At 50.7% G+C, this 60,948-nt stretch overlaps 1 protein-coding gene and 1 pseudogene across 3 annotated transcripts; both read left to right on the top strand.

Moving 5' to 3' along the window:
* The first annotated feature begins 16,551 nt into the window (after positions 1-16,551).
* On the top strand, positions 16,552-25,953 carry LOC142917264 (protein Wnt-5b-like). Of its 3 annotated transcripts, none has more exons than XM_076061889.1 (7): positions 16,552-16,736; positions 17,709-17,817; positions 19,265-19,503; positions 20,278-20,609; positions 21,579-21,695; positions 22,967-23,276; positions 24,917-25,953. In XM_076061889.1, the coding sequence occupies exons 2-7, from the start codon at positions 17,732-17,734 to the stop codon at positions 25,009-25,011; spliced, it is 1,179 nt and encodes a 392-aa protein (XP_075918004.1). In that variant the 5' UTR covers positions 16,552-16,736; positions 17,709-17,731; the 3' UTR covers positions 25,012-25,953. The 3 variants fall into 3 exon arrangements, with proteins under 3 accessions (XP_075918004.1, XP_075918005.1, XP_075918006.1); XM_076061890.1 differs by having other exon boundaries at positions 22,997-23,276; XM_076061891.1 differs by lacking the exon at positions 21,579-21,695.
* A 22,007-nt stretch (positions 25,954-47,960) lies between these two features.
* LOC142917266 (uncharacterized) lies at positions 47,961-51,426 on the top strand (annotated as a pseudogene).
* The last annotated feature ends 9,522 nt before the right edge of the window (positions 51,427-60,948 follow it).

Consider the following 60,948-nt stretch of genomic DNA (forward strand, 5'->3'; position numbering starts at 1 on the left):
GGACGAGGCCCCTGGGCTGCAGCCCCTGAAGCCCCCTGCCCCCACGCCCGAATCTGGCCCCGATGTTGGATGTTGGTGGATGAGTGAGCGAGTGAGGACGAGTGAGTGAGAGAGAGAGAGAGGGGAGTGTGAGTGAGGACGAGTGAGTGATGTAAGCGCTATCGGTTCATCCGGCGGTTGTTTATTTTAGCGTTTCGGCGGCAAACGTGCGACCGGGGCGACAAGCTCGTACGTGCGGAACGTTGCAAATTACGCGGCTGTGGAAACTTTAGCTGACATGGAAATAAGTCGATAATCATTAACATTATGAGACCTCCTTTGCCAAAAACAAGATATAGGAATAGGTTTTACCCTTTTAACTGGCACAAAAACTGACACCTTTATTCAAGGCATCATGTTTGCAATGACCACAACACAAGCAGTCAAAATGCAAACAAAAAAGACAACTCTGATAATAATATGCACTGTCCTTGAATTTGATTGGTCCACACCCGAGACAGCTTTTCTTAGAGCCTAGTCTCCATTGGTGTTGGACCAGAAGACGCCAAAAGGCGTACAACTCAAAAACAGCGCACTATCAGAGTATTGAGGGCTCGGGGTGAGCATTAACATTATGAGACCTCCTTTGCCAGAAACAAGATATAGGAATAGGTTTTACCCTTTTAACTGGCACAAAAACTGACACCTTTATTCAAGGCATCATGTTTGCAATGCATTTCTGAAATGATCGTCTGATGATGAAAACTAATTCACTTACAACTGATTTAAAGCTTTCGTGACTGCAGTAATTCATATTCTTAGCTCTTTCGGTAAAGTCACGTTGAAAGGAAACAATAAAATAATAAATATATTATTGTTATATATTTCATTATTTTATTGTTTCCCTTCAACGTGACTTGACTGAAAGAGCTAAGAATATAATATTACTTAGAACTGTTTTTGTCCTTCCCCCCCCCCCGCTCCCGCATCTCCGACTAGCGCACGGTTGGCATCGTGCTCACGCGCACCTACGTGTACGCACCTGGCCGAGTCGGTGGGACACCCTTCACCAAACACACACTGCTGCATTCCGAGGTGGGTTGACCGCCGCTCCCCCCTCCCTCCCCGCGCTGTCACACGCCACGCGGGGAGGAGCCGCGTGCCGCGGCGGTCTCCGCCAGCACGGCCTGCAGCAGGCCGATGTAGCGAACCGTCGCGTGCAGTGTCGCCGCCCGCGACGGCCGGAGGCGGTCCGGCGGCAGCAGGCGATGCAGGAGCAGGAACGCGCGGTTCAGGTTTCGCACCTGAGGGCACGGACACGCAGACGGACGGACGCGCGCGGACACGCCGTCAGTGCCGGGGATGGACGCCGCTTGGCCCTTGAGCGGCGGCGCTCGAGGGCCAAGCGGCGTCGAATTTAACTCGCTCCGCCACCCGTGGGCGAGGACTCGGTTCGACCAGACTTCAACCGTCTCGCGTCACCCCGTGCCGCGTTCCAACAACCGCATGGCAGGCCACGATAACGCAAAGTCATAGTAATAGGTTTTACCCTTTTAACTGGCACAAAAACTGACACCTTTATTCAAGGCATCATGTTTGCAATAACCACAACACAAGCAGTCAAAATGCAAACAAAAGAGACAACTCTGATAATAATATTATGCACTGTCCTTGAATTTGATTGGTCCACACGCGAGACGGCTTTTCTTAGAGCCTAGTCTCCACTGGTGTTGGACCAGATGACGCCAAAAGGCGTACAAGGGTAAAACCTATTACTATATCTTGTTACTGGCATAGGAGGTCTCATAATGTAAACGCGAAGTCACTCAAAAGCACGGGGAGAGAAACGGACGCATGGGAGGATGGGCACACGGACAGACGGATCCGAGTTTTAAGTTAAAAAATTATTTGTTTTACGCGGCGTCCTCGTCGCGGGCCATCTCTTCGCGCGACGATGAGCGACTTTACGTTTTACACCTCAGACGTTTGAAAGGGCACCCGCCAGCTCTCCCAGTGGCAGCTATCCTCGTGCTGCACCACGTGACGCCCGGCCTGCAAGTGGGGGCCAGTCGGGAGGAGACTGTTGCTGCTACGTGTGGTCCCAACTGATGTAGGTGCAGTGTCAATGTTTAAAACGTCACTCACATGGACCACGATGGGCTACTCTATTCACGTAATCGCTGGTGTGGCCTTCGAGATCCGAACTGAATCTGGAACGTGCCACCACTGGGCCATATCACCCCCCCTCCCCTCCCCCCCCAAGTTTTGTTTTAGTCTGAGTCAACCTAAGGGGATCGTGGCTTCTCACCCGGATTCTTTCGCGCACGTTCGCTTTGCTCTTCCGAGCTAACGCGGCAGCAGCCGCTGTCCTCGGGGAGGCGGAGGAGCTCCAGCGGGAGGAGCGCGAGGAGGTGGAGCAGACGGCGGTGGAGGAGGTGGAGCAGACGGCGGTGGAGGTGGTGGAGCAGACGGCGGTGGAGGTGGTGGAGCAGACGGCGGTGGAGGTGGTGGAGCAGACGGCGGTGGTGGAGCAGACGGCGGTGGAGGTGGTGGAGCAGACGACGGTGGAGGTGGTGGAGCAGACGGCGGTGGAGGTGGTGGAGCAGACGGCGGTGGAGGTGGTGGAGCAGACGGCGGTGGAGGTGGTGGAGGTGCTGGAGGGACCCGTGAGAGTCCTGCAGAGCCCAGCTGGAATCTGAGACCCCTTGAGAACCACGCTGGACGACCCCCCTTGCAGCATCCGCTGCTGCTGTGGCTGCTGGTGGTGGTGGACCTGCTGCTGGTGGTGGACCTGCTGCTGCTGGTGTACCTGCTGCTGCTGGTGGCGGTGGACCTGCTGCTGGTGGTGGTGGTGGACCTGCTGCTGCTGGTGGTGGTGGACCTGCTGCTGCTGCTGCTGGTGGTGGTGGTGGACCTGCTGCTGCTGCTGCTGTTGGGGGTAGTGGACCTGCTGCTGCTGGTGGTGGTGGTGGACCTGCTGCTGCTGCTGGTGGTGGTAGTCGACCTGCTGCTGCTGCTGCTGGTGGAGGAGGACCTGCTGCTGCTGGTGGTAGTGGACCTGCTGCTGCTGGTGGTAGTGGTGCTGCAGGAGGACGATATCGACGAGACTTGGCTGGGAGTTGTCTCGCAGCTCGCCGCGCTGCACGGCAGAGAAGAGCTCCGGTGCCGGGGTGCGGAACAACCGGGGTGGCGGCGCCGGGGTGCCCCCCCGGTGGCCCGGTGCTCGGCGCTGCGGAAGGAGAAGCGCAGGGCGAGAGCGAGCGACCCCCTCTCGATGGGGGGGGGGGGGGTAAATTCGTTGGCCTGCTCTTCCACGCTGGCCAAGACGACTCGGGGAGAGGCGGCGGCCACCCCCACGCCTCGGCCCGCCGCACGCGACCTGCCCCGTTGGGCTTCGACTGCCGCACCACAGAGACCGCCACAGAGACCGCGAGTCTCGTGGCAAACAGCAAATACAACACAGCCAACACAATGAACACAGCACAGCGAACACAGCGAACACAACACAGCGAACACAGCCAACACAGTGAACACAGCACAGCGAACACAACACAGCCAACACAGCAAACACAGCGAACACAGTGAACACAACACAGCGAACACAGCACAGCCAACACAGCACAGCGAACACAGCACAGCCAACACAGCAAACACAGCGAACACAGCGAACACAACACAGCCAACACAGCACAACACAGCCAACACAGCGAACACAACACAGCCAACATAGCACAGCGAACACAGCGAACACAACACAGCCAAAACAGCACAACACAGCGAACACAGCCAACACAACACAGCGAACACAACACAGCGAACACAGCACAGCCAACACAACACAGCGAACACAGCACAGCCAACACAACACAGCCAACACAGCGAACACAGCACAGCGAACACAACACAGCGATCACAGCACAGCGAACACAGCACAGTGAACACAGCACAGCGAACACAGCACAGTGAACACAACACAGCGAACACAACACAGCCAACACAGCACAGCGAACACAACACAGCGAACACAGCACAGCGAACACAGCACAGTGAACACAACACAGCGAACACAACACAGCCAACACAGCACAGCGAACACAACACAGCGAACACAGCACAGCGAACACAGCACAGTGAACACAACACAGCGAACACAACACAGCCAACACAGCACAGCGAACACAACACAGCCAACACAATACAGCGAACACAACACAGCGAACACAGCACAGCCAACACAGCGAACACAGCACAGCGAACACAGCACAGCCAACACAGCACAGCGAACACAACACAGCGAACACAACACAGCGAACACAACACAGCCAACACAGCACAGCGAACACAACACAGCCAACACAACACAGCGAACACAACACAGCCAACACAACACAGCGAACACAACACAGCCAACACAACACAGCGAACACAACACAGCCAACACAGCACAGCGAACAGCACAGCGAACACAGCACAGTGAACACAACACAGCGAACACAACACAGCCAACACAGCACAGCGAACACAACACAGCCAACACAACACAGCGAACACAACACAGCGAACACAGCACAGCCAACACAACACAGCGAACACAGCACAGCGAACACAACACAGCCAACACAGCACAGCCAACACAGCACAGCGAACACAACACAGCCAACACAACACAGCGAACACAACACAGCCAACACAACACAGCGAACACAACACAGCCAACACAACACAACACAGCGAACACAACACAGCCAACACAACACAGCGAACACAGCACAACCAACACAACACAGCGAACACAGGACAGCCAACACAACACAGCAAATACAACACAGCCCACACAACACAGCACAGCGAACACAACACAGCCAACACAACACAGCGAACACAACACAGCCAACACAGCGAACACAGCACAGCGAACACAACACAGCGATCACAGCACAGCGAACACAGCACAGTGAACACAGCACAGCGAACACAGCACAGTGAACACAACACAGCGAACACAACACAGCCAACACAGCACAGTGAACACAACACAGCGAACACAGCACAGCGAACACAGCACAGTGAACACAACACAGCGAACACAACACAGCCAACACAGCACAGCGAACACAACACAGCCAACACAACACAGCGAACACAACACAGCGAACACAGCACAGCCAACACAGCGAACACAGCACAGCGAACACAGCACAGCCAACACAGCACAGCGAACACAACACAGCGAACACAACACAGCGAACACAACACAGCCAACACAGCACAGCGAACACAACACAGCCAACACAACACAGCGAACACAACACAGCCAACACAACACAGCGAACACAACACAGCCAACACAACACAGCGAACACAACACAGCCAACACAGCACAGCGAACAGCACAGCGAACACAGCACAGTGAACACAACACAGCGAACACAACACAGCCAACACAGCACAGCGAACACAACACAGCCAACACAACACAGCGAACACAACACAGCGAACACAGCACAGCCAACACAACAGAGCGAACACAGCACAGCGAACACAACACAGCCAACACAGCACAGCCAACACAGCACAGCGAACACAACACAGCCAACACAACACAGCGAACACAACACAGCCAACACAACACAGCGAACACAACACAGCCAACACAACACAACACAGCGAACACAACACAGCCAACACAACACAGCGAACACAGCACAACCAACACAACACAGCGAACACAGCACAGCCAACACAACACAGCAAATACAACACAGCCCACACAACACAGCACAGCGAACACAACACAGCCAACACAACACAGCGAACACAACACAGCCAACACAACACAGCCAACACAACACAGCCAACACAGCACAGCGAACACAACACAGCCAACACAACACAGCGAACACAGCACAGCGAACACAACACAGCCAACACAACACAGCGAACACAGCACAGCGAACACAACACAGCCAACACAGCACAGCGAACACAACACAGCCAACACAACACAGCGAATACAACACAGCCAACACAACACAGCACAGCGAACACAACACAGCCAACACAACACAGCGAACACAACACAGCCAACACAGCACAGCGAACACAACACAGCCAACATAACACAGCGAACACAACACAGCCAACACAACACAGCACAGCGAACACAACACAGCCAACACAGCACAGCCAACACAACACAGCCAACACAACACAGCGAACACAGCACAGCCAACACAACACAGCGAACACAGCACAGCGAACACAACACAGTGAACACAACACAGCGAACACAACACAGCAAACACAGTGAACACAACACAGCCAACACAACACAGCGAACACAACACAGCGAACACAGCACAGCCAACACAACACAGCGAACACAACACAGCCAACACAACACAGCGAACACAGCACAGCGAACACAGCACAGCCAACACAACACAGCCAACACAACACAGCGAACACAGCGAACACAACACAGCCAACACAACACAGCCAACACAACACAGCGAACACAGCGAACACAACACAGCCAACACAACACAGCCAACACAACACAGCGAACACAACACAGCCAACACAACACAGCCAAAACAGCACAGCCAACACAACACAGCCAACACAACACAGCCAACACAACACAGCCAACACAACACAGCGAACACAACACAGCGAACACAACACAGCGAACACAGCACAGCCAACACAACACAGCGAACACAGCACAGCCAACACAACACAGCGAACACAGCACAGCCAACACCGCCCCTCATCGGCTGGCCAGGCCAGGGGTGCCCCGGGGGTCGACCCGGCTCCAAAGGCCCCGCGGGTCCCGGAGGCCACTGCCGGAGTCTCGCCGGGTCCGCGGAGGCCACGGGTCCCGGAGTGGTCACGGGGCCCCATGGGTCACGTGACCCCCGGGAGCCGGCGTGCAGCCGCTCCGTGGCGCAGGGGGCGACGGGGCTCTGTGGTGCATCAGAGACGTTCACAAGGCACTGTGGTGCATCAGAGGCGTTCACAAGGCACTGTGGTGCATCAGAGGCGTTCACAAGGCACTTTGGTGCATCAGAGGCGTTCACAAGGCACTGTAGTACATCAGAGGCGTTCACAAGGCACCGTGGCGCATCAGAGGCGTTCACAAGGCACGTCACGTGCATCAGAGGCGTTCACAAGGCACTGTGGTGCATCAGAGGCGTTCACAAGGCTCTGTGGTGCATCAGAGGCGTTCACAAAGCACTGTGGTGCATCAGAGGCGTTCACAAGGCACTTTGGTGCATCAGAGGCGTTCACAAGGCACTGTAGTACATCAGAGGCGTTCACAAGGCACCGTGGCGCATCAGAGGCGTTCACAAGGCACGTCACGTGCATCAGAGGCGTTCACAAGGCACTGTGGTGCATCAGAGGCGTTCACAAGGCACCGTGGTGCATCAGAGGCATTCACAATGCACGTCACGTGCATCAGAGGCGTTCACAAGGCACCGTGGTGCATCAGAGACGTTCACAAGGCACGTCACGTGCATCAGACGCGTTCACAAGGCACAGTGGCGCATCAGAGGCGTTCACAAGGCACGTGGTGCATCAGAGGCGTTCACAAGGCACTGTGGTGCATCAGAGGCGTTCACAAGGCACCGTGGTGCATCAGAGGCGTTCACAAGGTACTGTGGTGCATCAGAGGCGTTCACAAGGCACGGCACGTGCATCAGAGGCGTTCACAGGGCACGTGGTGCATCAGAGGCGTTCACAAGGCTCTGTGGTGCATCAGAGGCGTTCACAAAGCACTGTGGTGCATCAGAGGCGTTCACAAGGCACTGTGGTGCATCAGAGGCGTTCACAAGGCACTGTGGTGCATCAGAGGCGTTCACAAGGCACCGTGGTGCATCAGAGGCGTTCACAGGGCACGTCACGTGCATCAGAGGCGTTCACAAGGCACTGTGGTGCATCAGAGGCGTTCACAGGGCACGTGGCGCATCAGAGGCGTTCACAAGGCACTGTGGTGCATCAGAGACGTTCACAAGGCACTGTGGTGCATCAGAGGCGTTCACAAGGCACGTCACGTGATTTTGTTTCTGCTGAAGGTCAACTCGAGGTCAAAGTGATTTGCCGCTCAGGTGAGCGGCGGTGCTCATGTCCGGTTTCACAGCCCTGAGCCGATGGTGGAAATTCCATATTCCTCTGGCGGGGGCGATCCCTTTCAACTCCCCCCCCCCCCCCTAACAAAGTGGTCGTTATTTTATCGACCCTGGCAGGACTGGAAAGGCGGCGGGAATTAATCTCCTGAAATGTCGGAGATAGGCGCACGCGAATGAAGATGCATACACACACACACGTGCATTCATTCGTTTGCACTACAGATCGGTGAAATAAATGTGCGGTCTTAATGAGGACCTACTGTGCAATGTGTGTTGACGTTCGCGACATCGCGGGGGGGGGGAGGGAGGGGGGGTGGCGAGGGAGCTCCGTTACCTGTGAGCGTTGTGGGATGGCACGGCCGTGCGAGGCGTTGCGCGCCGCCACGCAGCAGATCACCCCGGCCGGGGGTGCCGGCGGGGCGCGCCTGGTGCCTGCCTGGCTCACAGCGGCAGCAGCAGCAGCGCCAAGGGCTTTCACGCCATGCCACAACACCCCACTGCTACCACCACCACCACCGTCACTACCGCTACTACCATCACCACCATTGCCACCATCAATATTACAACCAGCACTACCACGACCAACACCACCGTCACTACCACTACTACCATCGCCACCATTGCCACCATCTATATTACAACCAGCACTATCACTACCAACACCACCGTCACTACCACTACTACCATCACCACCATCGCCACCGTCAATATTACAACCAGCACTACCACGACCAACACCACCGTCAATACCACTACTACCATCACCACCAATGCCACAATCAATATTACAACCAGCACTACCACGACCAACACCACCGTCACTACCACTACTACCATCACCACCATTGCCACCATCAATATTACAACCAGCACTATCACTACCAACACTACCGTCAATACCACCACCATTGCCACCATCAATATTACAACCACCACTACCAACACTACCACCACCACCATCATCAATACCACTACTACCATCACCACCATTGCCACCATCAATATTACAACCAGCACTACCAACACCACCACCACCATCAATATCACCACTACCATCACCACCAATGTCATAACCACCACTGCCATCACCGCCGCTAGCACGTGGAATAAGCCGCCCTACCTGCCGCTCGCCCGTTGCCCACGCCGGCGTCGACACCGGCCGCACGCCCGTCGCGAACCCCCAACAAGCGTAGCCCTTCTGAGAGCCTGGCTGGCACTCAGCCACACCTGGCTGATACACAGACACACCTGGCTGGCACTCAGTCACGCCTGGCCGATACACAGACACACCTGGCCGATACACAGACACACCTGGCTGATACACAGGCACACCTGGCTGATAAACAGACACACCTGGCTGATACACAGACACACCTGGCTGGTACACAGGTACACCTGGCTGATACACAGACACACCCGTCCGAGGCACACCTGGAGGTACGTGCAGGTAACCCTGCGATTGTGAGACTAGCCCGGTGCCGACACCACGTGACGCAGCGCCTGCGAGTGGCCACGTGGTACTCGCGGCTGCGGCCTCTCCTCCTCCTCCTGCTAAGGAGTTGGGAAGAGTCTCGCTGGCAGCGCTGCACTGCATGGCGGTCGTGACGCTGCTGCTGCTGCCTCTGTTGCCGATGATGATGATGCTGTCAGATAGCGACAAGGGCAGTGATGATGATGATGTCAGATAGCGACAAGGACAGTGATGATGATGCTGTCAGATAGCGACAAGGGCAGTGATGATGATGCTGTCAGATAGCGACAAGGGCAGTGATGATGATGTCAGATAGCGACAAGGGCAGTGATGATGCTGCTGTCAGATAGCGACAAGGGCAGTGATGCTGATGCTGTCAGATAGCGACAAGGGCAGTGATGATGATGCTGTCAGATAGCGACAAGGGCAGTGATGATGATGCTGTCAGGTAGCGACAAGGGCAGTGATGATGATGCTGTCAGATAGCGACAAGGGCTGTGATGATGCTGCTGCTGCTGCTGCTGTCGAGGGCCGATGATGATGCTGCTGATGATGATGATGATTCAACTGATGATGCCACTTAATGCTATCACAGCTGGTGATGATGATGATTGACAAACATGATTATTATATTCTTTGGATCTTTCTGTAAAGCCACGTAGATAGAAAATAAATAAATAAAATAATAACAATATCGTATAGCGGGCGAGCTGCTGAGGCAGGAAACATAAAAGTGATTCTTGCAGTCACGAAAGCTTTAAGTCATTAATATTATGGTCATCGCAAAACATCCTAACGGCTCGGCATTGTACGAAATGCATAACGTAACCCAAGAGCTACAGTATTATTACTACTACCACTACTGCTTAACGCGGTGTTTGTTGTTGTTGAAATTAAGAATGATCACATTCTCCAGAAAGTGCGTCTATGAATCTGGAGACTACGGTAGAGAACGCACAGAGTTGGGGGTCTGCAACGCGTCCACACCCCACCCCCCACTCGGCTATTTGTAGCTCGAATAACAAACGTCGTAAACTCGAGACAACAAACCGTGCTCCTGGCCAGGTGAAGCTTCACTTTGTGCCCCAACTCCTTACAACATCACCACCACCACCACCAATGTCGAGTCCAGTGAACGATCATTAACAAGCCCTCCACAGCGCCGGCGGTAGCCACCGCTCCACACACGCACCGAGTGAACAATTCACTATTCACTAGGCTCACTCCTCCTTCAGCCTGCCCGCCTTGATTCATCAATCAGTGGGATTGCGACACTAATTTGCATAATTGATTGGCCGATGCCTTGACGGCCACGTGACGCTGGGAAGCCACGCGCGTGGATGTCAATGATTGCCAATCGGGTTAATGAGTTAATTGCGAGAGCACGTGACGTGGACGCGTGTTTACAAGGCCATATTGGCACTTAACTATTATATTCATCACTTGCACGAGTGGGTGGAGGTTTATACATTGTGTCCGTGTGTGTGTCTGTGTGTGTGTCTGTGTGTGTGTCTGTGTGTGACTGTGTGTGTGTCTATGTGTGCGTGTCTGTGTGTGTCTGTGTGTGTGTCTGTGTGTCTGTGTGTGTGTCCGTGTGTGTGTCTGTGTGTGTCTGTGTGTGTGTCTGTGTGTGTGTCTGTGTGTGTGTGGAAGCGTAACACATTGTAGTGTAGTGGTTAGCGCTACGCTGCGCTACGAACCCGGCGACCCGAGTTCGATTTCCGCTCACGGCCACCACCGGTGACGATTATTTTAACCGGTCCTGGGCCTCCCCTAGGTCGTCTCAGCCTCAAACGAGTAACTGCTGTGGTGTGTGAACATCCCCACTGGGGAGACAAAGGCGGCCGGGCGTTGTGGATCCAAGTCCTGGGCGAAGCCGGGTAGTACAGCTAGTATTTTATAATCAAGGCCATCTGTCACACTTATAACGTACTCGGTACATGCTGTCAGCTCCACTGAAACAAATTACGTAATTATCTTCATTATGAAAATCATGCAGGTCAATCACCGTGGCGTCAATTATTTTGAAAAATATTGCAAAGCATTAATGTAATGGACGATGCCCATTTATTAACGACGTTAACGAACCTATTTGTTATTGATGTTTTAGTTTTTCCCGGTCAGGAAATAAAACAAATTTAAACCAGCTACAACAATCACGGGGATATGACGGTATCTAGCAGATGGATCGTACGATCATCACGGATCGTACGATTGTCGTTGATACGGCGTATTATCACCACGTTGCGAGGACCCTGTGTAGCGTCGGACATACACAGCACGTGCTGCCCGGTGTCTACTTACCTGTGGTTGGGGGCACAGTCAAATTGGGGGTGCCACCCTGCGCTGGGGAGAGACAGGGAGCCGGGACGTTGAGGGGCCGGGTTCTCCCCCCACCGACCCCGGGTGAGGGGTTGGGGATTTCTTCCAGAGCCATGATGATAAACAAAGGCAGGCCAAGCCCACTTTACCACGCCATTTGCTTAATCGGGACAGTTGCACGCACGCCTCTTAACTATGCTCAGATATATTATTGGTTCTTTCGGTAAAGTCACGTTGAAGGGAAACAATAAAATAATAGAATATATATAAAACAATAAAATTCTCACGACGTTTCGACCACAACACAAGCAATCATCATCAGGTGTGAAAACCTGATGATGACTGCTCGTGTTGCGGTCGAAACGTCGTGAGAATTTATTGTTTTATATATTTGATTATTTGATTGTTTCCCTTCTACGTGGTGACTTTACCGAAAGAACCAAGAATATGAATCACTGCAGTCACGAAAGCTTCAAATCAAAATTCATGCTCAGATGTGTTTTTGGCGTCTTTTTTTTCCCCCCAAACGTTATTCCAGAAACGTGCGTTCCGTATGACGTCACGTGACGAAGTGTCCGTCTGGAACTCTCGCGAAGCGGAGCGGCGGCCTCCACCAACCCTCCCCCCTCCCCCCGCTCGCGAGGCGGATTTCGCAAGCGTTTCTGAGATTCCCTTCAAATGACCTTCGATTGACACACACACCCACCAGGAGGAGGGGGCACAACACTTCACGTCGATGCCCTGCGACGAGGCGAGCAAACAGCATGTTGATTGGACGAGTCGAATTATGGTGAGAAAAAAAATATTTATTTGTGTAGAGCTGGAACTTGGCCCAAATTAAGTGAGAACTATTTTTAGCACGATGGTTAGCGTAGTCGTTGGTGATTTGGCCGACATCAAATGTACACATTTAAGGGTACGGTTTAAACATTAGGCGGTTGTTGCTTGGATTCAAACCCAGGGTCTCGGCGATTCTGGCTCAATGCCCTCGCTGCAGATCCGTCCATCCGTCCGTCCCAACGACACTCAAGATAAACAACTGGAGCTGCTCAGAAATCCATCAGCAAAAAAAGGCATTTTGAGATGAAATTGGGTTTCAAATAGATTTCAGTGAGGAGCCTAAAGGATATCAGTCCATTGTACAACGTCAGTCTCTTAGAAACTCAACCGCATCGGCTTGAAAACAGTAATTGAGGTGCTGCTCAGTTAGTCCTGAAATTTGCGGATAAAATAAAAACCAAACAGACGAATACATGATCATAGGGGTTTTCCCCTTTTCTTCTGGCAACGAAACAGCGGCGTTAAGATGTTAAAACACCAAAACTGAAACCTTTTAACAAGGAATCACGTTGCTGCATTAACCACAATGCTTGTGATCAGAATGCAAACAAAAACAACACACTCTGATAATATTTGATGATGCATTGTCTTTGAAAACTGATTGGCCCACACCAGAGACAGCTTTCTTAGGAGCCTCGTCTCAGACGGTGTTAGACCAGAGGACGCCAAAAGGCCAAAAATGCGTCTCTGGTGTAGACCCAAGCAGTTTCAAAGACATGCATCATCATATATGATCAGAGTACGTTTTTTGTTTGCATTTTGACCACAAGCATTGTGGTGAATGCAGCAACGTGATTCCTTGTAAAAGGTTTCAGTTTGGCGTTTTAACATCTTGACGCCGCTGTTTCGTTGCCAGACAAAAAGGTGGACAAACCTACCATCACTTTTTGGCGCTGGCAAAAGGAGGTCCCAGGATGAAGACAAATGTTGTCTGACTATTGTCGCGCGTGGCAGGACTTGTAACACACAAACTACATTCCGCTGCAAATCATGAATTACCTCCGTGATAGAGGTGTTTTTTGTGTTAGATCGCGTAAATATATAAATGTGTCGTTAAACCCGCCACCACCCGACGCAGCCAGTTAGTTTGTCCCGTGAACAGAACGTGGCCCAATTCGTCACTAGCATGGCAACAGCGGTGCGCTGGAGAGCAAAGCCCAAACATGAACAACGTGAACACGACGTGTCGTCAGTAATCACAACAAGCAGCTTCACCGACGTTCGGTGCTTCTCGGCTATCGGCCGTCAGAGGGGCCTGGCCGGATTTCCCTTGCCGCCCCTCTGGGCATCACCGACCGAGACCCCCAGCCGACGTGACTCTTGCGTCACGTGCTGCGCCGCCCCCGGCCGTTCGTTCGTCCGGCCTGGGGAATGAATCTCGTCACTTGGGGACCGCGACAGTCACCAGGGGCCCTTCTTGATGACGGAGTGGCCTTGGCAAATCCCCCCAAGCCTCTACAATCAGCGGTGCAGATTTGTTGTGTGGTAACACCGCAGTGCCGCTGCAATGCCAGCGCTTTTAAAGCGTAGGCCGATCAATGATTTTACTTTCGTCGGAGGATGTCTCTGTTTAAGACAACATCATGGTTTATAATGGCTGCTGTGAATTATACGAAGCATTTCTGAACGGTTTAACACGTAGCAGGCTGTAACGAACATTATCATCCACGAGAGGTTTTTGTGGGGTCAGATCGCGTACAAATATAAATGTTGTGTCGTTAAAACCCGCCACCACCCGACACAGCCAACCAGTAAGGGTTGTCACATGAACAGAACGTGGCCGATTCGTCACTAGCACAGCACGAGTGTGTAGTGTAGTGTATAGTGTAGTGTATATTAGTGTATAGTATAGTGTATAGGGTAGTGTATATTAGTTTATAGTGTAGTGTATATTAGTGTATAGTGTAGTGTATAGTGTAGTGTATAGTAATGTATAGTGTAGTGTATATTAGTGCATAGTGTAGTGTATAGTAGTGTATAGTGTAGTGTATAGTGTAGTGTATATTAGTGTATAGTGTAGTGTATAGTAGTGTATAGTAGTGTATAGTGTAGTGTGTACTAGTGTATAGTGCAGTGTATAGTGTAGTGTATAGTAGTGTATAGTGTAGTGTATAGTGTAGTGTATAGTGTAGTGTATAGTGTAGTGTATAGTGTAGTGTATAATAGTGCAGTGTATAGTGTAGTGTATAGTAGTGTATATTAGTGTATAGTGTAGTGTATATTAGTGTATAGTGTAGTGTATAGTGTAGTGTATAGTAGTGTATAGTGTAGTGTATTGTGTAGTGTATATTAGTGTATAGTGTCGTGTATGTCAGTGTATGATGCAGTGTATAGTGTAGTGTATAGTAGTGTATAGTGTAGTGTATAGTGTAGTGTATATTAGTGCATAGTGTAGTGTATAGTGTAGTGTATAGTGTAGTGTATAGTGTAGTGTATATTGGTGTATAGTAGTGTATAGTAGTGTATAGTGTAGTGTATAGTAGTGTATAGTGTAGTGTATATTAGTGTATAGTGTAGTGTATAGTGTAGTGTATAGTGTAGTGTATATTAGTGTATAGTAGTGTAGTGTATAGTGTAGTGTATAGTGTAGTGTATAGTGTAGTGTATAGTGTAGTATACTAGTACAGAACACCGGTTGTGTGTTGGACAGTCAAGCCACGACATTAACAAACTGAGTACCATGACGTTTCGCCATTAATCACAACGAGCTTCAGGTGACAGCTAGCCAGCTCTCCAACACACAACCGGCCTGCTGTACCAGTGACGAATTGGCCACGTTCTGTTTACGTGACAACCCTCACTGGTTGGCTGTCTCGGGTGGCGGCGGGTTCAACAACACAACATTTACACATTTACGCGATCTGACCCCAAAAAACCTCCGTTATTGATGAATTTGTTAACACATTCGCGGGCTTCCGTTGACTTCTGTTCTTCACCGTATGGCTCTGCCTTGAATAACTCACCCACGAGCGAGGAGGGCCTTTGACAGACCGCACGGTGTTGTACGGTAGAGCGTAGTGACCCGTGAGAGTGCAGCGATCACTCAACATAGACGTTGGACTTCTTTCGCGCCGTACGTGGCAATCCAAACAATTCCTTACATGGGAAAAAAAACCAATGAATAACGATTGAATGATTACCAATCTATTATATAATTACAATACCCGCTCCGCCTCAAATCACCGCACCAGACTGGGTTAAATGATGACGTCACCCTGCTGCTGCTCTATTTAAGACCGGGAGCAAGTGGAGAGGGCTTCACCATTCTGGCAAATCGCCCGTTGATGCTGAATGTAATTACCAGCGAAACGTCGTACTACTCAAAAAATGTAAATGATATTTATTCACTCTTCAACACACCGATTGGCTAAAGCAGTGAACTATTTGTCTTTTTTAAACGTGACACTTTTTTTACTGTTTGGCCGTGTCGGGTGGTGGAGAGTTAAAACACATTAAATAACACGATCTAACCCAAAAACCTTGATTGTGAATAATATTGGTCGCGAAAGCCTACGTGTTAAACTCAACATAAATAATATGTCGAGAAAACCACGTTTACGCATCTGCGTGAACGTGGACACAACGTTGCGGACATAACCCACCCCCCAAGTCTATCACTGTGGCAGTCAGAGTGATGGCGTTGGGGGCAGGGTGTCTCTTGATTGATGAGGAGCGAGGGACGCACGTGGGGAGGGGGGCAGGGCTTTGTGGAAAGTGGCTGCAGGTGTGTGTGGGATGAGATCATCTCGGGAGCACGTGGACTCGTGATGAGCACGCCGTGATGACTAATTTGACAAACAACAAGATCTATAAAAGGGCCCTCCGCTGACACTGCGGGGGTGTGGATTCCACTGCCTGCCTGCCCGCCTACCTGCCCGCCTGCCTGCCTGCCTACCCGCCTGCCTGCCTGCCCCACCTGCCTGCCCTGCCTTCCTGCCTGCCAGCCTACCTACCTGCCTGCCAGGCTGTGTACCTGCCTGTGCACCTGCCAGGTGAGACTGCCGACGACGGGGAAACTCGTCCACGGCCCGTGGAGCACGTCCCGAAGTGTCGCACCGTTTGCAATCGGAATGGCGCCACATTGCGGGCGAGTTTCTTTTCGTCTTCACGCGAAAGGATTTCGCTCCTTAGCCGCTTCGCCCCGAAGGGAGCGAGCGAGTGGTCAAACTTCCGGCCTTAAAAATATAAATCTGATGAACGTAGGTGGAGTCAATTCTTGACCCGATTTCAGTTCCCTCGCTCACGGCCAACGCCAGTGACGATTATCTGAACCGGTCCTGGGCCTCCCCTAAGTATACTCGGCCTCAAATGAGCACACCTGGTGCGATGGGTAGACCTCGCCACAGGGGAGACAAAGGCGGCCGAGCGTGGCGCCGCTACTCGCTAACGGTACTTGCCTCGACGGTCTAAGGCTTGCACGGGGGACCTTTGTCTTTGTGTGTGCGTGTGCAAGTGTTTCACGGTGGGGAGCATGAAACTCCCCGGCCCATCGCGCTCTTCAGACGATACCGGGGAGACTCATCATCCTCACATGCCCTCACCCCCCTCCACCAGCAGCCACGCTCCATTGAGACTACCGTAGTTTCAAGCATGTAACCCGCAGAAATTCAGATAGCCCGCACCTCCATATACCCCGCATGCATTCATAGATTTAACGTCGTTACCGCAGCTTAATTCCATCGTACCCACCAGAGTGACGGCAGTCGAGTTGGTCACGATCACTGTGGCTAGGAGATGTTAACTCCCTCGCCTGGTACGCAAGCGGTCGTGGGTTCGATCCCGCGTACCACGCGAGGTAATGAACATCTCCCAGCCACCGTGGTGGTGATGATGATGATGATGAGCGAGACGTGAAAACTCAAAACATACGGCAGCGGGCATCGTCAGGGTCGAACCCACGACCTCTTGTGTACCAGGCGAGGGAGTTAACATCGTCACCACCGGGCCGCTTCTCTTCTGCGCAGCGCCGCTGACCACGAGGATTTCGATGGATCCCCTGCGACGTGTGGACTGGTTCCCGCTGGGGCTCTGCGCCTTGGCACAGCTGTGGGCAGTCGCCAGCGCCTCCTTGTGGTGACCGCAAGCCGCCGCCACTGCCGCTGTCTTCGTCCTCACTGCTGCGATGAGAGCTCACAAGTTTCGACGTCGATTTGAGCAACCTTCTTACCTTGCCTCTATTTTGCACACTCAATACGGTTGTTGTACGGAATTTTTTTTATCGTGTGCGTGTATATACATCACATATACAGTATCTAGCGCGGTATATTGGGGCACCATGGTGGCTAGGAGATGTTGACGACCTCGGCTGTTATGCAGGAGGTCGTGGGTTCAATCGCGACCTTGACACATGCCGTATATTTGGAGTTGCTATATTTTCCCCGTGGTCGTCTTAAGAATTTTTATTCCGGGGTCCTCCGATTATTCCCTCCACATTTAGAAGCACGCGTTGAGAGTGTTTGCCTACTGCTGTAAGTGTCAGCGTGATGATCGCCAGGTCGCCGCTGAGGAAAGAGTCACTTGGCTCGGCCGGGGTCTTGCGCGCTAAAAGACAATCGCTTGTTTCCCATCCTGCGCCCATGTAGCGTCCTCCTCCGGCGTGCGGCACGCACACGCACAGTCGGAGACGATGCAGTCGCAGGAGGCACCGTCTCTTATTTCCGTTACACCAACTCCGGCCTCTCTCGACCACGCTGCCGTACAGCCGCGGCCCAGACACGACCCTGAACCGCGTTGCGTCGACCGAGACGACCAACCGCTGTCTGGCCGCACAATTACCGGTGAAGGCGACAATGAGAAGAAGAGTCCATTCCCAGTACCGGCAGCCCGGAGCGCTCTCACCGCTGCTTTTATATTGCCCCTGGCCCCTGGCCTGGCCTGGCCCCGCCCCTGGCCCTGCCCTGGCCCCGCCCCTGGCCCCACCTCCCTTCTCAAACCAACCAGAGGGTTCCAGGGGCCTCCCTCCCTGTGAGGTCTTCCGTGACCCTTGCCCCGGTTCCTCCGCCCTGCCGGCACGCAGCGGCCGTGTGTAGACTCTCGACGGCGTGAGTGCACTCGCTGTCCACAGCAGTTGCCGCCGCTGGACAGCGGTCGGCGCTGTGTCACTACACAACTTCAGAGAAGAATAACTCGTGTGTGTGTGTACATCGTGTAATATTCAAATTTACAAATCTGTAGAAATTCCACAGATATTTGCTCTATTTAACTTTTTATCATGTAGCACTTTTTCAGGAGAGGCCTGGCTATCGCACTTTATAGCTCAAGCAAGTGGCCGATATCATCATCACGTGGTGATTTATAGCAGCAGCCAAATCACTCCAAACGCGTAGAGACGTTGATTCTAAACCAGAGGGACCTGGAGATGAATCCACGCAACCATGGGGAGAGACATGCAAACTCAAAACGTACATGCAGCAGCAGGCATTTTTTAAGGGGTTGGGATCGAACCCACAACTGCCTGCGTACCAGGCGAGGTAGTCAACATCCCCCGGCCACCGTGACTTCCGCCCCCATCCCTCTGCAGGTCGCTCGCACTGTGGGCCCCCAACTTTGACCCCTCCGAGTATCGGCTGCTGTGCATTTGGGTGCCGGGGCTGTCTCCCGCACAGCGCAGAATATGCCTGCGGCACCGGGACCACGTGGCGCACGTGGCCGAGGGCGTCCACCTGGCGCTGTCCGAGTGCCGGCACCAGTTCCAGGGCAAACGGTGGAACTGCACCGTGCCTGGCGCGGAGGACGCACTGGACCTCGTGGCTGAGTCGGGTAAGGGGTCAGAGCGAGCCCGCCACATCCACTCGCACCTAAGGTGCCCGACCGCTTCCCCGAGACACGCACACAGAAGCTTTTTTGGGGGGGGAAAGGGGGGGGGGGGTCGCCCGGTCGCCCACCTCCCACCCCTACGCGACTCTGCTTCGGAGTTCCCGCGTTCCTCCTCCAGGGGTTTCCCCCTCCCCTACGCGACTCTGCTTCGCAGAGTTCCCGTCCTCGGGCAGCGGGAGATGTCCGCGGGCGGCCCAAGCGGCCGCCCCGTTATCCCGATGGCAACCGCCTTCGCTCTGGGCCAGTGCCAGGCTGCGGCTCGCTCACTTCACTGCTCCTGATGCTCCTGGCACGCCTCTTGGGGGTCCCGGACGTCCCACCGGCCCTAGTTCGCTCCCCAGGTCGGCCGCTGTAAAAGCAGCGATCGTAATACCCGTCACCTGATCGTTTCCCTGTCCCGAGATCTATTCCGCGGAGTTGGAGACGGCGCTCGGCTCCTACCCGCGGCGACGATCCCCCTGGTCCCCACTCGTGTCGGTCCTTGAGGGTGGGAGCTCTCCCCAGCCGCTCGTGCTGCTGCCGCTTCTGAGCTGCGCGCCCCCACGCCGCCGATTCGGGGGCTCTCCTTTCGCAGGGCCGCGGAGCCCATTGTTCGGTCCCCGGGCAAATCCCGTGAGAGCGGTCTGTCTCTAAATAGGCGACGTTTTCCCTACCACCTGCTTGGCGTGTTCTCCCCCAAAACCCCTTCCCACACCGGTCTGGCCGCACCGTCTCCAGCTGACGGGGCGGGCTTCACGCACGACGCCCCTCTGGGAGTCTCCCCAGGCTCGCGCGAGGCCGCGTTCGTCTCCGCCGTCACCGCTGCCGGAGTGGCCCACGCGGTGGCGCGCGCCTGCCGCCAGGGGGCCCTGCAGGGTGCTTGCTCCTGGGTCGTTCCCCACGCCATGAAGCTACCGCCGGATGCTCGGCGGGGCGGCTCCGGAGACGACGTCGAATACGGATACCAATTCGCCAAGTGGTTCGTGGATGCGGGCGATCGCAATCGTGGCAGCGGGCAAGGAGGGGAGTCTTTGGCGTTGAATTTGCACAACAACGAGGCCGGCCGGCTGGTGAGTGGGTGAACGGGTGGGTTGTGCATGTGTATGTATTGTCATTAAAAAAACAAATGTAATGGAAAAAAGTTATTTTTTGCGATCAATGCAAATTAGGTTCGGCTTCGTCGGCTCGGGTTGTATTACCAATCGTGATTGATGCAATGATTCTCGCTTTAACTTTCACCGGTTATATTCTTGGTTCTTTCGGTGAAGTCACGTAGAAGGGAAACAATAAAATAATAAAAAATAAAAATATGAACATTAAAATTCTCACGACGTTTCGACTGCAACACAAACAATCATCATCAAAATTTGAAGAAAAAAAACACAACTTTTTCCAAATTTTCTTGCTGTGGTTTTCACACCTGATGATTGCTTGTGTTGCAGTCGAAACGTCGTGAGAATTTTATTGGTTATATATTTATTAATTATTTTATTGTTTCCCTTCGTGACTTTACCGAAAGAACCAAGAATATGAATCCTTGCAATCACGAAAGCTTTAAATCAAAATTTTACCGGTTTATGTTTCAAGTACAATAACGTCTGGTCGCAGGATACAGTTCTTACATTTAAGATTATTGTTATGCATGAATCTTGATTTGAAGCTTTCGCGACTGCAGGAATCCACACCCCTTTGGGTTCTTTCGGTAAAGTCATCACGGAGGTAGAAAAAATAAAACGTCCACGCCGTTTTGATCGCAACACCACAAAGCGGTCGTCTTTAGGGCGAAAAAACATAACCCAGCAGTTGAACTGCTGGAGCAGCGAGAGAGCCGTTACACACAGCAAGAGGTGATGTTTGTGGCGAAGGGCACGCTGGGTCTGAGCTGGAAAGGAATTCCATCCCCGGACGCAGGCACAGGTGCCGTCGTGACGTCACCGCCACTTGTTAGCGAACGGCGGTTGGTAGTGGCGATTATGATGGTGGCGGTGAGTGTGGTGGTGGTGGTGACGATGATGACGGTGCTAGTGGTGGTGCTGCAGGCGGTGTACAATCTGGCGTACATGGGCTGCAAGTGCCACGAGTTATTTGGCACCTGCATGCTGAAAATCTGCTGGCAGCAGCTCGCCGACTTTCGCAGCGTTGGGAACTTTCTGAAGGTGAGCTCACGGCTGCAGGTGATGAGACTGCACCCAGAGGAGGTGAGTGTGGGGTGGGAGTGACGAGGATGAAGCCTTCTAGATTTGAAGTTTCATGACCGCAAGGATCTTTCGGTAAAGTCACGGAGGTAAAGAAAATAAAAAATACAAATATTTAAAAAATCACGACGTTTCGATTGCAACACAAGCAATCGTCATCAGGTGTGACAACCACAGCAAGAAATTTTACTGAAGTGGGAAAGAAGCCGGAGTCAAGGGGTTTATACTGGGCATGGTGGGGGTGGGGGAACCATCACGTTACCATACATAGCAGGCGTTACCAAAAAGATTTCCAAAATCTTAAAAACAAGCACAAGATCCAGGTCCGATTCAGTACAGTACACAATCCCTGATCTAATCCCATCTGTGAAGGATGTCATTCCTGACATGCAATACCCTGGAGTTTACAAACTGAGTTGCATTTGTTTCGATTGTTACATTGGGGAAACGAAATGTCATGTCTCAGACCGTATCCGCGAGATTTGAAACACGGCTCGAACTAACTTTTCCGCCGTGGCTTATCACTGCTACAACGCCGTGGGCTCCCATGATATTGTTTTCTCCGAGACCAAAGTGCTCTGCAAGCCGTCTGGCTACCATCAAAGATTTGTTCATGAAGCCATCCAGATACACAAACACAGACATAACTTCAACCCAGAGGACAGATACAAACTGAGCAATCATTAAAATGTGTTATTAACCAAGTAAAATTTAACAGTTCATAGTTGTTCCCTCTTATTTACCGGATGCTAGTTTATTTTACAGAGTTAATTACATCGTCAGCGCTTGGCAGTGCGGCTATTTTGTTGCGAGTGCCACCATCCGTGTTGGCGGCAATCGTTGTAGATGCGTGGCTCTCTCCCCACTGGCCCCTCCTCCCGCACCTACAGCCCCGACCACTCCCCCCCCCCCCCCACCATGGCCAGTATAAACCCCTTGACTCCGGTTTCTCTCCCACTTCAGTAAAATGTTCTTGCTGTGGTTGTCACACCTGATGATAATTCCTTGTGTTGCAATCGAAACGTCGTGATTACATTTTTTATCTTTTATTTTCTTTACCTACGTGACTTTACCGAAAGAACCAAGAGTGAGGATGAATCCATAGGAGGGTTACAGACGGGGGGGGGTGGGGGAGGGGGGGGGGAGGGGGGGTCCCTCACAGCTAAGGGAGCTCCCCGCATTCACTCAACAACCACCACATCCCCTGATGACGACGATGATGGTTGCTGCAGGAAAAGTACGACAAAAGTTCTGCCGTGCAGCTGGTGAGCCACAACGGTGGGGGTGGTGCCGGAGGCGCCAACGGCAGCAGGGGCGGCGCCGCCCGCTGGCCCCGCCGGCGTCTGGAGGCGGTGAACGAGCGGTTGACGGCGCCCACGGTGAACGACCTGGTTCACGTGAACGCCAGCCCGGAGTATTGCGAGCGCGACGAGACTGACGGCGTCCCCGGCACGGTGGGGCCGCAGTGCAGCGTCACCTCGGAGGGGGCCACCGAGGGACGCTGTGTCACGTGCTGTGACAGAGGATACGACACCTCTCAAGGTGCGCATCTCACCCCACCCACCCCCCCCTCCCCTCCCCGAAAATAAACTAAAACTATTCATTAAAAAGCGGCAACTATTTCATATTACACAAAATCCGTGATCTAATCCCATCTGTGAAGGATGTCATTCCTGACCTGCAATACCCTGGAGTCTACAAACGAAGTTGCACATTTGGTGATTGTTACGTTGGGTAAACGAAACGTCATGTCTCTGACCAGATCCGCGAGCACAAGGCAGATCTGAAACGCTCCAAACATACAGCAGCGGTCATTGTCAGAGTTGGGATTGAACCCACGACCCCTGCATATCAGGCGAGATAGTTAACATCTACTAGCCACCGTGATGATGATGAGACGCAGACTCCAAATATGCAGCAGCAGGGGCCGGCATCGAACCCACAACCTCTGCTGTCTCTCTCTCTACATGTGTGTCACATTTCAGTGAAAGGACATTTTCTGAATGTTTCTAATCTGGTATCGAGCAAAAATATACAACTCAAACGTAGCAACATTTATCGTTGAAATTACGGACGGCCGAAACACGGAATTGGGAGCCCGCGATCTGAAACGGAGTCAGCCATTTTGATTCCGCTCAGCCACTCGGCTTTCCACAAATAAACCACGGTAAAAAAAAAATGATCTCGTCCAGGAGCATGAACCGTTGGAACAAACTCCGGTCATCTTGGTAGCAGCGGCTTTTTGGCTCGGCCATCGAACAAAGGCAGTGGTCACTGCATCATTGCGCAGCGCTTTCGGATGTGCTTCTGCGGCCGTCTGGAATGCTCTTCCGATATTAGAAGGCGCTTAGATTTAAAGCTCTTCTTTAGAAGCACTTTTAGTGTTTGCCCTTCCCCCGCACCTCCTGAGCATGGTTAGCTATGTACGGTGTGAAGAAGTTCAGCATGCACACTATACACTGCAATGCACGACTACACTATACATCACACACTATACACTACGCTGCATGCTACACTATACAACTATACACCACTCTACACTATTCTACACTACTGTAATGTCCCTCGGAAAACTTGCCTTCGTTCTTTTTTTTATTAGGGCGCATCGTGCAGATAACATACTTTCATATCCTATGGTACTTCGCTATGACCAGCATATACAGCGCTTGGGCTAGGATAGAAACAAAAACTTGGGCTAGGATAGAAACAAAAACTTGGGCTAGGATAGAAACAAAAACTTGGGCTAGGACAGAAACAAAAACTTGGGCTAGGATAGAAACAAAAACTTGGGCTAGGATAGAAACAAAAACTTGGGCTAGGACAGAAACAAAAACCTGGGCTAGGATAGAAACAAAAACTTGGGCTAGGATAGAAACAAAAACCTGGGCTAGGAGAGAAACAAAAACTTGGGCTAGGATAGAAACAAAAACTTGGGCTAGGATAGAAACAAAAACTTGGGCTAGGATAGAAACAAAAACTTGGGCTAGGATAGAAACAAAAACTTGGGCTAGGATAGAAACAAAAACTTGGGCTAGGACAGCCACCCAAGCAACGCCGGCACGGAGACGGCGGCGTCAACGGCGATCGCAAAATTGCGATCAAAAAAATCTCGCGGTCAAAATGACGACGGTTCTCGCGTTCGTTTCGCACCCTCGCCCCGTGCTGTTCCCCCCCCCCCCCAGTCACGGTGGAGAAGCAATGCGGATGCAAGGAACAACTCCACTGGAACGTCGATTGCGAGCTGTGCCCATGGACCGATCAATTCTTGTGCAAGTAGCCTCAAACCGCAGCCTAGGGGTGGCCTCGGCTGAAATCGGACTCCATCTGGTTTCAGCCCCGGGTCCTGCGGGTGTTTGGTGACCCCCACGAAGTTTGTTTGGGGCACCACGGCATCCAGCATGCCCATCGCTACGAGCCACGTTACACTATACATTACACTACTACAAACGCTACACTTTGATACGCTACACTTCACTGTCCTACTATACACTTGCCAACATCCGCACGTGGTGAATTTCCACAATGCAGAAGCACCGTTGTTTTTGACCGTCACCACTTGAATGCGGTTAGTGACTAAGTGGCCTTGTTGTTCCTTTTAACTCCGTTCTTGTTAACGCCGCGTTTTGCCAAATGTTAGAAACATTCACTCGGCACACTGAGGATTCACAGTGCGGTTCGGTGACCCCTACAAAGTTGTTTAGGGAGCCGCCCCTGCAGCATCCGTCATACCCTTCACTGAGCAGCGTTGCACTGTATACACTTCACGCTACACTTGTAGACAACCTTGCCTATAAAAGTAATTTTCTGTGTGTCTATCTGTGTGTGTGTGTGTGGACGTCGGGGATGCGTTCCTGAGTATCGAAACGGCGTTATACCGAAGCGATTGATAGTGTGATGGTGGTGGTGGTGGTAGTGGTAGTAGTAGGTGGTGGTGGTGGTAGTGGTGGTAGTAGTAAGTGGTGATGGTGGTAGTAGGTGGTGGTGGAGGCGAAGGGGCTGAGAGGCGATGGATAACGAGAGAGGACGAACGGTGATGCTGTCAGCGACGTGAGTGTGGGGGTTGAGGCGACGCAAATCGGGTGGCGATGTTAATAAAGTGACGACCTAATTTGCGAAGCGACGTTAAATCAGAGCAGGGGTCGGGAACCTATGGCTCGCGAGCCAGATGTGGCTCTTTTGATGATTGCATATGGCTCGCAGATAAAACAAAATATTCTCACTTGTTTTAATCCATCCATCGATTTTTCACTGCGCATGTCCTGTTCAGGGCTGCAGGAGCAATTGTCCATTATTTTAATTGGATGATACTGGCCTACGTTTGCCGTTGCTGGGTAAAACAGGTAAACGCCCCCTTTTGAATCAGTCTGAGACTGCGTCTGCTCGGTCATTAGCTCAAAGCTAACCCTTCGACGAAGAAGATGGCGAAAAGAAAAAAAGACGACGAGTATCGTACATTTCAGGACGAATGGACCGAAGAATTCGCCTTTGTGGAGAGAGCGGGTTCTGCGGTGTGTCTAATTTGCAATGACAAAATTACATCGTTGAAACGGTCGAATGTAAAGCGGCACTTCGACACGCGCCACGCTACCTTTGCATCAAAATACCCTGCAGGAGACAGCAGAAAGAAAGCGTGCCAAGAGCTTCTGAGCAGGGTGCAAGCTAGCCAGCAGCAACTCCGCGTATGGACCCGGCAAGGTGACTATAATTCGGCTAGCTTTGCTGGTTCTTTAGCAATAGTGAGGAACGGAAAACCATTCACAGATGGCGAGTATGCTAAAACGTTCATGCTGGATGTAGCCAATGAACTTTTTGATGATCTTCCGAACAAAGACAAGATAATCAAACGGATACAAGACATGCCTCTGTCGGCAAGAACTGTTCATGATCGTACCATCGTGATGGCAAACAAAGTGGAGGAAACGCAAGTGAAGGACATAAATGCAGCGCCGTTCTTTTCTCTGGCTTTGGATGAGTCAACAGACGTGAGCCATTTGTTGCAGTTCAGCGTGATTGCAAGATATGCTGTCGGTGACACACCGCGCGAAGAAAGTCTTGCTGTTCTGCCATTAAAAGAGTCCACAAGAGGTGAGGATTTATTCAAGTCTTTCATGGAGTTTGCTCAAGAAAAAAGTCTACCTATGGATAAACTTATCTCAGTGTGTACTGATGGTGCTCCGTGTATGGTGGGGAAAAACAAAGGATTTGTGGCGCTTCTCCGTGAACATGAAAATAGACCCATCCTAAGTTTCCATTGCATTATACACCAGGAGGCACTTTGTGCTCAGATGTGTGACAGGCAGTTTGGCGAAGTGATGTCGCTGGTCATTCGTGTGATCAACTTTATTGTTGCCCGAGCCTTAAATGATCGCCAGTTTAAAACACTGCTGGATGAAGTTGTAAATAACTATCCTGGTCTGCTTTTGCACAGCAATGTGCGTTGGTTGTCAAGAGGGAAGGTGCTTAGCCGTTTTGCGGCTTGCCTGAACGAAATCCGGACTTTCCTTGAAATGAAAGGCGTCGGGCATCCTGAGCTAGCCGACACCGAGTGGCTCCTCAAGTTTTACTATCTCGTAGATCTGACTGAACATCTGAACCAGCTCAACGTGAAAATGCAAGGCATTGGAAATACAGTGTTATCCCTTCAACAAGCTGTATTTGCTTTTGAAAACAAGCTGGAGCTTTTCATCACGGATCTTGAAACAGGTCGTTTACTACATTTTGAAAAACTGAGCCAATTTAAAGATGCATGCACAGCAAGTGAGCCCATTCAAAACCTTGATCTCCACCAGCTAGCTGGCTGCACATCCAGTCTCCTACAGTCCTTCAAAGCACGCTTTGGAGAATTTCGTGAGCACACTCGTCTTTTTAAGTTCATCACCCATCCAAACGAGTGTTCACTGAACACAGCCGACCTGAATTACATCCCTGGTGTCTCCGTCAGAGATTTTGAAGCAGAAGTGGCTGACCTGAAGGCCTCAGACATGTGGGTGAATAAGTTCAAGTCACTGAATGAAGATTTGGAAAGAATCACACGACAGAAAGTGGAGTTGGCGAGCAAGCACATGTGGACAGAAATGAAAAAACTCCAACCCGAAGACCAGCTGATTCTCAAAACTTGGAACGCGCTTCCTGTCACATACCACACACTGCAGCGTGTGAGTATTGCTGTATTGACCATGTTTGGATCTATGTATGCATGTGAGCAGTCATTCTCACATCTTTAAAACATCAAGTCCAACCTACGATCACGTTTAACGGATGAAAGCCTCAACGCTTGCATGAAGCTTAACCTCACCAAGTACCAACCCGACTACAAAGACATCAGCAAATCCATGCAGCACCAGAAGTCGCATTAATGGTGAGTGTTATAACAACATTATTTAAAAGAATAAATTCAGAGGCTTATTATACTGACATTTAGTTGAATTCACTTTTAAAATATATTATATGGCTCTCACTGAAATAAATTTCCAAATTTTTTGCTTTCATGGCTCTCTTAGTCAAAAAGGTTCCCGACCCCTGAATCAGAGTATCACTGTAATTTCTGTGCGTTTTGGATCTCGATTAAGTCGGCTGTAGTGTTCATGATGGCGTATAGTGGTGCACTAGTTCTGCATCGATTGCAAATGATAACCAAGGGGGGGGGAGGGAGTGGGCGTACTCATGGATCCCGTAACGCTCTCCAGCAATGCCTTATCCCACTGGAACAGTTTCATTATTGATAAACTAGAATCGCGCAACATTCGCGAGTTTCCCCTCCATCTGTCCATACGCGCAGGGGCGGAGCCAGGATTTTTACTTTGGTGGGTTGCTGACTTCAACATTCTGAGATATCCAGTTTATGTTTTCCAATGGGCGCCACAAATGTATGAAACACATTTTATTGGATTTGAACGCGGAGTTTATTAATAGGTCGGAGCCGCTGACGTGGTTCGAATGGCTGCCGCTCAAGCAGCCTGCAGGGCAGCACAAGGTGACATCACAAGGTGGCAGCCTGCAGGGCAGCACAAGGTGGCAGCCTGCACCCTTTTGCAGCAGCCGCATATCCAGTTACCCCGATGACCGACTTTCCCAAACTTTCAGGGGGGGCTAGGCCCCCCCAGCCCCCCCCCCCCCCGTGGCTCTGCCCCTGCACGCGCATGATGCCTCCCCAAATCGGTACGTCAGACGACAGCAAAAAAAAACCAACTGGGTCCGGAGTGTAAATAATGATAATTAAATTATCCAGGAAGTTACGCAGTGTCACGGGGACTCTCCACTCAGTAGGGCACCTTCGACATTTGGGTGTTTTTTTATTTATTTTTAATCGCAGGATATTGTCAGCCAATGAGTGAGTCGTGTGAACAAGCGTAGGAGGAAACCTGAGCACCCGGAGAAAAGCCGCTCCTTGTGCGAGGGGAGAAACACTCCACCCACGCCTCTGATTTTGCACGGTTGGCTACGTACGGTGCGATCAAAAGCTCAACGCGCGCAGCATTTTTATACGAACGGATAGCAACCGAAACGCATGGCGGTTAATCCACGATTGCTGCACCGCCTTCTGCTGGCGAGCCGGGGGTTATGGGCGCCTCCTCGACGCTCACGGGCGAGGGAGTTTCGCAGCATTCGTGCGGTGATCCACCTCCCCATCGCTGCCGCCCGCACGCGGCCCGCATCACGGGTCACGTGCACATCGGCCGCCGCCTAACGATCGTGAAAGCGCTCGCACACGTGACACCTGCGTCTGTGTGGCTGTGGGTGGGGGGGTTTTTACGATGTCAATTTTGGAGGGTTCATCGTCATTAAGTGACCTCGCCCAAACATCGATTATGAATCATCTTCATTAACTCCTCATCATCATCGTCGTCGGCAGCAGCAGAAACAGCAACTTTAACTCTCAATGCCATCGTTATCACGGACACCGATTGTGCTCACTTGTTTTGACTTGGGTCGTAGGTCGTAGGTCAGATATAGCCCATCAATAGTACCGGTCAGAATGTGCCCTTGGCTCTGTATGACCAACATGACGACCAACACTGACTCGCAGACACACGGGCAATCAACGCTACCAATGATGTCGTGTAAAATTATGCCCACAATGATGAGGCCGAGTTGCCCATGGCTGGAATGTGAACTCACGAATTATTGATTGATTTGGAGACACGCAGCTCAAACGGCCAAGTTGAGTCCCTAGCCCCGGTGAGAGTGAGCGGTGTATCTTGTTGACTCCTGTCCATTTTAATTGATACAAATACGACACGGTTCCTAATCTCTCTGGCTTGCGTGCCACCATGGGAGATGGAAAATTCGGATTTAGTAGGACTCTCCTCCTCCCTCCCACTCCCCCTCCTACCCTCCCTGCCTCCCTTGACCTTCCGGCCATGGACAGTTCTGAAGTCACAATAATAAATTGGTTCCCGAGTAAAGGTCACAGAGCTATACTCTTTAGTTTTTTCGGTAAAGTCATGTATGTAAAAAATAAATAAAATATATGATAACTAAATTTAGTTTGTAAATAAATAAAATAAAATAAATGAAAATTACATTTAGTTTTATTTTATTTATTTTGAAAATAAAACGAAATTTAGTTTTCATTTATTTTATTTATTTTTCACCTACGTGACTTTACCGAAAAAACCAAAGAGTATGAATCCTTTCAGTGATGAAAGCTTCAAATCTGAAGAGTCATTGAGCTAATTTGTTTTAAAGGGTGCTGCGACTCTGCCCGCAGGCAACATCAAATCCATTTCAAGGTTACATACACAACATTCAAATAAACTCAATTCAACATCACGCGCCTTGTCCTCTGATGACGAGAGATGTAACAATAAGTTATTTAGCGATGTTGTTTTATGGGTTTATGTTATTTACCAGTGCGGTGGGGGGGGGACCCTGCATGCGTTACCGTCCAGTCGACCTTCCTGGCAAGGGGGCTGCCCAGTGGAGAGAGAAAAACCCCGCGGGATTTCCACCCCCGGGGGATCCGCAAGCCTCGCGTCCTCGGGGGGATGGAACGCGAAAATCCACGAGGCAACAAACTCCCAGAGCCCCCCCCCCCCACTGCCCCCCCGTGGTGGGGGGACCACTGCCACTTTGCGAGCACCAAATAGTGGCGGTGGAGCCTGCAGAGAAGACCTCGGTGAGTCCCAGGACCGGTTACACAGAAACACAGAGACACACAGAGACACTACACACACAGACAGAGACACACACCACACAGAGACACTACACACACACACCACACACACAGACACGCCACACACACACAGACACGACACACACACCACACACAGATACACACAGACACAGACACACACAGATACACACACACACAGAGACACTACACACCACACACACAGACACGCCACACACACCACACACAGACACGCCACACACTACACACAGAGACACTGCACACACACAGACACGCCACACGCACTACACAGACTACATACACACACTACACACACACATACACGCCACAGACCACACACAGACACACCACACACACACAGACACGCCACAAACACCCCACACACAGACACACAGATACACACACAGATACACACACAGACACACACACAGACACAACAACAACAACCGCCATTCGCCACTAAGTGGCGGTGACGTCACCACGACGCTTGTGCCAGACCATGTGCACCTTGAGGCCACGTGAACTGTCGAACGCCCGCGGGCAGGAGGTCACGGGGCAGACCCAGGTGCCACGGGTCGACTGACTGAGATGACTGGCTGGTGCACCACCTGTGCCCCCTACTGTGTCAACCTGCTGTGCTTTAGCCACCCGGCGCTCCGCTCATTGTTGTGAGCATCGCTCCTCCGCCCTCCGTTGTTGTTAGAGGGCGACTGCCTCCAACTGCCCAATAGCATCCTTCACAAGCCTCCTGCACAGAGGCCGATCTTGACACCGCTCGTACCAGTCATCGGCAAGTCCACTCAACGCCACGTCCTCCTGTACCACATCACTCCATCTCTTCTCTAGCCCGTGCCGCGCCCGTTTAGCCCCCTCGATCCGGCCGAACAAAAGCTGTTTCGGCATGCGGTGGCTGGGCATGCGGGATACATGACCCAGCCAACGTTGCCTTGCCTGCCGGAGGAGCTCACCGATGGGACTTTGCCCAGATCTTTCAAGGATTTTTGAGCTCCTCACACAATCCAGCCTGGTTAAACCCAGGATGGATCGTAGGCAGGCCAGCCTAAATGTTTCCAACCAGCGAAGATGCTTCATTAAGGGGGTCCACGTTTCGCAAGCGTAGAGAAGGGAGGGAATGACCGTGGCCGAGAAGACCTGAAGCTTAGTGCGGAGCGACAAACCAGGTAGCTTCCACACAGCGTTACGCAACCGATGAAAAGATATTGCCGCTCGACTGATTCGGAGTGAGACCTCTGCTGTTAAACTGGAGCCTGTCATAAGCACACTGCCCAGGTATGGGAAACTCTCCACTCTCTCCACAACTGCCCCATCACCGAATGGGAGTTGTGGGGGTGGAGTGTCCGATGGTACAAAATATCCAGGCAGGTGCTTAGTTTTGGTGGGGCTGATGGTAAAGTCTCAGCAGCAGCGTCTCCAACTCCTCCTCTGAATGAGCAGCTATTACCAAATCATCAGCATACATAACGTGGTTGAGCAATAGGGAGCCATCACTTGACCGCACCCGGGCATCAATCAGCCTCCATTATATCTGTACCAAATGGAGATTCCCCCGGTACAGCTATTGAAGGCTTCATGAACTACGTGGTCAAAATAGATGTTAAATAATGTGGGAGCCAGAGGGCATCCCTGTCGCACCCCAAGGTGTACAGGGAATGGCTCTGACTCCCGGCCACGTAGTTTTACCCGGGCCCGCTCACCATCATGAAGGTCCTTAATGATCGTGAGCAGAGGGTCAGGGACTCCAAAAGCACGAAGAACAAACCCAGAGCCCAGGCCTACTGATGGTATCATAGGCCTTGACCAGGTCAATAAAGCAGAGATGTAGGTCTTGTTGGAATTCCCTACACCTCTGCTGTAGCAGACGGACAGAAAATATGGCATCTGTGCAGGACCGCCCTTTCCTGAAACCGCATTGGGGCTCTGCAAGCCTCTCCTCAGCGTGCCTGGCAAGGCGATGTTGAATAATCCTTGCCAGGACCTTTCCTGGCACACTGAGGAGTGAGATGCCCCTGTGGAACCGTCCAGTGGTCCAGATTGTTGTTATGATGTCATATAGGGCAGTCTGTGCACAAACGCCACCCTCACACACACAGACACAGGCACACGCACACACACAGACACACACACAGAGACAGGCGCACACACAGTGTGTACACACACACAGTGTGCACATACACAGTGTACACACATAGTCTGTACACAATTCTGTACACAATTCTAGATTTATTGCCTGTCAATACCGAATAGAACCAAAGAGTATAGTCTGTATACACACACACAGTGTACACACAGAAACAGTGTGTATACACAGTAATGTCCACGTTGTAGTTGCTGAGCTCACGCACCCAAGGGGTCTCTGTTCAAGAGATGGAGCAATGGAAAATGAATCTAAATCAACTTAAACTCCATCCCCGCACTGTGACGTCACCACTCAGAATGACGTCATCGGCGTGAAACACTGGGGGGAGGTGTGCCTCGCTAGTGACGTCATGTCACCTAGGTATTCACCCCACCCCCGTCCACCGCGCCCTTGAGCGTGACGTCACTGAAGTAGGCACCTACTTCAGTTTCGTCTTCTTGCTGTGCTTGTCCCACCTGATGACGATTGCTTGTGTTGCCATCGAAGCGCCCTCATCTATTATTTGTAGATAATGTTTAGAATTTGCTACATTTTGACCCAGACGCCTGCATGCAACGACCTACTCGTCTTGAATGACGCAACAATAGTACGGTGTACATACACTGTTGATTTAAAGCAGGGGTCGGGAACCTTTTTGACTAAGAGAGCCATGAAAGCAAAAAATTTGGAAATTTATTTCAGTGAGAGCCATATAATATATTTTAAAAGTGAATTCAACTAAATGTCAGTATAATAAGCCTCTGAATTTATTCTTTTAAATAATGTTGTTATAACACTCACCATTAATGCGACTTCTGGTGCTGCATGGATTTGCTGATGTCTTTGTAGTCGGGTTGGTACTTTGTAGTCGGGTTGGTACTTGGTGAGGTTAAGCTTCATGCAAGCGTTGAGGCTTTCATCCGTTAAACGTGATCGTAGGTTGGACTTGATGTTTTTAAGATGTGAGAATGACTGCTCACATGCATACGTAGATCCAAACATGGTCAATACAGCAATACTCACACGCTGCAGTGTGTGGTATGTGACAGGAAGCGCGTTCCAAGTTTTGAGAATCAGCTGGTCTTCGGGTTGGAGTTTTTTCATTTCTGTCCACATGTGCTTGCTCGCCAACTCCGCTTTCTGTCGTGTGATTCTTTCCAAATCTTCATTCAGTGACTTGAACTTATTCACCCACATGTCTGAGGCCTTCAGGTCAGCCACTTCTGCTTCAAAATCTCTGACGGAGACACCAGGGATGTAATTCAGGTCGGCTGTGTTCAGTGAACACTCGTTTGGATGGGTGATGAACTTAAAAAGACGAGTGTGCTCACGAAATTCTCCAAAGCGTGCTTTGAAGGACTGTAGGAGACTGGATGTGCAGCCAGCTAGCTGGTGGAGATCAAGGTTTTGAATGGGCTCACTTGCTGTGCATGCATCTTTAAATTGGCTCAGTTTTTCAAAATGTAGTAAACGACCTGTTTCAAGATCCGTGATGAAAAGCTCCAGCTTGTTTTCAAAAGCAAATACAGCTTGTTGAAGGGATAACACTGTATTTCCAATGCCTTGCATTTTCACGTTGAGCTGGTTCAGATGTTCAGTCAGATCTACGAGATAGTAAAACTTGAGGAGCCACTCGGTGTCGGCTAGCTCAGGATGCCCGACGCCTTTCATTTCAAGGAAAGTCCGGATTTCGTTCAGGCAAGCCGCAAAACGGCTAAGCACCTTCCCTCTTGACAACCAACGCACATTGCTGTGCAAAAGCAGACCAGGATAGTTATTTACAACTTCATCCAGCAGTGTTTTAAACTGGCGATCATTTAAGGCTCGGGCAACAATAAAGTTGATCACACGAATGACCAGCGACATCACTTCGCCAAACTGCCTGTCACACATCTGAGCACAAAGTGCCTCCTGGTGTATAATGCAATGGAAACTTAGGATGGGTCTATTTTCATGTTCACGGAGAAGCGCCACAAATGCTTTGTTTTTCCCCACCATACACGGAGCACCATCAGTACACACTGAGAGAAGTTTATCCATAGGTAGACTTTTTTCTTGAGCAAACTCCATGAAAGACTTGAATAAATCCTCACCTCTTGTGGACCCTTTTAATGGCAGAACAGCAAGACTTTCTTCGCGCAGTGTGTCACCAACAGCATATCTTGCAATCACGCTGAACTGCGACAAATGGCTCACGTCTGTTGACTCATCCAAAGCCAGAGAAAAGAACGGCGCTGCATTTATGTCCTTCACTTGCGTTTCCTCCACTTTGTTTGCCATCACGATGGTACGATCATGAACAGTTCTTGCCGACAGAGGCATGTCTTGTATCCGTTTGATTATCTTGTCTTTGTTCGGAAGATCATCAAAAAGTTCATTGGCTACATCCAGCATGAACGTTTTAGCATACTCGCCATCTGTGAATGGTTTTCCGTTCCTCACTATTGCTAAAGAACCAGCAAAGCTAGCCGAATTATAGTCACCTTGCCGGGTCCATACGCGGAGTTGCTGCTGGCTAGCTTGCACCCTGCTCAGAAGCTCTTGGCACGCTTTCTTTCTGCTGTCTCCCGCAGGGTATTTTGATGCAAAGGTAGCGTGGCGCGTGTCGAAGTGCCGCTTTACCTTCGACCGTTTCAACGATGTAATTTTGTCATTGCAAATTAGACACACCGCAGAACCCGCTCTCTCCACAAAGGCGAATTCTTCGGTCCATTCGTCCTGAAATGTACGATACTCGTCGTCTTTTTTTCTTTTCGCCATCTTCTTCGTCGAAGGGTTAGCTTTGAGCTAATGACCGAGCAGACGCAGTCTCAGACTGATTCAAAAGGGGGCGTTTACCTGTTTTACCCAGCAACGGCAAACGTAGGCCAGTATCATCCAATTAAAATAATGGACAATTGCTCCTGCAGCCCTGAACAGGACATGCGCAGTGAAAAATCGATGGATGGATTAAAACAAGTGAGAATATTTTGTTTTATCTGCGAGCCATATGCAATCATCAAAAGAGCCACATCTGGCTCGCGAGCCATAGGTTCCCGACCCCTGATTTAAAGCTTTCGTGACTGCAGGGATTCATATTCTTGGTTCTTTTGGTAAAGTCACGTAGAAGGGAAACAATAAAATAATACAAATATTAAACAATAGAATTCTCATGACGTTTCGACTGCAGTGAGAATTTTATTGTTTTATATTTTTATTATTTTATTGTTTCCCTTCTACGTGACTTTACCGAAAGAACCAAGATTATGTACATACACTGTTAAGCAGGCGGTGCGTATTTTTAAAAATAGCTTCTTGTTAATACGATGTAACCTGATGCAGGATATTTCACTGCAGTAATTAAATTTTGTTAATATGCCTGTCAATAATTAAGAATGAATACTTGTCTGATTGTGCGTGTACATGTAACATTTTTTCTATGAGTGTCAAACATTGATTAAGTGTTCAAATCTAGCTTAAGTGATGTTAGGACAAAGTGTGTGTGTGTGTTTGGAAGTAACCATAACTCGGGTGAGACCCGTTGTTCTTGTGATACAGGTCAAAGGGTATTTTTTGTGTTTCACGAAGCATCTGCCTCTGCAGCAACTCATCGTCTTTGATATAGGGAGCACGCTCGGATCATTCATCAGTTACAAGGCATACCACTTGAAAGTTACACGTATAGGAGGAGGTACATTCTCTACAACACGAATTGTAGTTTTGTCTTACGTGTTGACGTAGATTTTGTCTAACTGGGACTAGAAATGCTCCTTGCTGATTGACGTCTGGATGTTCGTACCTATCGGTTGAAGCAAACCCCACTGCTGTTGTTGAGACGCTGTGCACCAATAAGGGTCCAACACATTGACGGCCTTCAGGCCAGGAAAGTCACAACATTTGCACACGAAGGACGCATTCACGCAAGTACCCCATGCTCCGTTTTGAAGTTTTAAAATGAAACATCTTTGAATTGTGTTGTGTTTTGGTTTACATTATTTCTTCATTAAAAGTTCATTTTACATCTGGAAGACTTCGTTGAAAAGGACATTTCGCGTGAATTTTCTCTCCTCGTTAAGTAGACGGCCTTGCCGGGGGTTCGGTTCGATGCGGACTTTCACCTGGTAGGGGATCGCGGGATCGAGATATGGCGACACGGAGCTGCTGGCCATCTGCAGATCGATTCCAACGTAATCGAACGTCTGTCCCTGCGCCTCCGTCGTTCGCATGCAGGGGGTGCGTGTAGGTTTACAGCGCCCCCTGCAGGAAGACGACAAAGTGCAGCGTTCATCAAGGATAAAGTTGTGCGCTTATATTTTAAATGTTATTCTTTTATAAGGTGATGTTGATATCGAAAACTGACACATAGCTGACATGCCATAAATAGAAAATTAACTCTGCTTATTCGAATCAATGTATTCATATATGTTGATGAACTGTTTTCAAGCAGATTTTGTGTCTCTAACGGCGACTACAGGGACCACGTGATTGTTTAAAAATGTCTTTGATTATAACTATAATTGCCTACAATTCGTCATGTGTAGCTTATTTAGACTATAATGTATTCACTACCCAAAATGTATTTACTTGAAAACATAGAGCTGATGTTTATTCTTGGTTCTTTCGGTAAAGTCACGTAGAAGGGAAACAATAAAATAATAAAATATATATAAAACAATAAAAATTCTCACGACGTTTCGACCATAACACAAACGGTCGTCATCAGGTGTGTCGGTTTGAAGGCCGGAACGGTACACGAGGGGGTGGGTGGCCAGCACCACGCCCGACCGCCTTTGTCTCCCTAGTGGCGATGTTTACACACCGCACCAGGTACTCATTTGAGGCTGAGTCGACCTAGGGGAGGCCCGGGACCGGTTCAGATAATCGTCACTGGTGTTGGCCGTGAGCAGGAGCAGCGTAGCGCTAACCACTACACTATCGCTCCCCACACACACGCCTGCACACACACAAACACACCAGTACACACACACACACGCCTGCACACACACACACCAGTACACACACACACACCAGTACACACACACCAGTACACACACACCAGTACACACACACCAGTACACATACACACCAGTACACAGACCAGTACACACACACACCAGTACACACACACCAGTACACACACACACACCAGTACACACACCAGTACACACAAACACCAGTACACACACACCAGCACACACACACACCAGTACACACTCACACCAGTAGACACACACTAGTACACACACACACCAGTACACACACACACATCAGTACACACACACACCAGTACACACACACACCAGTACACACACACACACCTGTACACACACACCAGTACACACACACCTGTACACACACACACCAGTACACACACACACCTGTACACACACACACCTGTACACACACACACACCTGTACACACACACACCTGTACACACACACACACCTGATGATGACCGTTTGTGTTATGGTCGAAACGTCGTGAGAATTTTTATTGTTTTATATATTTTTTATTATTTTATTGTTTCCCTTCAACGTGACTTTACCGAAAGAGCTAAGAATATGAATTACTGCAGTCACGAAAGCTTTAAATAAAAATTTAACTTGGAAGTTGACAAGTAGGAAGGAGAGCGATCTGTGTGTGTGTGCGCGTGTGTGCGTGTGTGCATGTGTGTGTGCGCGTGTGACACTTCACGTGGCCTCAAGGTGCACCTAGCCTGGCACAAGCGTCGTGGTGACGTCACCGCCACTTAGTGGCGAATGGCGGTTGTTGTTGCTGACAAAAACAACTCCCTACCTCCACGTGGTGCCGGACGGGCAACGTTGTCGTGGACAGTGCTGTGGGGTGGAGGGCCAATTCCAATCGGCCTCTTCTCTCAGGGCATTTGCGACCACCATAGCGGCTAATTAATTGAAGGTGGAGGGGCTGGTAACCCCTCCACCTTCATTTACTTAATTGAAGGTGGAGGGGTTACCCACTCACCCACCCACTCACCCGCCCACACACATCCACTCACCCAGTCGCCCACACACCCAGCCACTCACAACAATCGCCACTAATTGGCGGTGATGTCACCACGACGCATGTGCCAGGCTCACGTGGTTAGCAGTAATTAATTAAGCCCCTCTCCACCTTCAATTAATTAACCCCTCCACCTTCAATTGATTACCACTAACCACGTGACCCTGGCACAAGCGTGGTGGTGACGTCACCGCCAATTAGTGGCGATTGTTGTGAGTGAGTAGCTGGGTGAGTGGCTGGGTGAGCGAGCAGGTGAGTGAGTGGGTGAGTGAGTGGGTGAGCGTGTGGGCAACTGGGTGAGTGGTTGGGTGAGTGGGTGGTGAGTGTGTGAGCGACTGGGTGAGTGAGTGTGTGGGTGAGTGGGTGAGTGAGTGAGTGTGTGAGGTGAGTGTGTGAGCGACTGGGTGAGCGACCAGGTGAGTGTGTGGGTGGATGAGTGGGTGGGTGACTGTGTGAGTGAGTGAGCAACTGGGTGAGCAACTGGGTGAGTGAGTGTGTGAGGTGAGTGTGTGGGCGACTGGGTGAGTGGGTGGGTGAGTGGGTGGTGAGTGTGTGAGCGACTGGGTGAGTGAGTGTGTGGGTGAGTGGGTGAGTGAGTGAGTGTGTGAGGTGAGTGTGTGAGCGACTGGGTGAGCGACTAGGTGAGTGTGTGGGTGGATGAGTGGGTGGGTTACTGTGTGAGTGAGTGAGCAACTGGGTGAGCAACTGGGTGAGTGAGTGGGTGTGTGAGTGTGTGTGCGACTGGGTGAGTGAGTGGGTGTGTGAGTGTGTGAGCGAATGGGTGAGTGTGTGAGTGAGGGAGCGACTGGGTGAGTGTGTGGGTGGGTGAGTGTGTAGATGAGTATGTGAGCGACTGGACGAGTGAGTGTATGAGTGGTTGGGTGAGTGTGTGGGTGGGTGAGTGGCTGAGTGAGTGGGTGAGTGAGTGGGTGAGCCAGCAGGTGAGTGATTGGGTGAGTGTCTGAGTGAGTGGGTGAGTAAATGGTTGGGTGAATGTGTGAGCGACTCGGTGAGTGAGTGGATGAGTGAGGAGGGGCACTGCGAGGTGGGGGGTGTACAGGGGGTGAGAGGTAATGATTATTATACAAGGCGGTCCAAAAGTCAGGACACAGTTTTTTGGGTTTCTCTTTAAGTTCATTGTGATTTTTCGAGTTTATAAAGTTTAACACGTAGGCTTTCGCGACCAATATTATTCATAATAAAAGTTTTTGGGTTAGATCGCGTTATTTATAAATGTGTCGTAACCCTCCACCACCCGACACGGCCAATCAGCAAAAAAAGTGTCACGTTGACAAAAGACAAATAGTTCACTACTTTAGCCCACCGGTGTGTTAAAGAGTGAATCCACAACATTTACAGTTTGAGTAGTGTGACGTTTCGCTGGTAATTACATCCAGCATCATCGGGCAATTCGCCAGAATGGTAAAGCCCTCTCCACTTGCTCCCGGTCTTAAATAGAGCAGCAGCAGGGTGACGTCATCATTTAACTCATATCAGGTGCAGTGATTTGAGGTGGAGGGGGGGGGGGTATTGTAATTATATAATCGAATAGTAATTAGTCAATGGTTACGATTAGTAATGAGTTGTAGATTAGTAATTAGTTGTAATGTGTTAGTGATTATATGCTATGTTAGTAATCCGTTAATTAGTATGTGTTTCCCCTATAAGGAATTGTAATATGTATTATTTAATAATACGCTTCCAGGCCGCACTAAGCCTGTAGCTGTTAGAGCGATTAAAGTTATTTTTATTCCTCTCAATTTCAATGGATTCTCTAATTAGTCTTTGCCAGTAATAATTAGTTTTACACAACACTTCAACGTCATCAAAATGAATTGAGTGTCCTTGTTGACAAGCATGTTCTGCCACTGCCGACAGTTGTGTTTGAGATAATTTAATATTTTTCTGATGTTCTTTTAGTCTTACGCTGATGTTACGTCCCGTCTGTCCAATATAGCATCTGCTACATAAACAATCCGATATACACCTTCTGTTGATAATTTAGGTAATGCGTCTTTAGTGCAAGATACTAGTTTTTGAATTTTGTGTACTGTACCAAATCTTACTGTAATGTTTTGCTTTTGCAAAACACGGGCTAATTTGTCAGTTACTCCTGAGATATATGGAATTTTTATTGTTTTAACAATCTGATCGCTTTCAGCAGTACTGCTTTGCGATCGTGATTTGGCATTCAGTGCTCTGTTGATTTGAGCATTATTGTAGCCATTCTGTCGTAGTGCGTCTTTAACATGTTTGATCTCTCTCACTAGACTCTCACCATCTGACACTGTTTTAGCCCGATGTATGAGCGTCTTGATAAGAGAGGATTTCTGAGCTGGATGATGATGTGAATCTGCATTCAGATAGGCATCAGTGTGCGTTTGCTTTCTGTCAACGCTGTGTGTTATTTTACCGTTTAGGCCATGTCCAAGCAAAATATCTAGGAATGGGAGTGTGTTATTCACCTCCATTGCCATGGTGAACTGGATGGCCGGGTTTTGTGCATTGAGATGACTTAGAAAATCATTAAGCGTATCTTTACCATGTGGCCAGACAACCAAAGTGTCATCCACATATCTAAACCAAAAAGATGGTTTTAATGTGAATTATTTGTCTTTTGTCAACGTGACACTTTTTTTTGCTGATTGGCCGTGTCGGGTGGTGGAGGGTTACGACACATTTATAAATAACACGATCTAACCCAAAAACCTTTATTATGAGTTTATATAGATAGCTCTGCTTAAACGCGTCTCTCTCTCTCTCTCCATCAATCTCTGTCTCCACTCTCTCCCTCTCTTCCTATCCCCTGTAGGTTCGGGCCCGAGCGAGTTCCTGCCGGGGATTTGGCTCTTCAGGGGTTGATTCCCCCCGTGGCTTTGTCGGCACGAGGCGACCGCGCAGAGCGCCAAGGGCTCCACCGGGCCCCAAGCCGCTGCCCCAGCACCACCGTAGTAGCCAAACCACCGGTGCTCGGCATGGCCTGCATGAAGAAAGTCCTACTGGACCTCATGTTGCGCACGGGGTACAACATTGTCCGGGAGAACAGACAGAGGAGGTTCGGACCGCCGCCCGACTGGCGGGGGCCCCCTCCCGCCCGTGGCTGCGAGGTGTTTCTGGGGAGGATCCTGCGCGACCTCTACGAGGATGAGCTGGTGCCCGTGCTGGAGACGGTGGGGAAGCTCTACCAGCTCCACCTCATGATGGATTATAGCGGAGAGAACCGCGGCTACGCGTTCGCTACCTACGCGACGCTCGCCCAAGCCACGGATGCCGTCAAGAAACTCGACAAGGTAGAGATCCGTCCCGGACGCCGCATTGCAGTCTGCATCAGCGTGGACAATCGCCGCCTCTTCATTGGGGGGCTGCCAAAAGACAAGAAGCGAGCGGAGGTGATGATGGCGATGAGCGGTGCCACGGAGGGCCTGGCGGACGTCAAGATGAGCGTCTGTTGCTGGGACAAAACCCTCAACCGAGGCTACGCGTTCATCGAGTACGGGAGCCATCGCGCGGCCGCCATGGCCCGGAAGAAGCTCCTTCGAATCGACTTCCGGCCGTGGGGCCGGACCATCAAGGTGGACTGGGCCATCCCGGAACGGGCGGCCGCCGCCACGGCGGCGGCGGCGGAAGACGAGGAGGAGACGGAGCCGGCGGTGCCAGACCTACTGCAGCCGGAGTGCACGGCCACCGGCAAGGCCGCCCACAGCCTGTTTGGGGGCTGCAGGTGTCACCCTGTCATGTCAGCAGGTGTCACCCTGTCATGTCAGCAGGTGTCACCCTGTGATGTCAGCAGGTGTCACCCTGTGATGTCAGCAGGTGTCACCCTGTGATGTCAGCAGGTGTCACCCTGTGATGTCAGCAGGTGTCACCCTGTGATGTCAGCAGGTGTCACCCTGTGATGTCAGCAGGTGTCACCCTGTGATGTCAGCAGGTGTCACCCTGTCAGCAGGTGTCACCCTGTGATGTCAGCAGGTGTCACCCTGTGATGTCAGCAGGTGTCACCCTGTCATTGCACTTTAATTAAAACCGACAACAGAATCCTTGAAGAAAAAAACGAATTCAGGTGTTTGACATGTCGACGCCATTTCGTTTTGAAAATGTAGCGGAGAAAAATATATATTGTTCACATCGCATTCTGTTTTGTCAATGATCTCTGTAACGTGCGACTGCTCTGCAAGCCATGCATTAACCCCTTTCTGTCTCAATTTAATTCCCAGCATGCAATTCTCCAAGCCTCAGATTTTATAACATATTTCGCACAACTTTAATCCTGGTAAATATATTATTTTCTTTAAAAACACGAACATTATATTTAGTCTATTGCATGGCTAAAGTATTCTAAGTAAAAATATAAATTGTATTAAACCAATATTTGATCATCGCTATGATAAATATATTTCTACCCTACAATATACAAATCTACATTGTGCTAATGTTTCAATTCTACTTTTATTAACTTCCAAATATAGTGTCTAGGACACATTTTCAAAGAAATATTTTCATGTACCCAGACAATATTTGCACGTGCCCACATAAAAAACTTGCAGACTGCATACGTAACTACGACAACAGAATCCTTTAAAAAAAACGAATTCAGGTGTTTGACATGTCAACGCCATTTCGTTGTGAAAATGTAGGGGAGAAAAATATTTTGTTCACATCGCATTCTGATGTCAAAACATTTGATTCTTTATAAAATTGAAAAACCCTTGAACAACTTTGCTGCACACGGAGATGTCCGTGCACCGCCTCGTTTCCACAGCCTCTATCCCGGTGCCATTTGTATTTCATGCGCATACCGCTGTTAAGAGTTTGATGTTTTATTGATTTTCAATTTAGGTGTTTTTTTCCTGTAATGTTTTTTTGTTACTTTTTTAGTGGAAATAAAGTCCTGAAAAGCCTCTTCCTCTCTCTCCACTCTCTCGGCCGAGTCTCTGACACTTCTGGTTATGAGTGTCGCATGCTTGGGATCCTTCTTTCCCTCCTTTGTGGATTTAATTTGACATGCTAATTTACACGCCAACATATTTCAGACTTCCCTGTTTTGTTAGGGCATTTTCCTGATCATTACCAACGTTCCCATGGCCAGGCACTTTAGAGTAACTTATTACCTTTTCCCACAGCATCATAATATAATTTTCCTGGATCATCGCCTTAATAGCTTTGATCAATCACCAATGGTTTACTGGTTCGTTTTTGTATTTACTTATGCCACCCTCTTTCCCCGTGGGACCATGTGGCGTGAAGTTGTGTCGCACATAAACAGAATCGGTGCACATCACGATTTTCCGTACTCGACTGTCAGTTGCCATCCCCGGGGCAATGGGCACATTTGTCGACTCGGCGAATCGATTTGATTTCGGGGCCCCGTTGGGTCGCCCCTTTTGTGCTTTTGCGCGAGCCGGATTTCAACGCAATTCCCGATCCGTTGTGGTGCCACGGTCTCGGAGCAACTCTGCCATCGCCTCGACTCCCCCGTGGCCCCCCACACTGAGCACGCACCTGCAGCGCGCACACGTAGCGTCCTGGCGGGGGTTTGCCCGTCACGACGGGTTTTCATCCGAAGGGTCTCTGGGATGAAAGTCCCGCGGTTTCCCGGTGCCAGGAGAATGGCCGACCCTCGCAGAGCAAGTCACATTGCGGCGCCCCTGAGTTGGCTTCAAATTGTTTGGGCGCACGAAGGTTTGCCGGGTCGGCGGCGACGAGTCGCGCGCGACGCTCCCCGCCTTCTCGAGCCGCTCGCGGCATCCCTGCGACGCCGGCGAGCGCCGCTACGAGGCGGCGATAGGCAAAGTTCCCTTTTGTCTTCGTCCCTCCGACTCTCACGGCGTCCGCGAGACGCCGTGAGCACGGCCGCGAGGTACGTGATGGGGCGTGCGAGCATTTGCGGACTTGGGTAGCGGTAGGCCTAGGGTCGGCTCGTAGAATATTCCCTCCGGGCGGTGCGGGGTTTGTGCCACGAATAAAAGTTAGCAGAGAGCATTGGTGTGGTGCGCGTGTGATCCCCGTGCGGAGCGGCTCCGTGGGCGGATGCGTGGCGAGAGCGAGGGCAGAGCCGCGGCCGGAGCTCGCGCGTTGAGATTATCGCCCGTCGGCCTGGACGCGAGTGGGCCGCCCCGTGCTGCGTCAGCGTCAGCCGTAGTGGGCGCGCGGCGTGCACGGACGCGCGTTGAGATAATCGCCCGCAGGTGCCAGACCGTTCGGGCCCCGTGTTAACGACGGCTGCGGTGCGCGCGGATGCTCGTGGAGGTAATCGCTCGCCGGTGTAGGCGCCAGCGTGCCGCTGTCCGCTGCGTTAGCGATAGCCGCGGTGCGCGCGGGGGTGCGTGGGTTTACTCCGTGCGGCCGTGAGCCAGCAGCACGAGTCTGTCCCTCGGAGAGGGCGCTAGCGCGGGGGGCCCGATCGCTCGGTCGGCGGGGGCCCGGCGGGAGCCGACCGACGCGGTGGAGGAGGCGGCGGCAGGGGCGGACGTCGCGCCCCACCTGCCTAGCGAGGGCGGTGGGGTGGACGTCGGCCCCCACACCGCCATGGCCCTGTACACGTTAAAGTATTGAGCACAAACTCAAGGAGCAGGGAAAATGGTAATGTTGCTTGGATTTAATTTTAATATCATTGCAACTGTATAGTTTTGATATGTTTTATTGAAAAACATTCACGTGCATTGGCATGTCCCTCTGTCTCAAACATTAATAATGTATCATCTGCAAATGTCCTTAAGCAATGTAAATGTTTGTTCAACATTGGTATGCAGCTTGAAGAATGACGGAGTCTTATAACTGAAGACACTTCGGATTTTCAATCAAAATTTACAAATAATCCACTCTACCACAGATATTTTGTACAAACCCAGTGAGATGGGAGTGCTGCTTTGATGCATTACGCTTGGATCCGATCTCATGGGTTCAATTCAGGCTAACCCCTAAGGGTACAATTTTATTTTTACAGTTTCAATCGGACCAAGTACCTGGGGAGGTTTATTCCAAGTCAACATGGCTTAAAATCTGCCATGCTGAAATAAAATAGCTGGACGTTATTGCTTCTGACGTGAGTGCAGGACTCGCTATCCATGCCAAGGTGCGGAGGCTGATTTGGGCGACCAAAGGAATTCTGAATGCATGTTACAATCACGTTAATTTCAGATGACTGGATTCATTGGTAGAGTGCTCCACCTTGGGCAGAGATTTCTGGCTGGAAAGTGATGTCGCTAAAACGTTTGTCTCGTAGTTTTAAAGGTTGCAATTTCAAGATACAGTTTGGGCATCAGAGCTCAATAAATTTAGTACTAGTGTGTGAGGTTAACAGGAGTGATCCTATGGAGAGACTGGGCTACGCCATATAAATGTGGAATTTATATCAGTTGACAGGTCAAACGTACTTTGTCCTTTTTGGTCACTTCATTATTATAGGCTAGTGGTGTTTGTGTGTTTTAATCACAGAGATGGGGGGGGGCATTGCACCTCGCTACACCCATCCACTGCTGACGGTAGAGGTTGTGTCTGTGTGTGTACACACAGACAGTGTAAACACACACAGTGTACACACACACACACACATTGTACACACACACAGTGTAAACACACACAGTGTACACACACACAGAGTGTACACACACAGAGTGTACACACACACAGTGTACACACACACACAGTGTAAACACACACAGTGTACACAGACACAGTGTACACACACACAGTGTACACACAGTGTAAACACACAGAGTAAACACACACAGTGTAAACACACAGTGTAAACACACACAGTGTACACACACAGAGTGTACACACACAGTGTACACAAACACGCATTGTGTACACACACACAGTGCACACACATATTGTGTACACACACACATTATGTACACACATTGTGTACACACACAGTGTACACACACACAGTGTACACACTGTGCACACACACAGTGTACACACACACAGTGTACACACACTGTGCACACACACACAGTGTACACACACATACAGTGTACACACAGTGTACACACACACACAGTGTACACACACAGTGTACACACACTGTGTACACACACACAGTGTACACACACACAGTGTACACACAGTGTACACACACACATACAATGTACACACAGTGTACACACACACACAGTGTACACACACACAGTGTATACACAATAATGTCCACGTTGTTGTTGTAGCTGAGCCCACGCACCCAAGGGAGGGAGCAATGAAAATTAATCTAAATCAACTTAAACTCCAATCCCGCTCTGTGACGTCCCCACTCAGCAGTACTTCATCGGCGTGAAACGCCAGGGGGAGGTGTACCTCGCTAGTGACGTCATGTCACCAAGGTATTACACCGCGCTCTTGAGCGTGACGTCACCTCCGCTTGTGTCACTGCCGATTGCGTTCCAGTGCCAATCCTTATTTGGGCAAAGCTACGCCCAGTGACGGCAACTCATTAACATCATTTATTCGTTAAAGCCGACGAGTTCATTGCCCACGACACATGGGACGAGTCACATTAACATTTATTTTCTATTTAGTTACGGAGCTGCTCATTGTGGGAGGAGCGTGTATCGTTCCCCGGATGTGACGTCATGTCGCCCGCTGCCGCGTGACGTCACGAGGTAACAGGAAGCGATAGGAAGCGATAGCTTCCTGCACTGAAATCCGAGGTGAGAAATTCTCATTGCGATTGTGGTTGTTGTGGTGGTGGTGGTTGTTGTGGTTGTTGTTGTTTACCAAGGTAGAGCCTCTCTCTCGTAGGGATGTCAGTTGAGTAGCAGCGAGCATGGGAATCGATGTCCAGGTTGGAACTTTACAACGCGGGGCCTAGCCACGCGGGGCCTTGCCTCCTGCCCTCGCCTGATTGCGTTTGCTTTAATTATCTCGCTTAAGTTTAATTTGTCTTCACCCGGCTCGCCACTTTGTAACTTTGTTTTATTGTAAATATTCACGCAGTTTTTATTTTCTTTTGTTACCAGGCCAAGCCCGCTTGAGCTGCTATACCGCTCTTGTTATCAGAAGCGACCTGCCCACAACAACACAAGGTGAGGCTTTGTCAACGTGTGTGAATGTTTTGACTTAAAACTTTGGTGACTGCAGGAATTAATATTCTTGGTTCTTTCGGTAAAGTCACGTAGAAAGAAAATAAACTAAAATAAGATAATAAATTAAAAGAAAAAGAAAAAAATTGAAAATGAAGCAAAAACCCCACGACGTTTCGATCTCAACACAAGTGGTCTTTATCTTATTGAATTTAATCTGTTATTTTTATTTTCTATCTACGTGACTTTACTGAAAGAACCAACAATACGTGCGTCAATGTATCGGTCAAAGACGCGAAGCGCGTGCCGCTGTTGACTCTGAATGTGTGGAGGGGAACACCTTCACCACGGGGAGAGAGAGACAGACACGGATAGCCTCGGCTATGTTGATTGATCCTCGATTCATTACTTGGAGTGAGGAAGAATTAATGCTGAGCAGATGAAGGTAGCCAGGCATGGTTCTGGTCACACCGCCACCTGTTTACTCATGGCAGTGTGTGACAGTGTCAAGTTTGTGTTTGCAGTAAAGTCGATTAACTCTGTTGAACACGAGGTTATATCAAAACAATAGTTTATTTCAGTTTTCCTCTGGAACTTTATACGAATGGAAACAGGAGGTGAACACAGCACACACATTCAGCTGAAGTTGGAACTGTACATCCCCATCATTCAAGGACATATGAGCCTGGACTCACACCTGAGTTGCGATTGAACATTAATTTATGCATTTCTGCACAACACAAATAGTATTGTTTTCAACACCCTCTGCTATGTCAGCTGAATTTAGCTTTCATAAATATTCATTTTGTAGTCAGACAGCCAAATTTGTGTGCTTAGAGTTTTGAGTTAACATTAATCTTGACGATATGAAGGCTTCCAGGCATATTAATGACATTTTCCCTCTCATTGTGTGCCATAACAGCCCGTGGAGAGAAACCCTTCAGGTGCAGTGTGTAAGGCGTTTGCACGTTCATCAAATCTGATCATTTTGGGAAACTTTTTTACTACATCATGAATATATTAATAAGTATAGACGTGTAAGTCACGTGTGCATTCCTCTGTGCCTGACGTGTAGATGGTGTGGATATTCTTTTTTTCTGTCTGCAGCTGACGCTTCCTCTGCGGAATTGGTCTGATGGAGCAAAGGCACTATGACAAGTCAACAATGCGACCAGCGTGCATACAGCACGGACCGGACTGGAAATCTGACACGGCACCAGAGAAGTCACACAGGAGAGAAACCCTTCAAATGTACTGTGTGTAACAAGGCATTCGCATGGCCATCAGTTTTTCAGAACCACCAGAGAACACACATAGGACAGAAACCCTTCAGGTGCACGATGTGCGGGATGGCGTTTGCACAGTCATGTAATCTCGTAACACACCAGAGAACACACACGGGGGAGAAACCCTTCAAGTGCAGTGTGTGTGGGAAGGCATTTTCAGATTTATCTACTCTTAAAAAACACCAGAGAACACACAGGAGAGAAACCCTTCAAGTGCAGTGTGTGCGTGAAGGCATTTGCACAGTCATCTGATCTTGTAAAACACCAGAGAACACACACGGGAGAGAAACCCTTCAGGTGCACGATGTGCGGGATGGCGTTTGCACAGTCATCTGATCTTGAAAAACACCAGAGAACACACACAGGAGAGAAACCCTTCAAGTGCAGTGTGTGCATGAAGGCATTTACACAGTCATCTGATCTTGTAAAACACCAGAGAACACACACAGGAGAGAAACCCTTCAAGTGTACTCTGTGCGGCAAGGCGTTTTCAGATTCATGTAATCTTGTAACACACCAGAGAACACACATGGGAGAGAAACCCTTCAAGTGCAGTGTTTGTGGGAAGGCGTTTGCACATTCATCAAATTTTCGAAGACACCAGAGAACACAAAAGCATCGGAAGATCCACAAGGAGTGGAGTCTGAAATCAGCTTGTGAAAGTCAAAGTGCCGCAATGAGCCCATCCCTCATGAAACACGAACCGGAAGAAAATCCCAGCTTGGACACTTTTAAAGGTATCGAGGTGAAATATGAAGAGGTGATGGTGAAATGTGAAGAAGTGATGGTGAAGAGCGAAGAAGTGAAGGTGAAATGTGAAGAGGTGATGGTGAAGAGCGAAGAAGTGAAGGTAAAATGTGAAGATGAAGATTCAACTCCAAAATGGGACCTTCACATCGTAAAGCAGGAGGAGAATTCTGACTGAGGCAGAGCGAGGCAACTCCCAGCAATTTGTGGAAGTGGAGGTGTGGGTGGACTTGCTCCTAGACAATACAAAGTCAAGTGGAGACCCGGTAGATGTGTAAGCCAGAGACGATGTTGCTCCATTAGATGCACCTTTGTCACAGGCCTTTAATGACAAGAATGTGAAGTTGAATACTTTGTGGGCCCGTGGGTTGGGTAGATCTCTAACCAGGAGCAAGAGCCAATAAGCTCCCAAGCATTCACTATATTATCATAATTGCTTTTACATGGTGCTTGCTTTATCGCCTCAGCAACTCTGAGTTTTGTATCTCATCTCACGCTCGAAGAGCATCCCCAAGTAGCAGCTGCCCCTGTGTGGCACAAGGTGGTGGCCCTGCACCGGCCTGCATGTGGACAAGAGCCTGTCAGTAGGGGGCGATTATTGATGTGTCATCTCAGTTGTGTAGTTTGTAGGTAATGTTTAGAATTTGCTACATTTTCACTCAGACGCCAGCATGCAATGGCCTACTCGTTTTGAATTACACAATAGTATGTTTTACATACACTGTGAAGCAGACTGCAACTTTTTTAAATGTAACGTGATGCAGTATATTTCACTGCAGTAATCCAATTTTGTTAATATGCCTGTCAATAATTTAGAATGTATACTTGTCTGGTTTTGTGCATACTTGTAACATTTGATCTGTAAGGGTCAAAAATTGAATAAGTGATGTTAGGACAAAGTGTGTGTGTGTGTTTGAAAGTAACCTGTACAGAGAACTCAGGTGAGACCCATTGTTCTTGTGATACAGGTCAAAGGGTACTTTTGTGTTTCACGAAGCGTCTGCCTCTGGAGAAACGTATTGTCTTTGAAACAGGGAGCACGCTCGGATCATTCATCAGTTACAAGGCATACCATTTAAAAGTTACACGTATAGGAGGAGGTACATTCTCTACAACACGAATTATCTGGATGTTCGTACCTATCGGTTGAAGCAAACCCCACTGCTGTTGTTGAGACGCTGTGCACCAATAAGGGTCCAACACATTGACGGCCTTCAGGCCAGGAAAGTCACAACATTTCCGGCACACGAAGGACACATTCACGCAAGTACCCCATGCTCCGTTTTGAAGTTTTAAAATGAAACATCTTCGAATCGTGTTGTGTTTTGAATTAAATTATTTTATTTCTTCATTAAAAGCTTGTATCAATTTACATCTGGAAGATTTCATTGAAAAGGACATTTCGTGTGAATTTTCTCTCGTCATTAAGTAGATGGCCTTGCCGGGGGTTCGGTTCAATGCGGACACAAACAGTGTGCACACACAGTATACACACACAGTGTACATACACACAGTGTTCACACACTACACACACACAGTGTATACACAGTGTACACACACACACAATGTACACACACACAATGTACACACAGTGTACACACAATGTACACATACAGTGTACACACAGTGTACACACAGTGTACACACACTGTACACACACTGTACACACTGTACACACACAGTGTACACACACAATGTACACACACACAGTGTACACATACACAGTGTAGACACACACATTGTACACACAATGTACACACACAATGTACACACATAGTGTACACACACAGTGACGAGTGTCGCTGTCTTCCTGCTGTCTCACAGCTACCGTGACGAGTGTCGCTGTCTTCCTGCTGTCTCACAGCTGCCGTGACGAGTGTCGCTGTCTTCCTGCTGTCTCACAGCTGCCGTGACGAGTGTGGCTGTCTTCCTGCTGTCTCCACAGCTGCTGTGATTAGTGCCGGTGACTCCAGGTTGTCTCTGGCCGCTGCCGTGATGAGTGCCGGTGACTCCAGGTTGTCTCTGGCCGCTGCTGGAGCTCACAGGAACATTCTGGTGAGTCGCTTTTAGGGGGGGGCTCATCGGTGCTCTGTGTACTACTATACACTGTACACTACTATACACTGTATGCTATACTATACACTGTACGCTATACTATACACTACACTATACACTGCACACTGTACACTATACTGTATACTATACACTGTACGCTATACTATACACTACTGTACACTATACTATACACAACTATACACTACATTACTATACACTACACAACTATACACTGTACACTATACACAACTATACACTACACAACTATACACTGTACACTATACACAACTATACACTACAATTACTATACACTACACTACTATGCACTACATTACTATACACTACACTACTATACACTACACTATACCCTACACTACTATAAACTACAGTACTATACGCTACTATACACTATGCACTACTATACACTACAATGTAATATACACTACTATACACTACAATCGGTCCTGGGCCTCCCCTAGGTTGACTCAAAAGAGTAGCTGGTGTAGCAGTGTGTCGTAGTAAACAAAGCCACTGGAGAGACAAAGGCGGTTCGGCGTGGTGCTGGCCACCCACCCCCTCATGTGCCACAGTGCCGGCAGCCTTGATAGGTGCTTCTCTTCGCTAACAGCACTTGCCCCTATAGCCTGCCGAGGCTACACGGGGGATCTTTGTGTCTGTGTTAGTGATGACATGTGGCTTCGTGATGCCTCTGTCCGCTGGGACGCAGCTGAAGCCGGTGCCTGCGATGCTTCGTCTGCTGCAGTCGGTCGGTGTCGAGAGCGACACATTCACGTGGGAGCAGGTGGGTCCCATCACGACCACCAACACCATCATCATCTGCGTGGCTAGGAGATGTTGACTACCTTGCCTGGTGTACAGGAGGTCGTGGGACCTACCATCATCATTATCAGGGTGGCTAGGAGATGTTGACTACCTCGCCTGGTGTACAGGAGGTCGTGGGTTCCATCGCGACCCTGACACCTGCTGTATAATTTGGATTTGCACGATTATCACAGATGGGCTACGTGTGGTGCGAAATAAGTTCAACATAGTACAGACGTTACACTCACCCACCTACTCACCCAACCACTCGTCCACCCACTCATTCACTGACCTACTCACTCAGCCACCCACTCACCCAACCACTCACCCACTCCATTTACCCACACACTAACACTCACCCAACCACTCACTCATCCACTCACTCACCCAACCACTCACTCTACTCACCCTCTAACCCATCCACTCACTGACTAGTCCATCTCTTTCGCCCATGCCACTAAATCACTGATCCACCCACCCACTCACTGATCCTCTCACTCACTGATCCACACACCCACTCACCCACTCACTCACTCAACCACCCACTTACTAACTCATCCACTCACTCACCCACTCACTCACCCACCCACCTACTCACCACTCACCCACTCAGTCACCCACTCGTGTGTGTGCATGCATGCGTGTGTGTGTGCATGCGTGTGTGTGCGTCCCACATAGGCGCACCACTATGTGGGACAATACATCAAGCGGAGACAACATTACGATGTAGAGAGGCCGTACCTGGTGAGGTGTGGCGAGGACCCCCTGGGGGAGGTGTTTGGTGTGGAGGGATTCTCACTCAGAGATCCCAGGTGAGGGAGATACAAAGAGGGTGGAGAGAGATTGGGTGGGTGGGTGAGTGAGTGTGGGTGAGCGGATGAGTTATTTAGTGAGTGAGTGGGAGGGCGAGTGGGGGAGTGAATTATTGAGTGGGTGGGTGAGCTGTTTAGTGAGTGGGCGAGTGAATGAGTGGGTGAATATTCTTTGGTTCTTTCGCTAAAGTCACGTAGATAGAAAAATTAGAATAAAAAAGTGAAATAAAAATAAACAAGCACAAGAGAGAGGGGTGGAGAGAGAGAGGGGTGGGAGATAGAGCCTGCATCCAAACCCAGCCTGGATCTCCCTGTCTCTCTCTTCCAGACACTCGGTGGCAGCGCTGTTCGTGAAGTCATTCTCCATAGTGACGGCCGACAGCAGGCGAGGTGAAGTTCCCCTCCCTCCCTCCTTCTCACTCCCTCCCCGGGTTCATAACGCGACGTAGCGCTAACTACTACTACACTACCGCTACCCATATACAGTCACACACTCACTCACAACAACAACCGCCATTCGCCACTAAGTGGCGGTGACGTCACCACGACGCTTGTGCCAGGCAATGTGCACCCTGAGGCCACGTGAAGTGTCGAATGCCCGCTGGCAGGTCACGGGGCAGACCCAGGTGCCACGGGTCGACTGACTGAGATGACTGGCTGATGCACCACCTGTGCCGCCTACTGTGCCAACCTGCTGTGCTTTAGCCACCCGGCGCTCCGCTCGTTCTGAGCGTCGCTCCTCCGCCCTCCGTTGTTGTTGGAGGGCGACTGCCTCCAACTGCCCAGCAGCATCCTTCACGAGCCTCCTCCACAGAGGCCGATCTTGACACCGCTGGTACCAGTCATCGGCAAGTCCACTCAGCTCCACGTCCTCCTGTACCACATCACACCATCTCTTCTCTAACCCGTGCCGCGCCCGCTTAGCCCCCTCAATCCGGGCGAACAAAAGCTGCTTCGGCATGCGGTGGCTGGGCATGCGGGCTACATGACCCAGCTACATCACCACCACCATCACCACCGCCATCACCCTCACCAGCACCACCATCACCACCACCATCACCACCATCACCACCATCACCACCACCCTCACCATCACCACCATCACCACCACCACCCTCACCACCACCATCACCACCACCCTCACCACCACCACCACCCTCACCACCACCATCACCACCACCCTCACCACCACCACCCTCACCATCACCACCACCCTCACCACCACCATCACCACCATCACCCTCACCACCACCATCACCCTCACCAGCACCACCATCACCACCACCATCACCACCATCATCACCACCCTCACCACCACCACCCTCACCATCACCACCATCACCCTCACCACCACCATCACCCTCACCACCACCATCACCACCCTCACCACCACCCTCACCACCACCATCACCACCCTCACCACCACCATCACCACCACTATCACCACCACCATCATCACCACCACCATCATCACCACCACTACCACCATCACCACCACCAAAAAGACAAAGATCTTTTTGGTGGTGGTGATCACCACCACCATCACCACCATCACCACCACCACCACACTCACCATCACCCTCATCACCACCACCATCACCACTACCACCATCACCACAATCACCACCATCACCCTCACCACCACCACCACCCTCACCACCATCACCACCACCATCACCACCACCACCATCACCACCCTCACCACCATCACCACCATCACCACCACCCTCACCATCATCACCACCACCATCACCACCATCACCACCACCATCACCACCACCCTCACCACCACCATCACCACCACCATCATCACTACCACCATCACCACCATCACCCTCACCACCCTCACCATCACCCTCTTCACCACCACCACCATCACCACTACCACCATCACCACCATCACCCTCACCACCACCACCATCACCACCATCACCCTCACCACCATCACCATCACCACCATCACCACCACCATCACCCTCACCACCCTCACCATCACCACCCTCACCATCACCACCCTCACCACCACCACCCTCACCACCACCACCACCCTCACTCACCCTCACCACCATCACCACCACCATCACCACCACCACCCTCACCACCACCACCAAGTCTATGACAGGCTGTGATGTACACAATCAGACTGTTACACAACGCTGTTGCACAAACTCCTTCCTGTGTGCCCAGCCCTGGCATCACTAGCAGGCGCTAAATATCAACGTGCGTTATTAAAATGACACAACTGTATTTGTGTTGAGCGGACTATTTGATATTTCTCTCAGCAAACTGGGAAGTTCTGTTAATGAAGGAAGCTTCCAATTAAGATGACAATATGAACACGGTAAAAATTCGCACGGTTTCATTCTAAATCCCAGCCTTGAGGAACAACGCACACACACAAGACACACAATCTTTAAGAATTGTACTCAATACGTGTCGTGGCACAGCCTTGTTGACACGACGGCTTAGTATAAATCATTAATTAACTCTTAAACAGCCGTGAGTGGTGGGGGGGGGCTGACGTCACACCCCACCCGCTCACGGGGAGTGGGGAGGGGGAGATCAGCCCCCCCCCCCACGTAATGAGGAGTGGGGAGGGGGGCACTAGCCCCCCACAGATGCCTCTTTGCCAAAGGCTGCATACAAATGTGAATCTCTTAACACTCATCAAAACTCTGGTCAGCTGAAAGATAACGCTTTATCATGTTACTTGTACAAAATTGTAAAAAATAATGACACTACAATTAACTGCCAACTCTGCCTTGCACTAACGACATTGCCACTCTACAAGAGTGAAATGTGTAACAGCCATAATTAATACAAACACCCAGCTCTGTCGTTACTGCTGCTAACGCGGCACGGATTGGTTGAAGTGCGTCACGTGACCGGGACCAAGCAGCCAACCCAGAGGGTGCGCCCCTCACCAAACGTGTACGTTGCACGGATTGGTTAAAGCGCGTCACGTGATCGGGACAGCCAACCAGAGGGTGCGCCCCTCACAAAAAATGTACGTTGCACGGATTGGTTAACGTGCGTCACGTGACCGGGACAGCCAACCAGAGGTGCGTACCTCGCAAATGTACGTTGCACGGATTGGTTAAAGTGCGTCACGTGATCAGGACAGCCAACCAGACGGTGCGCTCCTCCCCAAATATGTACGTTGCACGGATTGGTCAAAATGCGTCACGTGACCGGGACAGCCAACCAGAGGTGCGCCCCTCCCCCAACACGCGCAGTCGTTGAGCGCGCGAGCCGAGTTCGATTCCCGCTCACGGCCACCACCACTAGCAGCAGCAGGACTCCTGGGCCCTCCCCTAGGTCGACTCAGCCTCAAGCGGGTAAGTTGGTGCTGTGACGTCAAATCTGTCACGTGATCCTCGCACGTGGAAGCGTAACTCATTGCAGTGTAGCGGTTAGCGTTGTCTGTGTGTGTCTGTGTGTGTGTCTGTGAGTGTGTGTCTGTGTGTGTGTCTGTGTGTGTGTGTCTGTGTGCCGGGAAAGGTCCTGGCAAGGATTATTAAACATCGCCTTGCCAGGCACGCTGAGGAGAGGCTTGCGGAGCCCCAATGCGGTTTCAGTAAAGGGCGGTCTGGCACAGATGCCATATTTTTTGTCCGTCTGCTACAGCAGAGGTGTAAGGAATTCCAACAAGACCTACATCTCTGCTTTATTGACCTGGTCAAGGCCTATGATACCATCAGTAGGCCTGGGCTCTGGGTTGTGCTTCATGCTTTTGGAGTACCTGACCCTCTGCTCACGATCATTAAGGACCTTCATGATGGTGAGCGGGCCCGGGTAAAACTACGTGGCCTGGAGTCGGAGCCATTCCCTGTACACCTTGGGGTGCGACAGGGTTGTCCTCTGGCTCCCACATTATTTAACATTTATTTTGACCACGTAGTTCGTGAAGCCTTCAATAGCTGTACCAGGGGAATCTCCATATGGTACAGATACAATGGGAGGCTGATCGATGCCCGGGTGCGGTAAAGGGATGGCTCCCTATTGATCAACCACGTTATGTATGCCGATGATGTGGTAATAGCTGCTCAGAGGAGGAGTTGGAGACGCTGCTACTGAGACTGGAGCGTGCCACTAAGAGATGGGGCCTTACCATCAGCCCACACCAAAACTAAGCACCTGCCTGGGTATTTTGTACCATCGAACACTCCACCCCCACAACTCCCAATCGGTGATGGGGCAGTTGTGGAGGGAGTGGAGAGTTTCCCATACCTGGGCAGTGTGCTTATGACCGGCTCCAGTTTAACAGCAGAGGTCTCACTCCGCATCAGTCGAGCGGCAATATCTTTTCATCAGTTGCGTAACGCTGTGTGGAAGCTACCTGGTCTGTCGCTCCGCACTAAGCTTCAGGTCTTCTCGGCCACGGTCATTCCCTCCCTTCTCTACGCTTGCGAAACGTGGACCCCCCTAATGGAACACCTTCGCCGGTTAGAAACATTTAGGCTGGCCTGCCTGCGATCCATCCTGGGTTTAACCAGACTGGATTGTGTGAGGAGCTCACAAATCCTTGAAAGATCTGGGCAAGGTCCCATCGGTGAGCTCCTCCGGCGGGCAAGGCTTCGATAGCTGGGTCATGTAGCCCGCATGCCCAGCCACTGCATGCCGAAACAGCTTCTGTTCGGCCGGATTGAGGGGGCTAAGCGGGCGCGGCACGGGCTAGAGAAGAGATGGAGTGATGTGGTACAGGGGGACGTGGAGCTGAGTGGACTTGCCGATGACCGGTACCAGCGGTGTCAAGATCGGCCTCTGTGGAGGAGGCTCGTGAAGGACGCTACTGGGCAGTTGGAGGCAGTCGCCCTCCAACAACAACGGAGGGCGGAGGAGCGACGCTCACAACAACGAGCGGAGCGCCGGGTGGCTAAAGCACAGCGGGTTGACACAGTAGGGGGCACAGGTGGTGCATCAGCCAGTCATCTCAGTCAGTCGACCCGTGGCACCTGGGTCTGCCCGTGACCTCCTGCCAGCGGGCGTTCGACACTTCACGTGGCCTCAGGGTGCACATTGCCTGGCACAAGCGTCGTGGTGACATCACCGCCACTTAGTGGTGAATGGCGGTTATTGTTATATGTGTTTGTCTGCGTGTGTATCTGTGTGTGTGTCTGTGTGTGTGTGTATGTATCTGCGTGTGTATCTGTGTGTGTACGTGTGTTTTGACGATGATGGCGATGTTTGTGACGGTACGGGAAGCGTGTGTGGGCCAAAGCGGCATCCAGAGGAGCGCCATGGAGAGGGGAGGGGGAGCGAGGAGAGGACGCGGCAGGGAGGAGGAAGCGAGGCGAGGGGGAGAGAGGGGGGTCGAGAGGGAGCCGAGGAGAGAGCCGGCTGCTGCGGGCGTGCGGGCCCGACAGGGGCTCATCGCAGACAGGGACCAGTGGCGGAGAGAGATGCCCGTGAGGAGGCTAGTGAACCGGTCGGTGCCCCGCGGGGAGGACGTGGAGATGGCGATGCCCAACGCGGAGAGAGCCAGGCTGCTGACGGCGTGGGTGAGACGAGCCATTGGCGAAGAGAGGACGCTCAACAGGGAGGAGGCGGGGAGAGAGAGGCTGGAGGCGGAGAGGGCTGCGTGGGACAGACAGGCAGACGCGAGTGGATCAGAGGGTCGGCGACTCGCGGCCAAGGACCGAGGCGCAGCAAGCTCGGTTTGATATTGCCGCGAGGGAGAACGAGAGGACGGTCGACAGACTGGTGGAGAGGGCGGTGGAGGCGACGAGGCGAGAGGTGGGGAGAGCGAGAGAGGGAGGCCGCCGGGACGTGGAGGGGGGGCGGCCGCAGACGGGGGCGGCGGCGGAGCAGAGACGGACGCTGCGGCAGATCGCCGCAGCCGTGGGCGCCGTGGGGCTGCCGGGAAGGGTCGTGCCGATTAGGAACCGACAGGGAGAGAGCGGGAGGGAGGGCGGGAGAGGAGGTGGAGAGAGGGAGGGCGGGAGTGGAGGTGGAGAGAGGGAGGGTGGGAGAGGAGGTGGAGAGAGGGAGGGTGGGAGAGGAGGTGGAGAGGGAGAGAGGCAGAGGGGTCTGTTGAGATTGTTGGGGAGATTCGTTCCGATTAGGAGCCCTGAGGGAGGCCAGGAGAGGGAGGGAGGGAGAGAGTGAGAGGGACACGGGGTGCTGTAAGGAGAGGGTGAGCGGGGGGGAGGGAGGGAGAGGTGTGGGGTAGAAATGAAGGAGAGAGTGAGAGGGCTGGATGTGCGAGAGGAAAGGAGCGCGGTAGCTGTGGCACACTGCAGGTTCACTTCCCTGCAGAGTGGTGCTCACTTTAGTTGTGATGATGATGGGCTGAGTCAACCAGGGATTGAATCTGGCCCCCTTTTCCACTGAGCCACTTTGCCGGTGTTCATTGTTAACTGCTCGTTCACCGTTGGATCTTCACGGGCGATCATATTTTAATATTTTGACTTGAAGAGGATTTGTCATTCCTTTGCCGAACACGACGATTGTGCATATATCCGCCGTGTGATGATGCGTAGCGAGAATTGTAATTTGAGAGTTAATTTTACAAACTGCAACTCGATGCCGGGATGTTTAATTGTATTTACTTAATGTTCATTGTAAAAAAAAAATGTTTTATCATTTCCACCGCCCTCTGCGGGACATCGACCGCTCAAACCGAAAGCGAGATAGAAACAGACAGGGAGACAGAGAGAGACATGGAGAGACAGAGAGAGAGAGTTGGAGACGGAGAGACATGGGGAAAGAGATGGGGAGAAATAGAGAGAGAGACACAGAGACAGCGGAGACACAGAGAGACAGAGAGATACATGGCCACACAGAGAGACGGATAGGGAGAGGCATGGGGAAAGAGACGGGGAGAAATACAGAGACACAGAGACAGCGGAGACACAGAGAGTCAGAGAGATACATGGCCACACAGAGAGATGGATAGGGAGAGGCATGGGGAAAGAGACGGGGAGATATACACAGAGAGACACAAAGAGACAGAGAGAGAGACGATGTTGATGATGTTGAAGATGGTGTTAATGATTTTGATGTTGATGATGTTTTGAATGTTGTTAGTGATGTTGATGATGGTGTTGATGCAAGGTAAATCAACACCCGTTCATAATAAAAATTCATCCATCCACCACTACCACTGCTGCTTGTTGCCTGCTCCTGGTGGTGCGATTCCAACCTTCTGCAGTCCGAACCAGAAATTGCCATTGGCCTCCGAGAGTGCCGAGGCGAGTGG

The sequence above is a fragment of the Petromyzon marinus genome, unplaced genomic scaffold, assembly GCF_048934315.1.
Source record: "Petromyzon marinus isolate PM22_M1 ecotype Great Lakes invasive population unplaced genomic scaffold, UKy_Petmar_22M1.pri1.0 PM_G_Scaffold_44, whole genome shotgun sequence".
NCBI lineage: Eukaryota > Metazoa > Chordata > Hyperoartia > Petromyzontiformes > Petromyzontidae > Petromyzon > Petromyzon marinus.

Bases quoted from the DNA above. Each gene is read 5' to 3' on its own strand.
- LOC142917264 (XM_076061889.1), top strand. From the start codon at position 17,732: ATGGATCCCCTGCGACGTGTGGACTGGTTCCCGCTGGGGCTCTGCGCC. The intron at 17,818-19,264 runs GTGACCGCAAGC...ATCCCTCTGCAG, and splicing joins GTCGCCAGCGCCTCCTTGTG to GTCGCTCGCACTGTGGGCCC. The intron at 20,610-21,578 runs GTGAGTGGGTGA...GTGGTGCTGCAG, and splicing joins ACAACGAGGCCGGCCGGCTG to GCGGTGTACAATCTGGCGTA.